The 72,089-nt window shown below is 43.7% G+C and overlaps 2 protein-coding genes across 2 annotated transcripts; both read right to left on the bottom strand.

The window, feature by feature from the left end:
- Positions 1 to 14,977: 14,977 nt before the first annotated feature.
- On the bottom strand, positions 14,978 to 32,298 carry LOC120802315 (protein sprouty homolog 3). The gene is made up of 2 exons (XM_040149991.1): positions 32,220 to 32,298; positions 14,978 to 16,867 (listed from the first exon to the last, which is right to left on the bottom strand). Exon 2 carries the CDS (start codon positions 16,779 to 16,781, stop codon positions 15,861 to 15,863), a length of 921 nt encoding a protein of 306 aa, XP_040005925.1. The 5' UTR covers positions 16,782 to 16,867; positions 32,220 to 32,298; the 3' UTR covers positions 14,978 to 15,860.
- A 17,367-nt stretch (positions 32,299 to 49,665) lies between these two features.
- On the bottom strand, positions 49,666 to 64,552 carry LOC120802839 (protein POF1B-like). The gene is made up of 12 exons (XM_040151010.1): positions 64,536 to 64,552; positions 63,196 to 63,438; positions 61,021 to 61,054; positions 60,569 to 60,649; positions 59,736 to 59,828; positions 58,296 to 58,409; positions 57,433 to 57,585; positions 56,691 to 56,810; positions 56,288 to 56,419; positions 54,519 to 54,589; positions 54,281 to 54,395; positions 49,666 to 52,052 (listed from the first exon to the last, which is right to left on the bottom strand). Exons 1-12 carry the CDS (start codon positions 64,550 to 64,552, stop codon positions 52,032 to 52,034), a joined length of 1,194 nt encoding a protein of 397 aa, XP_040006944.1. The 3' UTR covers positions 49,666 to 52,031.
- Positions 64,553 to 72,089: the final 7,537 nt, after the last annotated feature.

Genomic DNA, 72,089 nt, shown 5'->3' with positions numbered 1-72,089 from the left:
AACACAAAATCCTGACGGTATGAAAATGAATGAGTTTTTAAGGGCCAGTAAAGTTATCACCTTTAGCAGCTTTGGCCGCTGACATATCCTTTTGCAGTCTGACCTGAAAGGATATGGCAGTTTTTTGGGGGGGGGGTTCTTTTTTGTTTTTTTTCAGTGTAGGAAAACAGGGACTACTTTTCCTCTTTCGAGATAAACTGTTGGTCATGTCGGTGTTGAGCTGAAAGTCAGCGTACAGTGGATGAATACACTACTGCTCAGTTGAAGTTTTTTTTTTGGCCACTTGGGGGCAGTGGCAACAACCTTGGTATAGTTTCATCTTGTAAAGTTGATATGGGGAACATGTGGACACTTGTCTGTCTGCCGTTTGGTGCTAGGCAGTTGGTGTGTACTGGGTTTATCGGAGCCTTTTCACTGAAAACAGCTGCCTGCCGCAGCTGGACACGGCACTAATTCACTCGGAGTGAAACGGAAACATGAATGATTTTGGTGTCGGTGTCACTGACGAGAAAGTTGACCAGCCCGCCGGTCTTCCAAAATAATGGAATATATGTGGGCAATAAAAAAGATCTCTCAGGTATTTCCAGGCAAGCCTGTGTGTGTGTGTGTGTGTGTGTGTGTGTGTGTGTGTGTGTGTGTTTGCACTGTGACCTCTCCTTCCTGCGGAGGCAGTGGGCAGTCTGTTACCCAGGGTCCTTAGCGGGGCCAGCTGTCAGGGCCTCCGTCCAGCGTTTTCCAGCTCGGACTGTGGGAAAGTGAGAACCCCGGTTCATCTCATAAGGCTCACTAATATCTAACAACCGCCTCGCTTTCTCATCCTACTTCCTGGACCATATGGCTAAATATAATTCGCCCAGGGACGTGGATTTCCCGCTCTGTCCCAAAATACGGCGCAGACATCAAGCACGTCCTTTCAGAGATTTTTCTTGCGAGTTTCTCACTCCCTCTCTCGCTGGTGTTGTACCAGTTCTGTTGCATTAATGGATACACTTAGCATTTATAGCAGGTAGTCGCACAGTTACATTTAGTGGGAAAAGCTCTGCCCTTTCGTGAGAGCTCTCAAAGAATCGGAGCGGCAACAGAGATTCCCCCGGGAGAACTAGACAGCTCTCGTAAACATACATAAGTTAACAGAGTTATGAAAAATATAAGGGGGAAGAGTTGGGCTATAATGGCCGTGAACGCTGTACGTGAATATGATTGGCCATCAGCTGACTAGCAGCACCAAATCAGCTGACGAACGAGCCAGCGATACCGCAGCATGAATGAAGCTGATGCCGGGCCTCTGCCTGAACTAGCACTGGGCCTCGTGACATTTTATCCCGCTTTATCATTATTTTACGAGGAAATGAATACAGTTAAAGGCAAAGCAGCCGAACCATATTACGTGTGAAGCATGAAGCATAAAATGGCATATTCAGTAGTCAATAATCATCATTTATCAAAATTTGTGTAATCAGATTGCATGATGTTCACATGCAGCCACAGGTCTCCAGGGTTAGTATATTTATGATTTAATATATTTGTATGTGAAATCAGAATTTTTAATATACTGTATACTATTAAAAAAAAAAAAAAAAGGAGATTAAAGGTTAAAAAGACAGATTTACTGTTTTTTTTTTTTTTCCATCACAACAATGATAAGATAAAGTAGAGGATACAATAAAAAAAAAAGCACATCTGTCTTCTCAGTACCTCTGGTTTTATTTCTCTGAATCACTGCTGTTTCAAATAATTTCATGATTTCTTTTTTTTTTTCTTTCTTACAGTCTCCTGCTCAGTTTATTATTATTTTTTTTTCCTCTGTAATTTCCCAGTTTTTATGCATTGCGGCTGTAAATAAACTGAGGCCAAACCTACCCCGGATGGATGGATGAATGAATGGCTGGTTGGTTGCATGGCTGGCTGAGTCCACACAGCACTTAACCCCATTGCTGAATACCACACCACCACCACCACCATCAGCAGCAGGCCATTACTGTTCAGGAAATATGCTGAATTATTCAATCACTTCCTCTGCATTCTCTGCAGGATGCACGGAGTCTGTTGAAAATCACAGAAAGGGTGTGTGTGTGTGTGTGTGTGTGTGTGTGTGTGGTAAAGTCCTGGTCATGACCTACATTAGGTTGACTGTTTGTACCAGATTTACAGAAGATCACAATAAAAAACAGTTTAACCTCCTGAAAAGTCTCCAAAAATGTTAAGTTAAAAAATGAAAAAAAAATCCTGTTTTGTAACATTGGTATAGGATAAAGAATCAGGCCTATTTTCATGGACATGCTTTTAAAAGTGGAGATAGGGCTGACAGTTTGTCACTACATAACCGCACAACAATAATGTAACGAATAAGCAGATGTAATATGTAATATATTAATAATAAGTGCAAATGTTGTATTTTTGTAGGAGTAAAGGTCCTCCAAGGACGTGAGATGGCATTCTGCGAATCCTTGGTTGAGCAAATCCTAATATTAAAGAGTATATTAGTAATATTGTGGTTGGGTGTGGTTAAAGGTGCAACTAAGCCACACCCAGCAGTGTTGCTGGTGTGTTTACAGGTGAAACCGACTTGAAACCTTCGACCAGAGAAGGCAGTAAAACGCGTTCAGTTACTCTCGAGCCATTACCTAGTTGAAGATGCGAAGATGTTTGTTCAAGCGGTTTAAAAACAGCGGCACTGAACGTAAGTCGCGTATTTGTCTGGCGATGGGCTGAGGAAGACGTCGCGGTGTGGTCGGACCAGCAGTTGTCACCGGCCTGTAGCAAAGAGGGAAAGTTGTCTTTGGTGCAGTTTGGTTTAGTTTCACAGTGACTTTGAGGGAGGGGGGGCAGCTCATTTTTTAGACACCGGAGGAGTCAAGAACACACCCAGTATAAAAAAAAAAAGTTTTCCCTGTTATCAACATCTGTCCCCTCCTACCCATAGCCCCATGTGGTTTGGGGTTTTGTTTCATTGGGATTCTCTTTCTTAATGAACCACACCATATTTTGGTATTTTTCCCACTTGACCAAATAAAACAAGCTAAAGGACTCTCAGATGAGCCTTTTTATAAAGTGGGTGGGAACATTTTTGAACCGAATGCAGCTGCATCTGCTGACCCATTTTGACCACTGGGTCAGCGACAAACATCCGTGGAACTTGGTGGACAGAGATACTTCTCCGTCAGCTAATTCTGGTGTTATCGGGCACTTCACAGAGATGGCCACATAGAAATGCAGGGATGAACCAACTCTGGGTCATACAAAGCATGAATGAAAATTCTGGGACGTTTTTAGTGGACTGATAAATCATTGTCGGGCTCTTAGGTCTGATTTATTGAGTTTTCCGAAAAGAAAAAATCAGGGACATTTAAATCAGATGCTGCCGTTTCCTCTCAGCTCTTCTAATCCCGCACATCATAATTTACATGAAAATATCTGAATGGCACCTCAGCTATTGTGAGTCGCCAGAGTGAGGGGGAAAAGCCGAAGGCAGGACAGGGGACGAAAGAATGAGAGTGGGAGGGAGGGAGGGAGGGATGTGAATTCCAGAGAGCGGAGAGAGGAGCTCTGTCATCCCAGCAGCAGAAACAGGAAGTGAGTTAAAACCTCTCCTGACCTCTTGACCCCTGCAGATAACATTCCCACCCTCCCCCATCGCTGCAGCTGTGTGAAGCCCTCCCTCGCTCCCTGGATTTCTCTCTCCTACATGTTTCCTGTATGAAAGTCCCAGTCCGTGAATCTCCGCGGTTTCTTCATTCTTATCTTTCTTAACCGATCATCAGCAACAGCATTGCCAAAGCTGTGCTGCTTTCAACCAAATCGGTTGGGTTTGAAAACACGTGGTTCAAATTGTTGAGCCTGTCACGGGTTTTTGGATTCAGCTTGGTGGCCGCGTTTGAGGCCAGGCAGTTTGTGTTGTCAGTAAGCAAAGTTTCCTGTTGAGCATCTTTTTGCTATAGTGTCAGGAGCTTTTGAGGCTTTTCCCCCATCGTCACGTTGCACAAAATTTGCGGCGTTTGCACTGATACACCAACAACTCAGGTAGAAAAATGTGGAAAATTGAGGCATGCGTCTTAGCATTACAATATAAGGAAAGTAGACAGTGGCTACAGATGTTGCAAAAATGTGTAGTTGAAAGGAGTTAAAACTGTAGGTTTTCTTTTCGCGGAATTCATCTCGGCTCGGTGCCAAATTGTAGCCCTAGAATCAGTTGCAATCAAAAACGCACGGCCCCACGCACGCTTGTGATGATGGCGGCGCCGGTGGCAGTTGGACGTTGGGAGCTGGAGACAACGGGTGCGGCTTACCCGGTAAGTGGAGTTGCCTCTTCGATACACAGTGCTGCACGGAGACAGAGGAAGTACTCTCACATCTGCCATAAGCGTTCAGATGGTCCAACTGACATGAATCTCCAGTGCATTTGAATAAAAAGTCATCCCAGAATTACTGGCAAACGCCTCCATCAATGACACCACGGCCAACTGAAAACAAACTGTGAGACAGGCAGTAAAATGATCTCATCCGGCATAATACCTGTTCCAGCTTTTACCCTCTGGCAGTCCCGGGACTTTCAGTGACCCCCACTAGTCATCGACGTTACCAGTGCCGCAGTTAAATAATACCAAAAACCCTCTTTGCAAATGTTTCATGAGGAAGGGAAAGCTTTCAACAAGTTTGTTAGGCCTCGGTGGTTCTCACAATGTGTTTTCGTCCCTTTTAACTCTGACCTTATAATAATACCACCCACTTGCTGGAGTAACTTGCTGAAATTGTTGCGTTGCTGTGTGTTTGTGATGTGTCTGCTGCATAACTGAAGATGATCTGTAACGTACAGTTGGGTACATTCAGCTAAAACCGATGCAATAGACCTGCAATAAATCCTACTCTCGTGAAGGTTTTAATGCTCAGTTTTTGTTGAACCGGTTTTCGAGAGGCGTTGGTTCAACTTCATGGTCATTCTGGAGGACGTAGTGTGTGTTGCTGTTGACTTACATTGCATTATACAGTAGCTGAGCAGCGCCAAAAACAGCAGCCGCCAATACGAGCACGAAGCTGAAACAACACCTCTGTAGAGGTTGGATCAGAGGTTAGATTTTTGTTGTCTTTGCTTTGAATTCATGATATATTTGTGCGACACTGTTATATCACCTCATATCTTCTTCTCCTGCCTTCATCCTGTTCTCCCTTCCACCCACGCAAATCCCCAACTTCCCATTGGCGCTCGCTCTCTCTCGCTCTCGCTCTCATTTTACTCGTGGGGACCCGTCATTGTCATAATGTATCGCCTAGCCCCTTACCCCCTAACCTTAACCATCACAACTGAATGCCTAACCACAACTCTGACCCTAAACCTGATTTGTAACCTGAACCCTTAAACCAAGTCTTGACCCTCAAAAAGCCCTTCTGAAGGTTTGTCAGAAAGTGAGGACCGGCCAGAATGTCCTCACTTTCCCCAAATGTCCTCACTCCGTAAGGTCAGCTCAAACTGGTCCTCACAAAGATAGAAGTACAAGTGTACACACACACACACACACACACACACATCCACAAAGGAAAGCCACAGATATGACCTCTTATCTTTTCTAAACACCCTGCTAGCACCCAAGCCATCTGAATCCATTTTGTGTCTGGTGTCATTACATCATAGACCTTGACCACAATCAAAACAGAATTTCAGTGTTTTCCCAGAACCATGTTATCATCTATGCTTCTTGTCTCAAAAGTAATGTAGTGGAGTGTAAAAGCAACTGCACTTGAGTTACAGTACACACCTGAATAATGGACAAACACCATTTACTGCCCGAGCTGGACTGATGTCGCCCCCTTGGTGTGAATTAATGGCAAACACCAATAACAGTAAATATAAAAAAATCAATGTGAACAGTTTTGGATGGAACGATGATTACATCGCTAGTTATTGCCGTAAACACGTTTGAGATTGAACGGTGTCAGCAGCCCTTCACCTTGCTGGAGTGTCCTTGAGCAAGACAGCGAATCCCTCCCTCCTCCGGGGCTGCTCTTCTGTAGCCAGTGCTGACCTCTGACCTTCTTTCATTTGCGTTGCTCAGTGCTTTTTTTTTTTTTTTTTTTGCTCTCCCATTGACGGCTATAAACCGTGTATGTGTGTGTGTGTGTGTGAGTACTGGTCCGTGGCAGGGATCGTCTGTAAACACACAAGAATAGCTTTTGGAGTGATTGACAGCTGCATGGGCGTTTGACGGACAGGCGGTTTTGTTCCCGAGCGGCTGCGGGGCTGACTCCCAGGGCGCACCGGGACAGCGCCTGTATGGAAACGGCAAGGCCCACAGTGAAGATGCACAAGTCGGCGAGGGTAGGGGGTCGGGGCAGGGTGGTGGTGGTGGGGGGGGGCTCCTCACCTCTGGACACCTACTGCTTTAACAGCGGGGTCAGAGGTCACGGCTGGAAGTGGCATCACTCACCGGCCTGTCTCAACACTGGAGGGAAGAAAGCGAGAGCTTCTTTTAGCAAAGTACACTTGTTTATTTCCCCCAAACGTCATCCTCACAGCTTGACTTGATAATTATTTAGGCGTAGGGAAGATATATAGCACTTTAGCAAAGTGGATGTCCACGACCGTGTCAATTTGCACTGTCAGCCATACGTTTCAATATTTACGTCAATATATTTTCTGTAGGCAAACCTTCATTTATTACCAAAAGTATCCTCTGTAAACTACAATCCCAATTTACAGACTTCCTGGTTCAACTTTGACCCGCGGTACTTGCGGGGACACAGTTTTCCGAAGCAGTGAGAGATTATTGCCATTGTTTCGGGAGCGAACGTGCCTTCCCACGTTTCTTCCTTCCCTTTCCAAGAATTTTAAGAGAGAAACAGAGAGAGAGAGAGAGAGAGAGATTTCCTTTGGAAATCCCCACAGCTTTCGGTCCTATGGGGAACAGAAAATCCCTTAACTCGCATCCAAGTGACAAGTACTAGAGTTTTAATGAGGCCCAAAAAAACCACGGCCCGAACGGACACTGATTCAGCGTTTAGTCTTGAGCTGAAGCCACCGCTGCATTAGATAGGACAAAATCTGATTAGGCCTGTAATCATTACTTCATACAGTAGTTTCACTGCATCCGTGAGAACGCCTTGCTTAAATTAATTTGTTTAAATAGATAATAGAAATCTGCTGTTACGGTGACTAAACGGTTGGACAAAAATGTCCAAACGCAGATTTAGAATAACTGCAGATAAAACCAAACCAATCTGTGCCCGAGCCAGGCCCAGTGAGGAAAGCTTTTTTTTTTTTTTTTTGGTGCTGACTACTGAAATGTGTCCATAGCAGAGTATGGAAAACTGGTACTGAATCCCTCGTCAGGTCATTTAAATCATAATTTTGCCAATTTTAGGCTGTAATTTATTTGGACAAAGTGGCTTTACGGCTGATTTTTAATATTTGAGAACATTGCTGTCTTTTGTGGAATTCTGTAGAAACACAGTTCAGCAAAGTATTTAAAAGAGACTCATTATAGTATCAAAACATTTCAATACTAGCTACCCAACCCTGGGTTTTTCCTTTCATTTTTTTTTTTTCTTTTTTCCCCCGTTGACCTCCAATCCATTGTATCTAAACATGTTCTACAGCTGGAGCCTCTGAGATCCCAAACAGAGGCAAATCCATAAGTTTCTGTAGCAGACTTCTGAAACATGTCACCAGCTCGAAATCGGAGCGTCGTAAAAATTTGGGAAGAGTCATGACGTTTTCGAGCTGGTAGAGGAAGATGCATGTTTGAGGACCGGAAAGTCTCCAGGACCAGAGCTTTCAGTTTGAATCAGGTATTTAGATTGTAATGCAACGCTGATGATGATGCTAAACTGATTATATATTGATCATTTTCCCTCCATCACACACCCACCAGTCTGCAGTGGTGCCAATAGGCTGTGACTTGACAGCTAACGTTGACGTTAAAATGCTGGCTTCAGTCCAGGTTTTGTCAATCCAGATGTGGCTCTGGCCTGAATGAATCGCACTCGTGTTCACATACATTTACAGATATTTTGCAGGTGCTATGGTCTGTTTCAACACAACTGCTGCAACACATTTCGACCGCCTGTAAAATGTGAACAATTCGCGACACTTGCTGATTTACTGTAAACCCGTTTCACTCAAGGGGTCAGAGGTCAGAGAAGAGCAGTCAACCTTAAGACAAAAGTGGTCGGCAACACACGGACTCCTCTCACACACACACACACACACACACACAGCAGCGGGCAGTGGAACTGAACCCGCAACTTTCTGTGCACAGGACCAAGTAGAAAGCCAGAGTCCAGGGGTGGTGAATGACGGGTTTACTGGTAAAAGCTCGTGGAAGGAAACATTCATGCATTATTCATTTTCTCTGTCACACTTTTAACACACACACACACACACACACAGTCTACTGAGTGTTTGTATGTCACAGATGACATGAAAAAAGTGTGTGTGTGTTTATTTCCATGAATATGTGTGCACTTTTATTAGCGTGCTTGGTCATGTACATACTCAGGGGTATATGCTGTACTTCCACATGGTGTGTGTGTGTGTGTGTGTGTGTGTGTGTGTGTGTGTGTGTGTGTGTGTGTGTGTGTGGCTCCAGAGGGAAGTGTGTCAGGGTGGAAGACGCTAAGAGCTCTGCTTTAATGCACTTTGATTTGAAATGATGAACAGAGAGGTTGTTCGTTTTTTTTTTTTTTGTCTCCGAGGCTGCACTTGCACAGAAACACACACACACACGCAGAAAAAACACACACCTAAGCCTCGCTTTTCTTCCTCTAACAATCTAGCTCTCTTCCTCTCTGCTCATCTCTTTTTTGCGTATATGCACACGCACACACACAGAGACGCACACATCTGTATTCACTGCTCTGGGAAGCCATTAGTGTGACCCAGCCTTGATTACTTATTTATGAGCCCGACAGAGTAAAGCGAGGGGAGGGGAGCCGAGTATGGGGGGGCCTCAATTATAAAACTGCTGTTTGACTTCACCCAGATCTCGCCACAGTTGATGTTATCATTTGTAAAGATGTCAGCGAAAAAAAACAAAAAAAAACCACAAACAAATGAGTTATATCCGTAGCATTCAAGAAAGTCTCGTTCCTTCTTCCATGGACCGTGTTAGGTGATTGACAGTTGGAGCATGCGGCTCGGATGGGCAAGAAGAACTCTCCTGGTAGAATCGGACTAGAAAATATCTGGTTCTCCGATTTCTAACTCTATAAAAGTGCTTTTAAGTTGTGTTCAGTTGTCTTGGTGACTTCCTGATCATTTTGAATGTTTGTGGCGTTAAAGCGATGACTTTTTCATTGAAAGAGTAGTGGAAAGGATTACGATTTGAAAGTCAGTCATTTCGTCGCAGTTACTAATCGCGCCATTACTTCAACGGTTTGGGTGTCGGCTTGTTTCCTTGTTTGCTGTCTTACTGGGAATTGGATGGGAGATTTGATACCGCTTTAGTCTCTCTGCTGCGGAAGGTTAGCTTGGAGAAATCCAACTCCCGGTAACGTGAAATGAGCTTCCCGGTAACTCAAAAGTTGCCGTGCACACAGCCGTCTTGCTAAGACCAGGCAAGACTTGTTTTCCATTTCTACACAGGTTAGGAAAAAGAAAAGAAGATATGATGTGGGGTTATGGCAGGTTTGAAACTGCACCTTTTGACAAAGCTAGACTGAGTAATGAAAGTAGAGTAACTAATTACTTTTGATGTTGAGTGATTAGTAATCAAAGACGTTTTTCAGTATGTAATGAGTATGTGATTACATTTTGCAAGTAACTTGGCCGCAGAGGTATAATATTTTGCCATCTGTTAAAATACTACGGCGGTTTTCCCAGAATGCACCAAGGGCACAGCTTCTAACGTCTTTTTTTTTTTTTTTTTTTAAATGTATTTTTCACTGTGATCTGGGCCTGACCCAGTTTCTGCTTTATTTAAATAAATGTACACGAATATCAGGTCAGCATATGCTACGTAGTTTACGATGAGAGGTGAGAGAAAAAGAGAGCTCAATGGTACAGTAATGACAAGACCTATATTTTTCTTCTATTTTTAGGCCAAGACAAGTGAGAACACGGCCTCATCAAGTCTATTAATGTCTCAAAATGAATATTGTGTCACTTTACTGGTGATAAGAAGGGGACAACTGCGCTTTGAGTCACTCATTCAGTCACAAAGCTCAAGTTTGGTCTGTTTTGGAAATTCCTTTTTATTGGTTCATCTTTAGCCAGGAAGGTAGCAGCAGCCACACCACACTGAGAGGAACAAATAAACGAAACCAAAAGACAAACGACGACAATGACGACGACGACGACGACAACAACAACATCGGTGCTCTTCACTTCCTCTGACCACTGTAAAATAAATACTTCACTCATCAACGTCTTGGTGATTATTGTGACCGCTACTGTTGCAACCATTTAAATAAATATCCATGAAGCAATATCAGCGATGAAACAGAAAGTGTGAAATGCATATTGTTCCATATATAATATATTCATTTTAGATATTTTTCTGTATATATTTGTTCCATATACTCTCCTTAAATTCTTTTATAACATACAAGATGCCAATTTGTACCAAAAAGCGATGCTTGTTCAGACACAAGAGGAGACGTGTGGTGGTTATAGTGGCAGCCCGCGCACGTGCAGCGTCAGACAGGTTCCTGACATGAGCTCCGGTCCTGAGGGAGGAGTGTTGGAAACGTCGGAAATGTGTGGGAAATCTTGGAATTACAAGATTCATATAGTGGAGTGCTTTATTTGTACGTACAGATACACATAGCGTAGCCAGCGGAGGTGAGGTATGGAAGGGACACACCACTAGTGACTGCCATGTTGAGCGCGTGGTTTTCGACAATACCAAGAAATAAGTCCCCCAAAACAACCCTTAAGATTACAAGTCTTATAATCAGTCACAATAGTTGTCCTTCATTTCTCTGAAATCTCGTTAAAATACATGGTATTTTCCTTAAATTCACTGATGCCAAATGCTACTTTTTACTGCCATCATCTAACTGCCTCCCTTATCAACCACAATAGTGATGTTTTTAAAATGTAAAAAGTAGTGTTTTTGGCAAACTAGCAAAAAATTAGCATTTTAGTAAAAGCACATTTGCTTGTGCTTTATAAGATAATTAAAGAAAATAATAACAAAATATCTGAAGAGACACAAATCAAACATACACAGTATAAAACAATTTAAGACGGTTAAACGTTAACCCCTGACAAAATCTCATGGGGAAAAAAAAAAAAAAACGATTAATTAAGCATGAGAATAACTGGAAGTTGATTTGACTTGTACCCCACAATGCACTGCTTGAATCGCTCTCTGTGTATCTGTAGTACTTACAGAACATTGCATACTAAAGCGGTTATGATTGAACTGTGACCGTAAGTATTTTAAAGTTACTCTGAACACAGATGAATCGGTTTAAAAAAAATAAACAATAAAAAAGCCACAGTTTCCTCCGAAACATCATCCAGCTGAGATAGAAAACAATCCGGGTACAAATAATTGTTCCTCAAGTCATCTCCACAAGCACCAAGATCTGACTGAAGTCATTCAATCAACGTAGAGGAGACAGTGTGCGTGTCTGTGTAGAACCCATCTGAGGCCATGCCCACGGTAATGAGGTTAAATTTGAAAACAGTTTCGTTTTGAAAGTTTTTCTGTCCACGCTGTTCTTTTCAAACACTGCAACGATCAAAAAGCACATTAATTTTTTTTTAACTTAGTGGCATGTGCAGACGATGTCCCGTCGGTCTGCACATGGCCGCCAACTGGTTTTCTGCTGATATCGAAGCATTGTTTTTCATTCACAGAGCACGCATGCGGGATAGAGTGTGCCAGCAAATGATCGTGGATGGCTACACTGACAGGCATAAGTCAGCGTTTTTGAAAATCTGTTTCCTCAGACTGGCATTTAAAAAAAAAAAAAAAAAGTGGCTGTTCTGTTTTGGGTGGTTTAAAACGTTTTAACAGGTGTGGATGAAAAGCCCCAAAAAGTTTTCAAATTCATCAGCATTAATGTGGACACAGTGTCAGCCTAGGTCATTTTCATTAATAGGTGTCAATTACATAGATTATGATTTTTGATTGCCAATAATAATAATAAAAATAATAAAGTCATAGATAACACCAAATGTGGACAAAGTTGCAGCATTAAGAACAAAACCAAAAAAAAGCCATATTTAAGTTGAGCGTGTCCTCCACAGTTGCCAACCCGTCTCAAAGTGAAACCAGTGATGAGTGCAGAAACATTTGGGGCAACATTTATGCATCCTGGGAAAAAAAAAACAGCAACACATAAAAACTATTAAAACATTATGTTACCACTCCTGCAAATAAACCGTAATAATGCACGATTTAATAGTACAATTACGTTGCTACATTGAAGTGAGGAACAACTTTGGTCAGATAATAACCTCTGCAAACTCAGCTTTCTTTGACATTTTAGCTTTGCCTTAATTAATCACCACGTTCTGGAAGAGGGCCGCGAAGCATTTTGATCAGAAAACGTAACGACTTACTACTATTGATAACTGTGACTATATTCTGCCATCAAATCCGCACCAATGCCTTCCTACCAATGTAGAGTAGTTCTGTCAACTTACAAATCCGTTATAAGCTCTAAGGCCTCGTTATGCTTCAGAGGTACTAGTTCCTACAGCGTGTCGTCCAACCACTTCGGAAGGCAAAAGTGTTTATACCCGTTGCAAATGGCCACACTCAAAGGCAGGACAAAAAGCCCGGCATCGTAGACTCCCTCTGGCTGCATCCCGCTACCTCCCTGACCCGTAGCGTAGATGCAGTGAGTTGTACGAACGGGGGGTAACGGAGCACTTTTAAAGTCTCTCCCTGAAGGCATCCAGAAGTGAGAAGTGCAAACTCTGCCTACTTTCACATCTCTGCACATCCAGGCTAGTTGCTGCATAGAGCTGATGTGACTGTTTGGATTGTGCGTTTGGGGAAAGTTACAAAAATTGTGGGATGCAGCCTCTTGACTCCACCATCAGGAAGAGGCTTCCAGGTGCTGTCAGGTGATCTGACAGGCGCTTTGTCTGAAGCATACAGGGGCCTTTGTTTTTAAAGTGTATCAAACCGTTCCACCACTGTAGAAATCCGACTTCGTACTACACGCAATGGTGATCGCAGCGGCACTGACGTTACAAACCTGAGAAGAACTGTGAGACAAATCGTAATTTTGTTCTTTAAAGCCAGAAGAAAGAGCAGGGAATTCCCAAGAATACAACTGGCTGACAACCAATCGGCTTCAGAGCTTAGCTTCTGGTACTTGATGCTAAAGATGCACTTGCTCTCAAAAACGGTTACTCAGAAGGGTTCAGAACCAAGCCATATAACTGAGCTACGGTGAGGGACATGGTGTTGAATTGATGCTACAGCTTTTTCACAAGTCCTTGTTCAAAGTTTCCTGTCAGAGTTGCCCCAAAAGTTCCTGGATTGATCACAAGTGGACAGTAAATAAGTGAATGTTTACTATAATGGAAAACAGCCATAATAATATCAATCTCATAGGAACAAAGTAAAGCAGAATAAAAATAGTTATACAGTTAATAGCCCATATTTACATATAAAAATATAGCAAAGTAACTTTTAACAAATCAGGTCAGTGTGTGTTTGTGTGTCTGTGTTTGGGTGATGCACCCTGACACACACACAAAGAAAAGCCCATATGCATCCAAACATGAACACACAAACAAGCGCACGCACACACACACGCATCCACCTGACGTTGTGCGTTGTGTTTTTTTTTGTTTTGTTTTTTTTCCTTCAGCTTTGAAGCCTGCCTTCCTGGAAAAGACATGCACTGCTTTTAGCATTTTTGTTTGACTGTGTACCTGAAGTGCTGAATAAGTTCAGTAGAAGCAATGAAAGTCATGTTCAACCTAAAAAAAAAAGAAAATCCCACTCCTCACTTTGTGGAGCATGTGAACGGTCTCCATCTGACTTCGTGGCGACATCGACATCCTCTCTTTCCTCTTTCCTTCCCTTCATCCAGCCTCTCTCCTTTCTCTTCCCTCCCAGCATCCCTCTTTCCCCATCAGCTGTCCATCTGCCAAACGCCACAACTCCACTCATCCCGTCCCCTCTCTTCCCTCCCTCCCACGCTCCATTCTTCTCCGGCCCATTAAGGGCTATCATGAAGCTAATTGCCTGTTTGATCAGCTCTCTGTGGACCAGGGACTGGAGGCTTTTAGCCCTCTGAGCGTAAGAGGAGAGATGGACAAGGCAGGGGGGGGGGTATATGGGTGTGTGGGAATAATATGCCTTGAGTCAGCCTCCTTAATTCAAAATCTCAGTTCCCTAAAACACTGGGTCACCAAGAGCTCCAGGAATCCTGAGACCAGGTTTGGATTAGTTATGAGTTTAAAATGCTCTGGAAACTGAACCGCTGTTTAATTTATTTGGAGTAGAATCAAATCTCCGGAGCATAATTGTACTTGACTTAACAACCCAACAACGTGGTTGGTTAAAAACGCAAACATTGTTTGTGCCTTGGAAATTCTTCACTTTACCTCCCCGGTGGCAGCACATGTACGTACAAAGGCCCAGTTGACGTTATTGTGAATCGAGAAACTAAAGCTCCTGTTTTTCCATGTTAAGTCACTCTGGGCCAAGGTGCTCATGGACAGGCTGAATGAGACCGAGACAGGGAGGTGGTTCAGAGAAAGGAACATTTGTTTTGAGGATGGGAGGAGAATGGAGGAGAGGATTAAGTGGGTTGGAGGAGGAGGAGGAGGAGGAGAGAAGGATGGAGGTGGGGGCAGTGAAGGAGGTCGGTCAGAGAAGGGAGTCTGGCGACAGACTGACTTGGGGAGGAAACCTGACCAGACCACCAGAGCTCCACTGAAGCGGCACTGCTAAAAATAAGACAAGGGAGGCTTCTTCTGCTGACAAAAACAACATACACACAGGTTCTACATATACAGGTTGTTGTACAGTAGGAGGACACACACACATCGACACACACACACACATACACACACACACACACGCTGCCTAGTCACAATGGACGCAACCTCCCTCTGGTTAAATAATCCCCATTCAGCTCTTGGCTGCTGAGGAAAACATTGTCCATCTACCTCACAGTGCTTTTCCTTTACAAATGAGCTTAATAGCATTAAAGTTCACACAGTTCGTAGTGCATGGTCCCTTTTTGGTGTCAAACTGTTGTTACAGGTGTGGTCACAAGTGTTTTTGTTCTCACTTTATGCCTTGGTGCTTTTCTCAGAGTCCCGGTCAGGTATTAACCGCAACATAATGTTTGTTTCTTCATCCTTCCGTGGATTTTTTTGAATGTCATTATGGTCTAAGTTCTCAGTCTTTCGTGCTTCTTCTGATTCACTATTTCAAGAGGACGGAAACTCTTGCTGGCATAGACCATGCACATCACCGCAGGCGTCGTTCCTTCCTGATTTGGTCCGTCGCCCGTCTCTGTGCGTTCTCTTTGCAAAAGGTGGAAGGAGGTTTAACAATAAATAAATAGATTTTAAGACGTCCAGATTACACCACAGTATGCAGAGAGAGGTGATTTCTGTCTGGAAGTCGTGGTTAAGGTCGAAGGGTAGTCCAGCAAAGCACGGCAGCTTCTTCCTTCACGATGACTCTCTTGTTTTTAGGCATGAAGTCTCCAACATGAACAGGCACAGTAAAGCTTTGGTCCCTCCTGAGCTGGAGAAGTAAATTCAAGGTACATTAGGTGAACAACACTTCATGGCTGATTGGTTGGCTTGTCATATGTAGGCAGGTGGGTGTCAATGGCGTTGTCGTCACAAGGTCAGCTGTGGCACTGTTGATTGGCGACGGCGTTGCTTTGGCCACAGCTGAGGGGAAAGGGATTTACCTGGCCCCCATCCAAGCCTGTCATAACGGCTTCTCCAGAGCTTTGCTGCGTAGCGAGGGATGACCAGGGTTAGGGTTGGAGGCGGAAATCTTGCGGCACACAGTGTTGGTGTTTCTACACCTGCAGCCGGGGCGCGTGGCCCGGTCGTGGGTGCACTGGCACAGGGCAAGGCACAGCCTGGCAGGGGGGTAGCAGCAGAGGCAGGGCAGGCAGAGTGCCAGCAGGCCCATTGTGCCCCAGCGGGCACAGGCATGGGCTGGAGCACAGGAGCACGGCCGGTCAGCGCAATTATCCTCGTCGTCCTGGGCAGAGCAGTGATAGAATAAACCTTTAACGCAGCACAAGCAGGTGCCGTACTCCACCGCACTCTCAGCAGAACACAGACAGCGCTGTCCACACGCCCAGCAGGAAGGCAGGCGCCGGGGGGCGCAGCACTCTTGGCACTTACAGCGACCGCACCGCTCGCAAATGAACAGATGAAGGCCCACCTCAGCCTCGTCCTCTGTCAGGCCTTTACCCAAGGAAGCATCGGGCTTGAGTTCCCCTTTAGGTTGAGAACGGACCACTGAACCTAGCCCAGAGTGAGATGGCGTCAAACCTGCCAGTAGCCGCTGGTCTGACGTGGCACTGGTCCGAGACATGGAAGAGCTTATGGTACTGGAACGGCTCAGGTGGGACAGGTGACTGTGCTGCTGCTGACTTTGGCTGCGGGGCAGGGCAGAGTGGAAGGGGGGCTGAGCGTGATGGGTATATACTCCATGAGGGTAACCGTCATCATGGCCATAAAAAAATCCGGACTGGGATGCCGGTTCCAGCGGCACAGGCCTCTCCACATAGTCATTGTTAGCCCGGATGGCACGTATCTGATCGAGCGACAGCACTGGTACCTGCTGGAGGTCCAGCCCATCCAGCTCCATCCTAAAGGAATGAGCAGGGTCCATCCTGTCGATCCAGGCCGGGTGGCACCAGGTCTGCAGGCCGGGGCTGGGGCAAGGTGCTCCCAACACTCACGGCACATCGGATAAACCTGCAAACACACAGAGAAAGGAAGTGACAGTTGTTATTGATGTTGAATTTAACTTTCAGTGATTCATAATCTATATGTTTAACTAGCACAACTAGTGCCACTCTTGTAGTCTTTTTATTGTAAGGTTACAGCAGTGAGGAAATCGACCTCAAATTCCCTCTGATAGTGTTTGCAACAAAGAAATTTTGATGAAGATAATTATATTATACTTCATAAATCACTCTAACGAACGGTCCAAAACACGAAGATTTACCATCAACGACGATATGAAACACAGAAAAGCAGGACGTTTTCAGCTTTTGAGAAGTGGGCTCCAGCGAATGAGTGGTATTTAAGACTGCCAAATGATTCTGCCAAATAATCATTTTTCCAAATTATTTACCCAGCGAGGAGCACAGAAAGTAGTGTTGCCAAGCTTTGCTTTCCTGTCCTGTAAAGTTATAATCTGGAACACTGTCATATAAAGACATGTGCATTTAATAAACTGCTTTTGATTCTCTCTTGTCCAAGTGATCTGATACGAGAACAGTTCAGGCTCGGCTCTGTTGTCATGTGCTCCGTGCTCCATGATAGACTTTGCTGTTCTGAACGGATCCTCTGGTAGTTAGCATAACAGAAACTAAAACTGCATTAGCAGAAAACCCAAAGGAAGAAATCATAGTCCATGCCCATAGGTTGGTCGATTTGAAAGAAGAGCTCTGGGAATACAGCACGTAAACAATGACCTAAGACGTCTACTGCTTTGAATTTTGCTTGTCTTCATTCAGCTTTAAGAAAATCACGCGCCAAAGAAAGAATCCTGAAAGTCAAAATTTGGAGCATTCCACCGAATAATCATCAAGCCATTGATCTGTGTCAACAACTTTTTTTTTAACGGCATATAATTGTGTATTTTGTGCTATGGAGCAAGCCTTTCAGAAAAGAATTGTTAGCTAACTAAACTGAAGCGTACATACAAAACGAAATGATTATCAAAAAGCAAACAACAATCGATCATTTTGCCTCAGTTATTGGCAGAGAGGAGGCATTGCTTTACATACAACAAACAGTAGCCTACTTATTACTCTCCAACTATTTAAGCAGCGCCTGATCAAAGATGGATCTTTGGCAGCAGAGCTTCCACACAGCCATCTGCCATGTCATCATGACTGCTGAGGTTCTCCACTGCTCAAGCTAACGCTATTATTAGCCTGCCAGAGCCAGAGAGATACGACCATGAGGTCCACACTGTAATTTAGCATCTGTTGAACACAGCTGCTGCTGCCACGGAGGAAACCCACCTGCGGACAGAGAGGCTGGCAGCACGGCAGAGCAGTTACAGACAATGTAGAGGAAAAGTAAAGTCGCAGGCTTAATTCTGAAACAAATTGTGTTTATGAATGAACATACTTGTGTGCTGTAGAAGGTTTAGTTTCCCCTCCTTGGCTTTGCAAGCGTGCTCAAGTAGAAGGATTATTCCCATTCAGAAAACTGAGAAGACGCTTTATTTTAGAAAACCTGTTGATAAATATAAAGAACAGAGTTCTGGTTTGTGGTTCCAGCCAAGCAGCAACCACAGCTAAAAGCTGAAGCTTGTGCAGAGATGATATACAATGCAGTTTCTTGAGCGGCCACCAATGTCTGCCTATAAAAAGTTTTTAAAAAGTTATAAATCATCTGTTTTAATTTGAACCACTTTCTACCAAAGATGTGTGTGTGGATAACTGGGAAAGATGTTGCTCTTTCCCAGCTGTTGAGCTTTTGGAATATTTCGAGCACCGCTAACGAGCCTGCCGCTGAAATCTCACAGATACATTATCTCAAAGCCGTAGGGCTTTAAAACGAAAAGTATCTGCACGGTTCCACTACCGAGGCGAAGGGGGGAAATGCATCTTTTTTAGCAAATCGGGTGAACTGATCCCTTGAGAGAGAGATGTTTTTGGGCACATTGGTCATTCATGCTTAATGTGGTGAATTTTGCTTGCTCATCCCACCACTGCTCCACTCAGGCTTCCTCCCTTTTGACCAAATTGGGTTTTCTGACTTCTGTAAGTGATAAATACGAGCAGTAGAATCAATCTTCAAGCTTCCAAATAATCCTTTTAGAAAATAATCAGTACCACGTCCATTTTATTTTCCTGCAGTTTCTGGTTCAAAGTGAATTTAGATCATTTTCGGTTTCTCCAGGACATTATTTGAGGAAGGACTTAATGAGTAGAGTAACTCAGTGTGTGACTATTATCCTCCAGGCTTTTGTTACCTTCAAATTTCTTGCTTAATTTCAAAGATTTTCATTTCCTGTGAATGCATCTTTGCCTCAGTTCAAAGACACGGAGTAAATATGTGTCCACTCGCCTTGTTTCATGGATTTCTATTGACCTTGTGCATGTGTGCTTCCTCTGTACATGCTCTGGCAGTTCTAGGAAAATGTTTAATCACTATACATTACTACTGTTACACCTACTAGTCAGTGGTGAAACGGACTTAATCGTGGGTTAAACTGATGCTAAATTTAAAAAAAAATAGGAGATGATATTAACTCGCTGTCTCTTTGGCTGTACTAAGTAGCTATAGTATAAGCCAAATAACCCATTTCAAGGTGTCCATATGTGGAATTATCAAGTGGAGGAATATACACATGGTTTGCGGTCTGCATACGACAGCAAAACCCTAAACTGCAACAGCAAATAAGGTTTGTGGGAAACGCAATCACCGGCTGAACTATGTTCAGAGGCGCTGCTTTTTGAATGAATGAAGCACTGCATTTATTAACGGCGGCAGAGTTGCCAGGAGGTGGTTGGGGTGGATGGAATATAAAGCGCACAACTGTTTTGTGGTTAAGTTTAGGAAACAAAGGCTCTTTGGTTAAGGTTAGGGAAAGAATGTGGTTGTCGGAAAAGAAATACATTGTCTCTGAACACTCTTCTAATACGTTCAGTATCAACATATTTGCAGCTTAACAAACATGTAAATGAACAACATCCCCAAATTATGTTAATAGAAAACGCAATTATGATTCCTACAAAACATGTTTGCAGTTACAGTACAGTTGGATAGAAATGTAGTTTGATGTGTACTCATCGTTATGCTGGGTGAGACGGCAACTAAATGCTTCAAAGGTCAATATGAACTTGCTTCCTGGTGCGGTAAATGTACGAGAAAAGTAAAGAAAGTGTAAGGTCCAAATGTAGTCAAATATGTAGCTGATTTGATTCCCTGTTCAGATATCAGATGAGCCCTGAATGAAAAGACAGAACTCTGGAGGAAAAAGAAATGATAGCTTGATATTTGTTGCCCACATTGAAAGGAAAATGTGTGTTTCTTTGTGTGTGTGTGTGCGCGCATGACAAAGACATTACAAAAGCTCCCCATTCAACATGCAGAAATACTGTATGCTCATAAACACACACACACACACACACACACACACACACATACACGCTCAGCTGTACACTCACAAGAAACTGCAGTCTTGCCAAGTGGCCAAGGGGGAGAGATAGCTGGCTGGCTTCTCACATGGGGCCGGTCCTCTCAGAGAGTAATGAGGCCAAATGGAAATGCATTTAAAGCAGCTCAGATCATGAGATTAGATAGAGGAGGAAGGGGGGAGCAGCAGCAGCAGCAGCAGCAGCAGCAGCAGCAGCAGCAGCAGCAGCAGCAGCAGCAGCAGCAGCAGCAGCAGAAGCAGCAGCAGCAGCAGCAGCAGCAAATACACAGTCTGAATTCACATCCACGTGGTTCAAGACCCATTCAAAAAAATACCGTTAGTGTGTCAGAAGTTTTCTGTCCGGATTGTTTTTCAGATATTTTTTTGTTTACGGTTAACATCTTACAAAGAACTACCAGAACTAACACCTTGTTTTTTTTTGTTTTGTTTTTTTTTTTTAGTCTAATGGATGTCACCTGATAACAAAGCGAAACATTACTGCCCCCCTCTGTTAATGAGTATGGTTGAATGGATAAGCTGTGTGACCATTAAGGCCTCGGTATCCTTCCGCTAAAGTGCTTGTCAGATCGTCATTCGTCAGCATCTGAAATGGAACTGGGGAGGGGGCTGCGGCCGCCAATTTTTGTCTCTTTGGAAACTGACAGTCCAACATTCGCACCGACGTCATGCAGCGATGGGCCAGGTGTGCGTACATGAGGAAGTAGGAGTTATTTAAACTCACCTACACATGGCCACTTTCATTTTTTGCATGTACAACATTGTGAATGCCTTTGGAGGAGAGACCAAACCACTATCCCCATACAGTATTTAAAAAATATTGCATCTCCACCCACTCGATGAGGGCAGGGTTTTCCATCCACCTTTGAGTGTGACTGTTCTGAAAAGCTACAGACGACATATCGTATGAACTAGTTTCTTTCGACCAGACCTTTTAGACCGCTGTGTTTCTCTGTCTAGTATTAGCAGGTTCATGCTTTCTTTTTTTTTCCTTGTACCGGTTCAACTGGAATTGTTGTCTTGCAAAGGTAGACGAAAATGTCTCTATAGATCTACAAGAGATGGGTGAAAGGAGTTATGGTAGGTTGGAGAGTCTTGAACAGGAGCTAAGGGACATTTATGCGGATTGCAATTTAATAAACAGCAGCATTGTTTTGTTTTGGAAAGAACAAAAGAAGAACTGCATAGTTTTCATGAGCAGCGGTGGCTGAGCAGAGGAAGAAACGGAGATGGACACAGAATTCAGACTGCATCAACAGACAACCCGAAGAAGGTGTCTAAGTCCTGGCCGGCACCAGAAGTACACAACCCAAAGATGTGCACTATACTACCATTGAAAACAAATACAATGGTATTGGTGGCCTGTTATGTACAGCTACACAGTTAGATACAGAAATCGGGAAAAAGAAAAGTGGCCTCTAGAAAATGCAGTGAAAAAGCAATAAGACAAGAGCAAGCAGAAGTAGATATGGGGGAGGTGGATGAAACCCAAGAATGGCAATCCATCACTGGGACGGAAGGAAGGAGTGGTGATTAGCAAGCTGGACTGTAAAAACAAAAACAAAACAAAACAGAACCAAACACTTCCTGTCCTCCAGGCTTTCCAAGGAGAGGCTTCTGGACAAATAGTGGCAGGCTGAGCATAAAGGTACCTTCACCCAGCAGCCTCGCCGTATCTTTCTCCTGGACCCCTCCTTCCAGCCATAAAGCAACAGATAAGGAGGCCCAGGTTGGTTAGATGAGGATGCATTTTCAAATTAGTCGGAGGAGAGAGGAGAAGTCCTGGTGACTAATCTCATCAGGGAGAGCGGTGGCCACGGCTCGCTCGTACTCTGCCCGCCTATCAGGCCATCTAATTGTTAAAAAGAAGAGGCCTGCCGTCCATTTCCATGACCTCATTTTTATTTACTGGTCGAGCCAACTACAGCCAACATCCCCAACGCGACACACATACTGCAAGTCATGTCGAAAAGTTGGAGACTATGGCACCTAGGATGGAAAAATGTAGGGGAGCATCTGTTCAGGTTCAACTTCAAGTCTACGTATGTGCAAAACAAACGTGGAGTAAAACGATTTGACAATAATTTGATTAACTGATGACAAAAATTTAGACACTAAATTTTTGAAAAAAATTTTCTTCTGACACTTGATAGATAATTGATGAATAGATGAATCCAAGAAAATAAGCGTCAGATTAACCCATATTGAAAATAGTCATTGGTTGAAATCCTTAAAAACAAAAGAAATCCATCCAAATATCAGCTTATTATCACAAAAACCACAAATCCAACCTGAACTTCAGAGAAGGAGAAAAAGGTTTCATTACTGTGATAATCATTGGCGTCCGTATTTGCAGAATCAGCACCATATTATTTCCCACATTGGGAGGGGAGGACATACACAGTTGGTAAAGGTGCCAATGTATCGTACAGTTATTTCTATTTTGAAATCTTCCTTTTTTTTTTTTTTTTTTTTTTTTTTTTAACACTGGGGAGAAAAATAAAGTGTCTCTCAATGGTCCTGGTATTGGCATCATCACATGACCTGTATCGGCCACACTGATTGGCTATGCTGAGGAGTGGGCAGTGTCTGTTATCAATTCTCTGGCAACAACAGCTAAGATGAGAGGTGTGTGTGTGTGTGTGTGTGTGTGTGTGTGTGTGTGTGTGTGGAGAGGGCGAGGCAGGCAGAACCATCCCCTCTCATATTACAAGTGGAGCTCAGGGCCGTGTTGTGTGTGTCTTTTTTTTTTTTTTTTTTTTTTTTTAAACGTGTCACATGTGTGTTATTGTGTGTATGTGCTTGTGAGAATTCTGGGTAGCTGACTTCCCAAACATGGTTTCCATGGACACATCTTCCGGTAGAGGGATGGGGAGAAGCAAACCGCAGCAGTCACTTATGGGTTTCACTCTTTTGTCTGATTTAAACTCTCACGATCTATTAAGTATAAACTGTTTAGAACTCCAAGACTAAGTTATGGGTGGATAAAAAACCTGAAGTGTTGGGTTTGGGTTTATTTTGTGTCCAAACGCCCTGAGAAAGGCAAGTAAGCCGATATGCACTGACGCATATTTATAACGTACTAACCCATATTTATTTACGGCTTTTTATTTTTAACCATCGGTGCTACCCATGGATAAGGGCGTATTTTTTTCCTTTCAAAAAATTAATGGTAACTGACTTCGTGTCATTATATTACTGATTTACTTAACTTATACTGTAGTCTTGAAGAGTGGAAGGGATTTATTTATGCTTATTAATTTCATGCTAACAGCCATAGGAGCTTTTTTTTTTATACCAGTGCCAATATGATGCCAGAGTCTAAGCAGCAAAACAGTATCTTTTTTGTTTCTTCAATAAATTGTTTGATACATTTTTATTCACAAGAATAAGCTAAACCTCTCAGATCAGTGTTTAATGATGTCTTAACAAACTACTTAAGAAACTACTAAGACTTTACCTAAATACGGTACCATCAAACATTAGCAAAATTGTAAATGCCAAAACTCTACTGCTGAAAAACTGATCATTTTGTTTCTGCCATGATTACTGGGTAGAAATAACTCAGAAATTCAATTTTAAAAAAGGCAAAAAAAAGTCCTGCTGTTTCACGGTAAACCTATTATTTTTCCTGATTATTTTTTTTTTTTATGTCAGCATTGCTTATTGGCAAAATCACACTTCAGTAAATAAAACTCTGCACTTTTCTCATCAGATACTCAGGTCCTCTGGCGAATTTGTTATCAGCCAAATCAATAGAATCTAAACTTTTATATTTGGACGAAATCATCATCCACGTTCGCACAAGTGCGATGGTAGGTTGGGGAAACTTGACGCAGGTTTGTGGCAAACACTGGACTGTCATGGCCGTCAGCGCAGTGAGTGTTTTATCTAGTAGATAATCCATCCGGCTCAGAGGAGAGAGGAGAGAAGATGAGAGGCGTCTCTTCTCTCTCTCGGCCTTTCTCTTTCTGAAACTGCTGCTCAACGGCCTCGTAACATTTTAAAGAAAGCGGTGTCATCGTTCGGGAACAACAGGAAATGGGAAGAAGGGGAAGCTGGAAAACAGACTCTAACAAAACACTCGGGCTTCTTTTTGCTGCTTAAATTTGGTTTCTCTAAAGCTAACACCAATTGAACTAAGTATAGCATGTGTAAAATGTAAAAATGAATGTGAATGAAACAAACCAAACTGAAAGCAAAACAGTCAGAGAGAGCTGGTGTTTCAAGAGACCGTAACCTGAGGATGGACCTCTGTGCTGGGGGAGTATCAGTAATGACTGAGCTTCTGCCCTGGTACGGACACACACACACACACTCCTGCTCCAGCACTCCTTTCCACAACACACACTGTATACACTTTCTTGCTGCTGCCCAATCAACGTTTACACTGCCAGGTTGCAGCTGATGTGTTGTCTTGAGCGCAAAATGTTGGAGTCGTAAAGGCCTAAATTCCTAAGCTAGGAAATTTAGGATTTGTTTAAAAAATAAGAAAAATAAAGAATAGCATCAACTTAAACTTAAAGTTGGAACCACAGTCAACGGGTATTTTCGCACCCAAATGCCCCCATTGAATAGGAATGTGGAAATCAAAAACTCATTTAAATAAAATGACTATTGTTGTAGACGAAAATTGCAACAAAGACGTCGATGTTTTTAGAAATATTTTAAATTCTGCGAGCAATTATGTCCCGTTCAATAAAGAGCTGGTTCGCAGAAAATGTAAAATGCCCCCAAACTCGAGTTTCATAACTCGTGGTAGTCGTCTGAAAGCTGAAGAATCTAAAGAGTAAATCTGTAAAAACTTTTTTGGTTAAAAAAGGCACCGATTCAGATGTCAGAGGTAAATAGAAACTCCTAAGCTGCGCTGATTCCTCGTCTGCCCGCTGACTCTCCGACTTCCGCTGAGTCTGGACTCGACCTGCTGATGGTCGATGGAGTTTAATGGACGGAGCATCGCTGCATCTCTCACCGATGACATCATGGCTTCAGGCTATTTTAAAACCGACTGCAGTGACCCTTTGCCTTGGAATGAGGAGGGGTTGCCCTCTCCTCTCCTCTTCTTTCCTGTCTTCCGCTCCTCTCTTCCTCTCATATCTCCCCCATCCTCTTCACCTCCTCTCCTCCCCTCGTATCACCTTCACCACCTCCCTTCACTCTCCCCTTTCATTCCATTCTCCTGCCCCTCCTGTCCTTCACTCCCCTAACTTTTCTATCTCTTCTCTGCTTTTTTGGGTCTTTCCTGTTTCGTTGTTGTGCCCCTCTCTCTCTCCGAAGTATTAGTAGAACATGGGGTCTTTAGTCCTTTTGTTAAAAATAATAAGAAATAACACTTTTTGACCATCGGCGTAAGTGAATAACCTCAAAAAGTTTAAAGCAGCATATTTTGGGAAATCCGTTTTCCAGCTGAGAAGAAAATCAATATTAATTCAATCTCTGTGCATTCTCTTTGCCAGGGAGCCTGACAACTTTGAAATAAAAAACGTGCCTTCCAACAACTCCAGACCACTTCAGTCCTCAGTGGCAGACACAGCCATGACTCCGAAGCCGTCTTATTTACACGTTATGCTTGAGTTTTGTTAGGTGTTGTGAAAAGGCTCCGACCTGTTAACCCAGATATCGGGACGGGTTTTCTGAGAAACTGTGCGCTGTCTCTACAGTTGTGGCTCTTTAAAGTTGCTTGTTTTTGACTTTCTCTGTCGCTATTGCAAAAGAAACACAAAGAAAAATCCCTACGAAACCCCCACAGCCCTTCAGCACATCACCATGTCCAACTGTTTAGGTCTGATGGTCAACTACCGTAGTTTTTGTTAGTGTCAGTGTCATGCTTGTCTGGTAATTGGTCCCTGAACCCCCCTTTGGGAGGCGTGTCCAAAGCGGAGGCAAAAATCAAAGCATCCATACAAGTATGAGGCTCGCCTGTGTGCTGCCCGGAGAAGCATAATTACAGCTCGAGATGAAGTTCTAATGCGTAAGCCAACTGCTCCCAAAAACCACAGTACTTCCTATGTCTGCACATGTTAAATAAACAAGATAGATTACATAAATGATTTAATGACAAGTGATTCACAATAATTAAATAATTACATTTCTTAATAGGCATCATTACACGCAAGCAGCAGCAAAGAGGTGAGAGTAACAGTGTAAGAGTTAAGGACAGAGTCATACAGGATTTCTTTTTTTCTTTTTTTTTTAAAGAGACCTATAGAAACCTCATCTTCTGGAGCAGTCAGACAAATGTAGCTGAGTAAACCAGCCAAGTTATACCAAGGAGTTATGTTCGTTTTTCGTCGTTCTCACAATTTATGTCTATTGCTAACATTCGGTGCCAAAGCTGAAGTTAGCGTGCCCTACATGTAGTCAGGGTGCGGAGGCCGAGGTAGAGCGGATGGACGAGAGACCGGAGTTTATCTCCAGTCGCAGACATTGAAGTAACGTACAACTTTTGATTAACTGTAACCACGGTGTTTCCCCATTCTTGACCGAGTGTTTTAGTTTCCATAAGCCATAGCTTATTTGCCCTTGACCACAGCCTTTCCCTGACGTTGACCCTAAACCTAATTGCGGTGCACGGATTTTGCAAAAAAGCGAGGAATTTGAAAACGTCAACTAGGCTGTGAAAAAATGTTGCCTTTGAACGTAGTTTGGGGTTTTGCAGGATCGTCTATTATCAAAGCCCTTTTTCAGCAATAGGGTTGGAGAAAACCTACTGAGAGCAGGACCTACCTGAACCAATTAGGTTAAATATAATTTGGACCACACCTGACTGAGGGCCCAGGTTGGGTCTCGGTTATTGGGACCAGAGCGGGCCTGTGAAGACGTCTTTCAGTACCTCAGAACTGTTACTTTCCGTACCTAACCTCAGCGTTTCTGGATCAGAAATGAAACGGTGACTTTAAGGCTAAAGTGATGACTTTTCAGCTTCTAGGTAATTTGAGCGTGCAGGAATCAGAGTTGTGTATTTTTGATTCACTTTCATGGACAACATGCTTGTTGTCTAATGCCATCTTGAGAGCAACAGGAGTAATAGACTACTAGTTGCAAATTCTGACCAAGGTGTCGCTATTGTGTAAAGTCAACACAAAAAATGGCTTTTAAAATCACGTAAAAGCAATGATACGGTAAAACAACACATGAAATCAATAAAATCCAACCAAATCAAAGAAAAAGAGAATAAAGTCGCATAAGGTTCAAAACCTTTTTTTTTTTTTTCCTACGGTGTGGCCAGCTTCTCTGGGTGTATGACTGTGCCTGTGCGGCCCATCAGGCACTAAGACCCAGGGGCCTTCCTCCCGATGCCCTCCGGGAGCACAGCAGGATTGAATGACAATAAACTGGATGAGATACCGGATGTGCCGAAACTGACCCCAACGGAAAGACTGAAATAGACACTGCAGACCAGCAAGTCCAGGCACAGGGGGGGAGAACGGGGGGAGAGAACGGGGGGAGAACCGGGGGGGGGGGCAGTGAACAAGTGAGGGATGGTGATGCTAATAATGGTTAAAAAAAAAAAGTGGTGGAGCCAGATGTAGAGAGAGGGATGAGAAAGATGGGGAAAAAGTCAAAACACGCCAAATAGAAGGAAAGCGTGAGAGAGCAGAGGGGGAAGAAGCAGTAGTAGTTTTGTCATGTAACGTTACACTAGACAAAGCCTAAATCCAAAAGATGATTAGACTGAATGTTTGCCCAAATTTAATCCTGCTTTTGGTACAATCACAGCAAAGGACAAAAATTTGAACAGTGAAATGCAAATTCTCTTTAACTCTCCTAAACTGCTTTAGATTATTAGTACTGTTCTGTGAAAGACATCACATGTTCTCCGGGCCACGTTTACGTGAATTACAACATAACTGCTGCAGCCGTTTAGTTGCACATACTCAAAGTTTTGTCTTCAAGGTCTTTCCTCCCGCCTTTTAATCATTTGTACTATATCTGCACATGGCAACTCTAGTACGGTTGGGAAATGTTTAAGGTTAAGCAACTAAAACATTTGATTAAGGCTCGGGAAAGATTATGGGCACGGCTCTAAAAAGTAAGATAAGATTAAGATATGGTTTTTCCATTGATACTAAAAGGCTGCCACTGTCCAAAATATCTTTTGGGGGGGGGGGAAACACTACTTCCTGCATAGACACTGAATGTTGGCCCTGAAAATAACCTTGTTCTGTAGAACAGTCCAATCAATGTAAAGAGAGAATGGGTTGCAAATATCCGGTGAAACACCAACAGGGAAATGCCGTAGTACCTCCAGTAAACCGGTTACCTTGGAACCCAATGAAATAAAAGGTATTTGGCTTAATCATACTTAATTCAGGAGCAGTTGCGACTCCTCTATTGTGGCGTCGTTAGTCTGAACCACATAGAAGGAGGTCCCTACTGCTCAGTTTCATGAGATCCGGGACTTGTAGTTAAGGTCAGGAGCAGGTTGGTTCTTGGACCAGAGTGTTGGTGACGGTTGTTCTGCAGTTTGGTCAAATAGCATTGAATTCTTCAACCACGAGTTGGATCGTTATGAAAACGTTGTTTAAGGTTAGCCATCAAATGGTTTTTGTTTTCTTATCTAGGTTAAAATGAAAATTTAGTCTATGAGTTGGAACTAAACAAGAGTTTGTAAAACTTTTTTTTCATGTCCAGTGTTACGGGGATTAGGGTATGGTGATAATGATATTACAAGTGCAGGCAGGTGCACTGAACATTTAAAAAGCATTGATACCTTTAGTGCTGACAACACTGTGCTGCCACAGCGCTGTGGTGTTACAGGTGGAGTTTTTAAAGGCGGCTTTGTCACTAAAATAAATAAATAAATAAAACGCAAGCGAACACTTTCTCTCACTTTTTCTACAAGGAGACAAAGAAAAAACACCAACTGTCCTTTCAAGAGCCTTTGAAAGACCAAACTGCATCCTGCCAGGTCAGGGTTCGGAAGCAGCTGGACTGAGGTAAGTCACTGGAACATGATTTACATCCTCAGTTGTTCGTCACGTATCGTTCGTCCGAGGTTCATTTTGTTATCCTCGGCTTTCCATGATCCTGGCTACTGCTGGTATAACATCTGTCACTTTTATTTACATAACTTCTTGAATATTGAGGCTTCCTGAACAGTAGTCGGTTGATTACGTGCAGGCATTACTGTCGGCCATCCGGGATTTTGAAATTTAATTGGTCATTCTTATATTAGCACCATTGACTAGAGGCCTAAAATGTCAATGTGACCGTAAAGATTCTCAGCTGCTGCTTGTTTTATCTGCTGTTTAAAGTCCAACTATACCTTCTGTTGTTACTCTCTGGAAAATATCCCCATCGTATCATGGAAATCATGGCCTTAACCCTAAGCCAAAAAAATCCCCCCCCCCCTCCAAAAAAAATCTTGGCGGCGTCTTTGTTGCCAAGCATAGACTGAAGAAAAACATGGACGTCATCGTCTGGAAGCGTATTTTAAAGCTCAGGGCATGGGATTACTGCTCGCTACAATCTTTTTAGTTTTGTGAGACAGAAAGCCAAACGGGGGCAGAGGGGCGGAGACTGGGTGGAGCTGCGTTGGGGCAACCAAGCAACAACATCCGAACTGTTGCCTTTAGAGAGACCTGTCAAACACTTTCCCAAATATAGACCTTATTAAGCATTAGGCAGCGTTCTGTCTGTGAGCCCAGGGTGGCGTCTTCAAATAGTGATTCTTTGACCTTTGGCTTTGAACAATTATTAGATTATCAAAACAGCAATGAAAAATATGTGGAAATGATTAATTTAATTTGTACTCAAAGAGGGAAGTCGGGGTTTTCCCACTCACGTCAATAGTTTATTTTTTCTTGTGACATCTACTGGTTTTTGGAGGAACTACACCTTAAGACAGCACTAACTCTGCCTTGATTGTTGCTTTTTGTTGCTAAGCGCTCATCGCTGCGCACTGGCGTCTTCCTTTCTGAGAATTTCCTTTTTGAATTTAAATTTTGAGTGTCTGTAGGTGGCGCTCATTTTCTTTGTCCTTCCGGCCTGGATGTTCCCGCTCATCCTGCACATTACTCGGCTCGGTTTTTTATTTATTCCAGACGTTAGGAAATGAAAAACTCCTCACTTTCTCTGCAGTGGCAAAGGCCAAGACAGACGGAGTTGTTAGCGAAGCTTTTATCGGCCGTAAATACTGTTGTTGTCCATCAGAAACAAAGTGGCAAGACTGACCTGTGTATATAGTTCATTGTATTTCTGAAAATGTCAAGCGTTATTACTTTCAAGAGGACATACTGTTCCGTTTCTTTTCCATCTTTGATTTCGTTTTTACAAAGTGTTTTACTGAGACACTTTTCTCCCTCTGTCCACAGGTTTGTGGTTCTGTAGTGCATTAGTCAGTGCATTAGCTCCTCCGGTGGCATAAAAAATAATAATAAGAAAACAAAACCCTCCATCTCCAGTCATCCCCTCCCTCTCTCCATTCCATCTAACCGTCCATCCATTTCATCATTTGTTCATCTGTCCGCCATATTTCTCCTCTCCACACACGCGGTCCCCTCCCTTTCCATCCATCCATCCCTGCTCAGTCGCTCCTCTTGTCCCATTCACTTTCTTTTTCTCTCCCTCTTCCTCCCTCCCATCAGTCCGCCCCATCATTTGCTCATCCACCCGCCCCTCCAGTCCCACCCCACTGGAGATGGGTATTGACATTCTGCATCCGACCTTGAGGACAATCAATCCCAACCCCACATGTCCCCATCACAGTTGCACACACGTGTACACACACGCACGCAAACTGCTTAAACGCACTGGGAGAAATGTTATCACGCGGCCTAACAATCATTTAATAATATGACTATTTGGCTGTTACATGTGGGAGGATAGTTTAGAAATGTGCTGTCTCTCGCCTCTCGCTGATTCGTTGAGGGTGTTCTCAAAGTTTTCTAACTTAGTGCAGAAGTTGGTTTAAAGAAAATTCTGTCCAGACTAATAAACTGTCGAAGGGACTAATTCACCTTCCCTAATAATAAAGCAATAACTTGGATCAGTCTGTCAACCAGGGGCAAAGGAGGGTACGGTTAACATCTCTGCACTTCGCCCATCCACAAGCTCAAACACACGTCCAGATATTTAACTGTAGTAATCACTCAGGAGAAAAAGGATGACTAGTAACTGCGGGATGTGTACGTATAGAGCAGCTGTGTGGATGGAATTTTAAAAGGAAAAAAGGGTAAAACATAAAACCGAGACCATCCCTCCTCAACTGTTCACCCGCCCCGCGGTCAAGACTCTTTATCTCCAACGTACGTGTGAGGCTGCACAAGACTCAGGAGGTGAAACTCAAATTACCGCTTTTTCCTGGTTTTTACCTGCTTTGTCTGTCGAAAGGGAAATTGGGCAGGTTGCCATCATGTTCCCTGAACTTTTCTGGTTCATGTTATATCAGGTTCTTATGAGTTTGGACTTAAAAGTCCATCTCAGCTTGATCTGATGAGAAATGTCTTTCGAAATTTGGTAGGATATTTAATAGTAGGTTTTTATTCTAACATATGAAGAAAAGCCAGTGGGTCGGATTAAAGTGTTTTAGGAAAGCAACCAAAAGTTTATCGTAACATTAAGACCCAAAAGACTTAACCGAAACTGAAAAAAAAAATTCATGGTAAGTCAAATGAAAACACAAACTTGTAGCGGTGTTACTAAGAACTGGCTGTAAATGCACAGAAATGAGTAGATAGCAAAATTAAATCAACAAATATTCAAGAGAACACATCTCATCCATCTGCATCTGCATCCACCACATTCCCGTTAAAAGCTCAAGCAGTTCTAAGAAACAAAAAGGGCTGTTTGCAAAGCTACAAAAGCCTTTTGAATAATTCCTGATTTCATCAAAAATTCCACATGGAACTTTTTCATTCCAAGGTCACGCAAATCATCAATAGTTCATCAGCAGATCGGATGGCAACGGGATGAATTTATGCTTACCTCTGACTGGTGGGAGATCCATTCTGCAGCCGCGTGCTGGGGTGTCCTGTGTGTGTGTGTGTGTGTGTCTGACAAAAATATCTCTACAATATCCCTGTAATGACTTATGATATGTACGTGGAACCCAGTGACGAATTTATCTCGGCCTTAATGTACTTCTGTGAGTTTTTAATGTTACTTTAAGATCTTACTTTATGGTTCTGCACAGGGCTATTTGCTAAAATATTTGTCTGATACCCCGCTACAGATATTTAACTGTAGCCCTGTGGCCTTAAGGGTGTGTGAATGTAAGGAGGGATCAGGCTGGGAGGATGCTCTTTCTCAGTGTGACGCGCCCTCCTCCTCCTCCTTCTCTTCCCGGAGCTCTTCCAGGAGCGCTCTGATCCCGGCGCGTTCTCCTGAGGTCACCTCCTCCTCCCCCCAAAAAAAAAAAAAAAAAAAAAACCCCAAACAGTCCCTTTCACACACGATGCACCGAAGGTCTCCACGCTCTCAGTCCACGTTGTAGGGGCGTTCAGGTTGCGAGGGATGCTCCTGATGCAGAGATCCTGTCTGAAACGGCCGCAGTTTTGGCGTTTGACTCTTTTTATCTGCAGTTTTCAGAAAGTGAAAAAATGCCCCCGGTTGCAGGAGAGAGAGGTGGAATTATCTCCACGCAGAGTAGAAGGAGCAATGTGAAATACTCGCAGCAGCAGGGTATTTTTGGGTTCTGAAAAGAAATGATGATGAAAAGGAAAACTGCAGCTGGAGGTTGAAAGTCTTCCACAGTCGGAGATCGATCTCAGAACTTTTAAAAAGATCTTCCTTTTTTTTTTTTCCCCCCAATCAAAGAAAATGTTTCTTTTCTCGTCCTGTTGTAGTTTCCTCTCCTCTTCCCGAGAGATGAATGACTGAGAGCTGGATGCACTTTCTCTCTCTCACTCAGTCACACAGACTCACTCACTCACACACACAGACACACACACACACACACACACACTCCAGTCACCCCTCCTCCTCCCTTCCTCTCTCTCTCACTCCTCTCTCTCTCTCTCTCTCTCTCTCTCTCACCCCTCCCTCTCCCATCACTGAATTCCATTCAGTTCTGCTTTATGAACATGATGAGGCAGAAGCCTGCGTGTTTCTAAAACAAGCGCTGATCCTTTCAGGTAAAAAAAAAAGACTTAAATAAGATAGTATATTTATTTTATTTTATTTTTAGTTCAAACATTTTTCTTTTTGAAATTTGAAGCTCAACCACGAGCTTCCATGGGCAACACTGCTTCGATATAAGGGAGTCCAGTTCCAGTTAAGAGTACACTGCCCTTATAGAAAGTACAGTTAATATAGAAATTACAGTTGGAAGTTTTGTCAATAGTTTGGTCAAGAAATTGAGGGTTTCATAGGTCCAAATTATATCAGTTGAATTTGATTGGGCAGTACTTTTTTTTCTCTTGTTCTGTCTCATCCAGGACTAATTGCCTGGTCAGTCAATGAGTCACAGGGCAATTCGTTTGCACCACCTGACAAAATAGGCGTTGCCGGAAGCGTAGCGGCGTAGTGACCGCTTGAGGGGGACAGCTGGCGGGCTACCTGCTGCTGCTAGCCTGGCCACAACTGACTGCCAAGTTAGCCGGCTAACTTCAGCATAGCAAACCAGCAAGCTCAGCCGCTAACTGGACGCTAGGTTAACACAAGAAAGCTTTTTATTCGTGTCTAAATTCTTAGATTGAAAATTATACTCTCCATAGACACTGTTTTCCAAGATGGTGCCCTAACTCCACTGATAGTTTCTCACTGGGTGTTCACACACTAGAAAAGTTTTTCAGGCTTCCTTGGGGTCTGGTGTTTTTGGGCCCATAGAGCATGAGCATTAAAGACATTAAAATTACTAATTATTCTAATTACCTTTTTTGCGCTGTACACATAATAATTTTACCAAACATACCTAATTGTGCAGTTAACACTTTCTGTTCAAAACTAGCTTGAATGTGTTTTTCGTGGAAGTTCAAAGGTCAGTTAAGCCGAGTTCTGGTCAGTCCTCAACTGGGACAAGACAGCCAAAGACTTCAAGGCGTACAGTGTTTTGATTGTTGACTCATCCCAACAGTAGCAGCAGTTGCCACGCTAGGTGTAAAAAATGAAACGACCGGCTGACCCGCTCTTTGCAACAGAGAAAATAAGTTGACAGGGTATTTATTAATACGTTTTGGGCAGTGAATTGAAATGAAAATGGCCAAATGTAATGTAGCTGCCAAAATACAAAGGGAGAGATGCGGCACACGAACAAGGATTTGAGGCTGTAGTTACTTTTGAACGTCCCTCTCTAGCTGAGCTGGCCGACCTCCTGCCTGTCTTTCCGCACACACGAATAGCGTGAAAATAACGTACTGATGTGATACTTAGCCTTTTGCATTTTCATTGGACCTAATGGTTCAAATATTCATGATACAAAGACTCATTGTGGAGAGTTTATAAAAATGTATTCATCATTTTTATAGCCCTTTCTTTTGTAACAACCGTCTACTCACAAAAGTGTTCTTGGGCCCAACGGGCATCACATGACCTGCAGTTCTGACCGTCAGAGATGCTGCAAATTGCCGACGATTCATACCTGTGCCAATCCTCATTTTACTGCTCAATACAGAGTAAACTCTTGAGTGTTTATTTTGCAGCCAATAGTGAATAAGGGAGTTCGTTTGAGATGCAGTTGCACCATCGACTCCTGTCCCTTGACCGACTGCAAACCACACTGCGTCTCTGTTGTGGAGCAGTTTATGTGGTATTTTAATAAAGTGCATCTACATTTTTACTGTACTTCATTACATTCATGCCAATAGAGAAAAGGGGGGAGGGGGCTTTTCATTGATTCATTCATTCGATTGTACAATAAGGACAAGTGACATCACTGACAGTATGCTGCATGACTATAATATGAACCTCCTTCCTTTGTCTGTGTGTGTGTGTGTGTGTGTGTGTGTGTGTGTGTGTGTGTGTGTGTGAGAGAGAGGATGCCCATGCATAGGCATGAATGTGTGTGATTGTGTGTGTGTCTTTCTCCATGCGCATGCGTGCTCTAGTCTCTTTTGGTCTCTGCCCTTACTCAGCAACTTGCCGCTATTGCAAGACACACTAGTGTAGGCATACAAGCGCGCGCACACACACATTAAGGTAAACGGACACTGGTCCCTAATGGTGGTGGTGGTGGGGGGGGGGGGGTTTCCTGTTGAGGAAAATATCTGAGATGAAAGAAACTGCTGATAGAGACACACTGAGTAGGAATAAAGAAAAAGTGTGATTATCTAAAAGAAATCAAAAATACTTCCATGTTTTGTTTTGTTTTCATAGGGGATAAAGTGTGTTCTTTAATAATTTGACCAAAAATAAGTTTGTAATTTAGAAATAGAATACTCATAATAGGATATATTTCAAATATTCTTCCAAATGCAGCCACCATGTGTCCTCCTTAAGAAGGAAACACAAACCGTGTGTCCTTTGCAGTGCTCATAGTCCAAAATCCATTCTGTGTCAGTCAATGGTTTAATGGAGCCCTCAGGGATCCTTGTCAGTTTGCGAAGTCAAGTTACCTTATGAGATCATATTTGTGATCCTAATTGTTTGAGCATCCTGGACATTCTGTTAATTTACAGGCTGTTACAGGAAAATGGAAGTTTTTCTACTAAATCGGGTACACGCACACACCGCAAGTTGTCTGTACAGGTTGTACTATATAGTGGCAGTTTCCAGCTTTTATTTACACTTGCATGAATACATCTTCTTCTGGTGATAATGTAACCTTGAAAAGTCAACTAATGATGCCCTAGCAAACACGCAAAACGCCTTAACAACCATGTAGTTATGCCCTACCAAACATCCAGAAAAATTCCCAATCCAAGCACGTAGTGCTGAATGAGAAAAAGAAACATCTTCTGGTTAATTTTTTTTTTTTTTGCCCTTCTAATTGCATGGCTCTATGGATGGCAGTGTTGGTCCACTTCTTTATGGTATTGCAACACCTACAAGATGGATTTGCCACTAAATTTTGTGTGGACATCCATGAGAACATATCCTACTGACTTTCATCCCATGATTTTTCCTCTAGTGCCACCAGCAGGTCAAAGTTGTCACTGATTCTGGGAAAAATCTCAAATTCTATTAGATGGATTGACAGAGAATTTTCTAGCACAACCATCAGTTCAAAATTTTGATTTTTCCGGTTCTTTGGTTCATGACCAAATACCTGTGAAAACATTCCCATCAGCCTAAACTGTACTTTGTGTTTAGTGCTAATTAGCAAATGTTAGCATGCTAACATACTAAACTAAGATGGTGAACATGGTAAACATTATACCTGCTTAACCTGGGCATGTGAGCATGTTAGCATGCTGACGTTAGCATTTAGCTCAAGTACAGCCTCACCTTTTTTTACAAGGGCTATATCCTAATGAGCTACCAAGCAACCAGAGAGTTTGCAATGTACCCCCTAGCGACCACCTAATGATGCCCTAGTAACTGCAGAAAACACCCAGTAAATTCATTGCCCAAGCAAGCTACGCTTAGGCAGCAAAAAAGGTTACTTATTTCACACACAAACAAAACATTTCAAACTGTAAATCTTCGTAATTCAGTGAAAATATATGTATAAGTGGCTCTTCATAAGTGCCCTGAGTGTTTTTTTCTTTTGTTTTTTTCTTTTGTTTTTTTTCTTTTTTTGAAAAAAAAACACAACATTTTATATGTATTGTTTTAAGATTATATCCATTTATATTGATCTCTGTTGCTACACTGAAACTGTGTCTCTGTATTGATGGTTTGTTACATTTACAAATGTTTCAGTAATGGAAAATCTGTAACCTTCTCTTGATAATTTAAGTCGTCATGTGTGGGAGGAAAAAAAGCTGAAAAACAAGACCTGATTATATATGATAGAGATAGAGAGAGAGAGTTGATAACAAAAAAAAACACACATCCATCTTCTTGTCTGATGAATTCCTGGAATACAGTTTGTTTAACACACAATATGCATGCCACTTAAACACGAATAACTAAATGGTGTGTGTGTGTGTGTGTGTGTGTGTGTGTGTGTGTTTGCGCGTGCGTGTGTGAGGGATGGAGAGATGTTCTGGGTCAGGCAGGGATCAATGTCAAATGGCCTGGTTAACAGCACACAGCTGACAAAGTCATTCATTTCTGCCGGCGCTCCAATCTGAACACACAATTCGTGTGTGTGTGTGTGTGTGTGTGTGTGTGTGTGTGTGTGTGTGTGTGTGTGTGTGTGTGTGTGTGTGTGTGTGTGTGTGTGTGTGTGCGCGCTTGCATGATCTGGTTGTGTGTCATTGTGCTGCAGCAACAACGCCTCCTGGATGGGGAGGAGACGTCCCACCCATGAGGCACATGGGTGTCAACTTACACAACACATTACAGTATGTGTCTCACGTGAGCAATAAGCAAAGGCGTGCACACACACACTTTCTTTTGACTGGATGTCTTTATCTAAAGAGCTTGGCTGAACAGTCAGACAGGAAGTGGGGGGAAATTTCTCCTCACTTTATTTGCCCAGAGGTTAGTCTTAAAAATGCCCTGATGACGGGTTTGATGAATCAGTGTGACTCGACTGACAACTGCAGAGCAGCGTTAGTGGTTTCGGTCGACGTCCTCATTGGTTAAAGGTGCGAAAGGATGAAAGTCTGAAATGTTGCCATAGTGTCATCTATACGGTTTCCGGGGGGATGTTTTGAAGCCTGAAATTTGGGTTTACCACCAGCTCTCTCTTTGTCAGTTCTTAAAGCCATAAAGTCCAAATTTGGGCCAAAAGGGAGAAACCTGGGTGGAGCTGAGGTGGGACTAGTAAGTAACACCATGGTGAAATCATCTCACTAAAAGTTTCACTACAGAGGTTATGTGAGAAATAATGCATGATGAAGTGCGATACAGGGAGATAATTGATAGGCAGGAAGTGAGGATTGCCAACGAGATGCAGCATTCAATTCCTTCCTCGAGCGCCATTATTTTATATATCTGGACACCTAGGAGTGCGTTATCACAAGGCCACCACTTTGGTCCAGACTGAAATATCTCAGTAACTACTGAATGGACTGCTATGAAATTTTGTACAGACATTCATAGACCCCAGAGGATGAATTCTAATGGTGAGGATATTTTGGTGAATCCTTGACTTTTCCTTTAGTGCCACCAGCAGGTCAAACTTTTCACTTAGTCTGTGAAATATCTCACATCTACCATATGGTCAGAATTTCAATTTGTGCTTTGGTTTATGAGCAACCTGCAAATCTAATGACATTTCCATCAGCCTGTACTTTTTGTTTAGTGCTGATTGGCAAATTTTAGCATGCTAACACGTAAAACTACGATGGTGGACATGGTAAACATACTTCCTTGGCATCACCATGGTAGCATTGCCACTGCGGCCATGTTAGCATGTTTACATTAGCATTTAGCTCCAAGCATCACTGGTGCAGTCTGAGAGCTGCTAGCATGGCTGTAAACTCTTAGCCTTGTTACATGATTATAGCAACTTTGAAAATCTTTCTATATAATATAATATAGTATAATATAATATGATATTATTAAAAAATTGTTATACAAAAGCATGAGAAATGCTTGGTTTTGCCAAATTGTTATCGTCAGGTTAATTTTTTTTTTTTTAAGACTTACTTTCACATTTCACTACTTTTCAGGTTGTGCTGCCTTCTGTATCACACAGCTCCCACCCTGGTCTTGCACCCCACGACATCTGATTGTTGCTGATATTTGGGTGTAGAGAGGAGCAGAGCCACTGGTCCATTAACTGACCAGGCCCAGCTTGATTGGCTCCGGACGAACCCCTGAAATAGCAGGATTGGCTGTCAGCCAAGCACCCATTTCCTGTGTGTCTGAGAGGAGCTCCAGCCACTGGGGCTCAAATGCATTTCCTGACTGTGTATAAAACTTTTATTAATGACCAGGAGTGCATCAGTGGATATAACCCCCCCCCCCATTCATTCACTCACTCATCAAGAGAGACAGAAAGGAAAGGATGAAGGAAGTAAAAATGAGTTGCAAAAAGACACGATGTGGGACAAGCAGAGGAGGAGAGAGGAAGAGTGTGTGTGTGTGGGGGGGGAACAAAGAGAGACACTGACGGATGGATCAAGAGATGGGGAGATAGAATTAAGTGAGACAAACCAGAACGGAGACATTAAAGAAGAGAGAGAGAGTGATAGGGAAGAGGTTTTCTATAAGCTCACAACCTACAGTATCTCTGACAGTGTAACTTCATTACGCACCACTACAGTGCAGGTCACTCAGTCCACCGATCCCTTCACTTGATACACAAAAACGGCACATTTATTTCCCTGCAACGTCAGATGACTGATTATTACTTTTAAAAAACTAACAGTATAGAGCCGCACCACTGGACGATGGGGGCTGCAGTGTGGGGTGAAATTATGAAAAATACAGACCGTATTGCTTTTATTGAAGCTTACCAGTAGTAGGGAGTTGATATGTCAAGTTTGTCCTGAGGGTGGCACTACACAAAGGGCTCTGCTTTAATTGAGACTGAAATGGTCTATCATCTCAGGAGCATGACTGTGCTTAGCGATTTCATGTTGAATGGATTGCCATTAAATTCGGTGCAGCTATCCAAGGTGCCCAGAGGATGAATCCTAATGACTTTGGTGATCCCTGACCTTTCCTCTAGCGACACCACGCAACTGTGGGATGGATCGCTGGGAAATTTTTCACACAGATTCATGTCCCTGTCAAAATGAACTGCAGTCACTATGGAGCGCCCCTCGCTCTTTTATCTGGCGCCACCATCTGGTCACAATTTTTCCAATACTTTGGTTCATGACCAAATAGCTACAAAACTACTGACATTCCTATCCGGCTAGGAATGTCGCACAAGTACAAAAATGTGCGATGACTAATGAAAAAGCGCCGCCTGCAGTCTTTTATCTGTGTGTCGAGGGGCGTACTCTTCTCTGCCCGACAGTGGCATGAGTGTAATATGTTCGGCTTCTCCTGGTGGCTCCTGATTGGTTGACACTGCAATTTTTCCACTCAGTTGGACAGCGTTGGGACGGATTACGTCGGTAAAAATGAGCTTGGGTGGGTCGACAAAATTTTGGCCTGGTTTGCCACAATTGCCGACGTTTTCCTTTTTCAATGTTCATAATATTTTCGGGATAAAAATGACGTTTTTGAACCAACCTGGCAACACTGCAAAGGTGGGCGGGCGCCAGCGTGGCTAGAAACCTGCCAGTCTCTAGCTGTCAGAACAGCTAGTAGCAACAATAGCTAATGTAGTTGAACAGTTTGCTGAAAATGATATTGATTTACTTCTCTAAACTTCATTATGCTGGAGGACGTTATCAGAAAAGCTTACAGTGATTATCTAGCGAGTGGTATGAACACATCCAAAAGGTTAGCCACTACACACACACACACACACACACACACACACACACAGAGTCCAGGTTCATACAATGAAATTGATTGGAGCAAAGCAGCCGTCATCCTGATAAATCCTGGAGCGTTTCCTCCGTCCTGTTAAGTTTATAACTACAGTTTTTAGTTTTGCCAGGTCCATGAGCCGCGCTTCTCACGCCCGGTTCTTTTCCCGGCTGAGCTATCTTCATACGCAGTGAGTGTTTGCAGTCTACATTAAACCAATTAAATGCTATTTAACAAGGAAGCATTATTATAAACAACAATAATAATAACAACAGTTATTCTCATTAATATTAATGCTGCTTCCTTGTTAGATAACATTCACCCCCTGAAGGCAGCCAAGACATACACGGATCCTCGTGGTACTGTGGTGATAACTGTAAATTGAAAGCGGTTGCTGAGTAGCCACCAAAATATTTTTTTTTTGCCAGAGGGCATCACTAGGGGGAAGCTTGTGAAGTGTCCAACATAGACAGGGGTCAGTCCGTGCGGATGAGCTAAGTGTATTTCATGGTAATCTGCCTATTTCGATACGCAGTCTGTGGTCAAGTGGACTGTGTGGTCTGAGGGTGGCCTCAGGCAAAAGGTTTGGGAGTGTCTCATCAGGCGTAGTCTTAAAGATATCAAGTTATTGACCAAGTGCACAAGAGAACATTCACTATGAGAGGTATTTTCCAACTTTTAACCAAGAACCGTAACTGTACCTGAGGTTTGGGCCGGAGAAGCTGAGAGCTATGACACAAACAACACTACAGTATGTGGCCTCTCATCACACCAGAAAATGTGAATGGGGAGTTTCGAATGTGTACAGACGAGCATAATTACATCAAATGGATGAAAGATGAGAGCTGTCACCACTTTCCTGGCAGGATGGAGAGACAGAGGAAGAAAGATGGGGGGGAGGAAGAGAGAGAGAGATGACTGCAATGACTGGTGGAAAACTGAAAACGTCCAGACTGATTAGATGCAACCTGGACAGTCATCCGGATCTGCCAACCCAAGAGGCTCAGGCTGTGTTAGTTTTATAGCAAAAGAAGTAGGGCTTTTACTGTTGTGGTTGTAAAGCGTAACAGCTGTCACGTACTGTATACATCTATTTGTATTTAACTTTAGTTTGTGACATTTTACCTTTTCAAATGCAAGTTTTGAGCTTTTTTTTTTCTTTCTTTTTTCTTTCTTTCCTGAAGTTACGCTGCGTTTCATTGTCATGGACTCCATTGGGAATTAAAGTCCTCTGGTCTCAGTCTTGACTAGGCCTCAGCCACAGCTTATACGAGTCATGGTTGATACTAGTAATGCTGCTGTCAAGCCACCTCGACTGTATTAAGGCGACATCTTATTACTGCAATGTGTTAGGCTGAGTAGTGGGCCCATAATTTATTTCATCACTCTCCATCTTTCTTTTGGCTGCGTGGTAGTGGGTGGGGCTTATCGATTAACCCATAGGCCCCTGGTGTTTTTGAGTGCTCATGCACAGCCATGTTGAGCTACCGATGGTCTGAAGAAGAGCCTACACCTCTTTGCTTTCTTGTGTTCTTGTGCTGACATCTGTTGAGCTGACTTCCTCCGGGTTTGTTTCCACTTTTTTGTGACCAGCAACAAAACAGCAGAACCCGAAGACAAAATCTCTCTGAACACTGGGCTCGCAGCTCATTGGGCCTCTGCTTGAACTAGCCGCTGATGCCAAACCTGAACTACCAGCCAGCCCTCAGGTTCTTTCCTTTGGTCATTGCTATTTCCTTTCACACACATGTACATTTTATGTCCGTGACCGTAGCCGAGACCGTACTAAAGAGCTGACTGCCAGTTGTCCTCGTGACAGTCAGCTAACCCATAAGCAGGTTACCGCTTTTTCAGGAGCCAAATTTGAAGCCTACAGGCAGTGAGTATATTAAAAAACAAAAAAAAACAAATCAAAGATGCATTTTATGGGGTGTTATTCCTTCAGAGGGAAACTACTTTCAAGCCAACTTAGTGCAGTTTCAGTCACATTCCAATTCCAGCGACAGAACTTACATAAAGTACAGGATTAGTCAAACTTTGACCTGGTGTACATGCTGTGGTTGCGCGCACGCAGTGTCTTCCCGTGTCATGGGGGGGTCACCGCCATTTCAGGTGCCATCATTTGCCGTTTCACCTCCAAATCCAGTGGTTTAGATAATGCAGTTGAACCGCTGACTTGCCTCCATCCTGTCAGGTTGTCCCACTGCTCGTGTTTCTTGCTCCGTCAGCTTTGTTGTAGAAATATCCTTGTGCCCAGATCCAAGCAATTACCTTAAGTACAATAATAGCATAACTAATAGTAACGAAGGCCAAAGCTACTAAAATACTAGAGGAATTTTCCTCAAATAAAGTTTGTTCCTGTAATATTAGTGGTCAGGTGAGAGCTTCTAGAAAACATTGACTGCTGCCTCGTTATAACCACAACTTTATTAAACTGAGAAAATTGCGTTACTTTAATTTGGCGGATTCTTTTTTTCAGAGCAACTCACGACTGCATTTGACTTTTAGTAGGAACAAGGGGAGAGAGTTTTGAAAGAGAGAGAACTGAAACATAAATGAAAGTTACAATGTGATTAACTCACTACTTTGCTTTTTATACTGTTCTGCTGCAGTTCAGACACCAGCTCAAACTGGATCTGCATCAGTGTGAGCTGCAGCCTTTCTGGCTCCACAAATGCCTGACTGTGCCCCAGTGTGGAGGTGGCGGGTTGCTGTTGATGTGTAGTTTCGACTCTGTGCACCCACCACACGCACACGCGCACGCACACGCACACTTGTCGACCCCACCGCCAGGCAGGGGGCTTCTGTGGGTCACTGACCCCAGGCATGGGGCCTGGTTACTGGGAAAGCGGGGTCGATAGGCCTGGCTGTGTGGGGGAGAGAGGGTCAATATGGATGAAAGACACTGAGAAAATGTGATTTTTTTTTTCCTTTGCCTCATTGTTGTATTTTACCTATTCTCTAAAAGTAAATGACGGTAACTTTATCTGTTATCAATGATACCTTTACATGTACGCAGACACCGGGTTCCTGGTTATGTTCTACCGTACGTATATCGGATATAAAATCTACTGACTCTTTCTGCATTTCGTATCGTTTTATGCTTTGAGGTCGACAGTATAGCTCTAATGCAAATAAACGAACACACGTATTCATCGGTCTGAATTCACAATAAGGATCAGCTGTTTGTTCTGCCCTTAACTTCTGTAGTTTCTGTACCCAACTCAAAAAGAACTTTCTAAAAGTCTGATTCAATTTGTCAAGTCTAAACTAGAAATTCTGGGAGCCTAAGATTTCATATCCAACCGTTTTAAATCATTAACCGTCATCCTGCGCGTTTGCCACCTTTTGTTGATGAATTCCCCCCTCTTTTGCCAATATTAATATCATACCTCCATTCATGCCAATAAAGCATATTGATCTGATTAGAGAGAGGGAGTGAGATGCTGACTGGAGTGTGTAATGGGGAAGGCATTGATTATGGCCGATAACTCTGGCTCTTTGATGTGGATAATGCAGTCTCTTTCTTCCTGCCTCTGCACTGCCTTTACACTCTGAAACCCCCGGGCTTCAGAGGATATTGGGTTCAGGGAGAGAGAGCGAGGGAGTGTATACATCAGACATGATGCACAAGCTTAAATGTAACAGAAGGAAGTTGTGTATGGTGGAGAGAGAGGGGGAGAGAGAGAGAGGGAGAGGGAGGGAGAGAGAGGGAGGGAGGAGAGATAGGGAGAGAGAGAGAGAGAGTGTATACATCAGACATGATGCACAAGCTTAAATGTAACAGAAGGAAGTTGTGTATGGTGGAGAGGGAGGGGGAGAGGGAGGGAGGGAGAGGGAGGGAGGGAGAGGGAGGGAGAGAGGGAGAGGGGAGAGGGAGTAAGAGAGGGAGGAGAGAGAGGGAGAGATGGAGAGAGAGTGTATACATCAGACATGATGCACAAGCTTAAATGTAACAGAAGGAAGTTCTGTATGGTGGAGAGGGAGGGAGAGAGGGATAGGGAGGGAGAGAGGGAGGGAGAGAGAGAGAGGGGAGAGGGAGTAAGAGAGGTAGAGGGAGGGAGAGAGGGAGAGGGGAGAGAGAGGGAGAGATGGAGAGAGAGTGTATACATCAGACATGATGCACAAGCTTAAATGTAACAGAAGGAAGTTGTGTATGGTGGAGAGAGAGGGGGAGAGAGAGAGAGGGAGAGAGAGAGAGAGAGGGAGGGAGAGGGAGGAGAGAGAGTTTATACATCAGACGTGGTGCACAAGCTCAAATGTAACAAGTTGTATATGTTCGAGAGAGGGGGGAGGTAGAGAGGGCATGTAGTTGTAAGATATTAAATGTGACAAATGACAAATGTGTGTATAAGGCAGAAAGTCTATGGGGAGAGTGTGAAAGAGCGGGTGTGTGTGGGTGTGTGGGTGTGTGTGTGTGTGTGTGTTTGTGTGAAATAGAGTGTGTGAGAGAGAGAGAGAGAAAAGTGCATGTGTGTAAGAAAAGGTTGGAGAGGGGGGGGAGTGGTGGTGGATGGACTCTCTCACAGGAGATTGATGTTTTCTTTCCCGTTTCCCACCGACAGTCAGCACTGGTTTCATTTCATCGTGACCAGGGTTGTTCCCCGACCTTCAAACGGCTCCAATGAACATATTTATATTAAATGGATTCAATGACTGTGTGTGATATGAGAGATGATGCTGGTCGTGACGAATCCGTGGGATAGCATTACATCCAGTCTGTACCTCTCCCTCGGCTCTGCAGGGCAGTACCGGCATCTTTCAGCTCACTGTTGTGCTTTTTACAACGTGCGCCACAGCTTTACTGTTTTGGCTCATTCTCGCTGCTTTCATCAGTGGCAGGGAGCCGTTTTCAGTAAAATAAAAAAATATACAAAATAAAAAAGCCTGCCTAGCACCACACAGCAGACAAAGTTAGTGACTAGCTGGTGAATAATGTGAAGCATTCAGCAGCCAGATATTTTTCCACAGGAAAAATTTTTATTTATTTTTAAGATTTGGCTGGACTGACCCTTTTAAGTCCAGATTTCATTTCGTATTAATAGGCACGGAAAACAACAAGACGATGTCACGCGAGGATGGCCGATGCCACGCCGATGCTTTCCATCGGGTCCTACACATCTGACCCACAAAAGAGCAAAGCCTCTACAGAAGCGTGATCTGGCTCGTCATCAGTGACACTGCCACAGGGGAAGAAAGACACCTCACTGTAACAGGAAGAGCCGGAAAGAGACCGCCAGCAGGTCATTCATACGCTGGGTCTGCTCTTATGTAGATTCACACCCGCAGACGAGCAGCGAGTTTCCAGTGCCTGGCGGTTTCAGCAGCGCTTCTTCCCAGCCTCTTCTCCCAGACACTGTTACCAGACTTTGGTTTTATTATTTAAAAAAAAACAAAAGAATTCACCCTTTTAATGTGCATTATTAAAGAAAACGGGGGATGTGTCCTGATTGAATCCAGGTTTTAATACAATGTTGGGTTATTTACTTATTTATTAATTTTTTTGGTGTTTGTTTGAGTGTAACTCCTCATATTTAATTCACGAGGCCTACATAGAATGGGCTGCATAATCGATTCAGTCAAGAAATGTGTCACTGAGGGGAGAGGAAACATGGAGGGACTTCAGCCGTATCATACACTCAGCTGTAACAGTGATGACGACCTCCACAGCCATTTTAAAGACCGAATCCGAGAAAAAAAAATTCAACGAGATGAAACGTAAAAAAAGAAATGTGAATTTCAAAAAAAAAAAAAAAAGAGGTACAGAATAAAACCACAGTAGAACCAACCGATACAACCAAGAATCAAATCACCACCAGTTATGGTGCCGAAGTTGTCATCTCTCGCAGTGTGTCCTTAGACGTGTGACGGTACTTCTCCGAACTACTTGGATTAAAATACAAATTATAGTTAAAAAAAAAAAAAAAAAAAATCCATATATTTAATCAGTTTTAACATGAAAACTAGTCAGCAAGTAGTAACGGCTAAACAGTTGCATTAGTTACCTGAAAGTAATGAATAAAGAGTTAAAACCGTAAGATAAAAGTGATGGACAACAGATATATTGATAGGTTTTATTGCTCTTAACACTGATATTTTTGCCTTTCAAATAAAGTTTTGTACCAAGCCCCAAATGCTTGAAACAAAATATCACCTTATCTTGAGGGAGCTCCCTGCCCTCGGGTATTTCCCCAGAACATTAACCTCCCATGACTTCTTATCCAGAATCTCAAATCTGATTATTTCATTTGTTCAGTATCCATAATCAATTACCAACCAACCGACCAATTACTGTTAGTCTGATCGCTGCGATTCTCCGCGCATGTAATCAGTGACTTCCCGGGCCTGGTCGGGACAGTCACGGCCATCTGCAGTGCTCTGTGATGGTTTGGGCTTTCTGCGTGACCATGTGGGCTTTGTGACTGAAGTCAAAGCGGTTGACGGGGAGCCAACTGAGCCAAGCCCTACAGAGCTGGGATGACCTCATTCTCTCTCTCTCTCTCAGTCTCTGCTCCATCAGCTCCACTCGTTGACCCCGAGCTTGGGAGCGAGGTGCTGAGGGAGCCGGCTCCCTCTGCTGGAAATATTCAGACCCAGCAAGCTCACCCAGGAGCCCAGTAACTTGCTCATACAGTAAATACTGCGTGTTATGCAGTGGTGATGTATGAGTCTCCCTGCTTTTCGCTAGATGCGTGCTAGATGGGGAAAAAAAAAAAAAAAAAAATGCATGTGATCGCTGAAAGCACAAACTTATTCCTTTTTAAAGCTGTCAAAGTTTGAGTGGCTCGTTGCCCCTAGGATAAGCGTGTTTTTTAATTTAAAAAACAAAACAAAAAAAGGAGGTCAGAAGGGAAGGAAAAGGGGGTGAGAAAAGGGAACAAGGGAAGCCAGAAAAATGGAAAGAGACGAGAAGAGGAGACGGAGGGGAAGAACAGAACAAAAATGAAAGAACAGGGACAAACATTTCAGCATATTAAACAAACTACTCGAAGCCTAAAGGTCCACTTGCTTGCTTTTGTGGGCTTTTGACCACATCTAACGGGATTGGAACTGGCTCGGGTGAGGCGCAGTTGAAATCTCTCAAGCTAGTGAGTGGGCCTGTGGGCTTGGGGTTATTTCCTTACATATAAAGGAAATAGAAAACACAAGGAGGAAACGCACATACAGATAGAAAGACACATGAGGAGACTAGAAGAGAAGAGTGAGGCCGGAGGGAAGTTTAGTCCTATGTAGCATTTTCTTTACAATTTGGGGGAATTGAACCTTTTCAACACAACAATTCTGCCGCTGATGCTGTTGATCGGGCGGTTTCTGATCACGCTGTAACAGTATGTTAAGTGAAAAAGCAACACAAGTGCACTTTTGCAAAGACACATAACTGATTTTTAATCACAATCCATCACAGCTCAAACATCTCTGAAGGCCATGCGGCCACGCTGGCAGGCCAGATCCTCCAGCACTAGAAAGTAAAGAAAACCTTTTACATACCAAAATATACGTAGACACATCTATTTGCAGATTAGCTACAACCAGTTAATTTAGCTCAGCATACAGTTTATCCTCTGCTGGCAAGGAAAGGCAGGGTTTGGTTTTCTCAGAGATTATTCAGATAGCGAGCAAATGAAGGCCTTTCTTTAGGCAATGGCCGCTATTGGTCCAACGCTGCCACAGCTGTTTGAAAACCACCAGAGTTGCCAGATTTTGACAAAATTGACCGGATGAAGATGATGAGGAGGATGATATTTTGTCAACCAACCAGTGATGCCGGCCTAACATTAGCTCGCTAACATGATGAACACAATGAGGCACTTGACGTTCCACAACAGTGGAAACAGAAATTTGGCTCTGTGTCCACGGGGCGGCTCTTTTCTGTCGGTGCCGTCTAAGATGTTTTAAAAATACTCCGGTGCTGCGGAGTTCACGTACACGCTTTTTCTCTGTTGCACATTTCCATATTCATTCTCAGCTGCATCTTAAAACTCACACCTACTCGCCTACCAGCGACGAAATCGGGCGAGAGCCTTAGCATGACGCATGACTCGGACGGGGGCGGTGGCTGGGGGAGTCGAGGTGGACGTGAAAAAAACGCGGCAATGGCAGCGCGCCACCCAACAGATTTGAATTTGGAGCGGAAGCAGCGCGTCATCGTGTCCATTTTTGCGCTGGTCGTCCCTGCTCCGAGGCTTTACGTGCTCACGGTTCACAGTTGGACAACTTGGAGCTTCTGTTTGTAGGAATGAAACGTGTCTAGGTGCACAAGAGGGAATGACATGTAGGTTAATGTGTTACTAATAACGGGTTTGCCTAGTGAAGCACATAGTTGAAAGCTCTGCATTCGTCAGCCTGAAGTTGATCTGTTCAGAGAGAGAGAGACGACCGAGGGACGAAGAGAAGAGCAAAAGGAAACGCTGAGTGCGAGTCTGTGGCTTCACCGTAACTCCACTGTTATAGCGGCTGCCGGTAATAAATGTCCCGTACGTATGTAGCTATTACGACATCTTTACTACTTCATTATGTGTATAATGTGGATGAAATAGGTTCGGGCGACAAACCACAAATAAATGCTCATTTTCATGGCAACAGGCGAGGGAGGACATAACCGCCTGCAATGTAGCGGCCTCCTCGTTCAACAAGTTCAAGATTTTTTTTTTTAAATTAATTTTTCAATTTTAAGCTCCAGGGAGCAACAATAAATACATAGCCTCAGTGTAAAGTGGAGCCGTTTCTGTGAACTCTGCGCCCTGACCTGCAGTCGAGCTGCGAATCAAAGATGAGCGCCCGATGGACACACAGCCCTCAGCAGGGAGAAACAGGAAAACCTCAGGAGGACAAAGACTCGCTGTACAGTTGACATAATATTGCGCTTTGACATTTTCTTCCACCATCATAAACCCCAAGTAGATGATGCTCCAGTTCCGTCCGTCCAGCCAACCACCTCCTAACCCCAACCCCCCGCCCGCCCGCCCGCGGCGATGCATCGCACCCACGGGAGTCGGCGCGTGCGCGCATTTGTCACTCCGACTGGTGTGAGGCACCGCCCGGCCCCCAACCCGGATCCCACTGTCGTATACAGACGTGTCGCAGTCGCACGTTGAACGTGTCATTCCCCGTGCACCTCACAGATTATCAAGACGTACACACCACAAAGGAAATCGCTGTCGGAAACCATTACACAGGTTCAGATATAAACTACGATTTAGCACAAAACAAAGGAAAAGCAAACAACCCGACCAGAACATTTTTCAAATGTCCCTTTAAACCATAATGCAGGAGGGCTGCTCTACAGTCGTACTGGAGAAAACATTCACTGAGCATGCCCATCTTAAAAATAATAAAATATATATATATATATAAATATTTACATGCAGAGTAGCAATCATAGCAACACAATCCACTTCCTCGTCCCCGGGGCTAGCGTGGCTGTGGTGGCTTTGAGGAGGATCTCCTGCTACGTGCTACATGGGGCCAGTCTGGGCTCAGTGTGCACTGGTGACAACTGGAAGCTGAGACGGCACTCTTTTGGTGACACCGGCCCGCATTTGGTTGCACATGGGCACGTTGCCTTCCTTTCAGTGAAGCCCCACGAGCCGTGAAACACGAGAAGCAATCCGAGGGCGAAACCGAACCGGCCCCGGCAAGTGACGGACGGAAGAAATGCTCGGGGCCTGTTCTGTGTTTTGATCTGAACTCGTCCACAACGTGGCACAGGGACTGACGTGATACGCCAACTTCAATTCAACATTTTAAACTTCGACTTCCGTTTGCACGTCTGGGTATTGAACGTGTGTCTGTAGCAGCACGTATCAACAACTATCAAGGAGCTTTCTCAAACTCGTAGCCCGGTTGACTTGTTCTCTACTCGGATATTGACTGTGTTTTGAATAATAAATTTTTAGACAGTGAGGTTCTTGCACAGCTGTTTGTGTTTTTAACATTTGACAACTTTGGCTTCTTTTGTAGAAAAGCATCTTCTTATTGCTCAAAGTAAGATACTGAGAAAACCTATAGTTTCGGCGTTAGTGCCAAAACTCAGTCATTGAATTGACACTGGTATTAAATAAATTATAATCGGAATATCTCTGCATATTAAACTTTTTTTTTTTTAAGATTTAATACTTATGTTTTTGTTTTCCCGGATATTTCTGGAGCTGCTTTACCGCCACCCACATTTATCTAACTATCTTCCCACCTGTCCAGAGCTCCTCCATTTCCTTTTTCCGATTAGAGTTACAGTGGCAGCATAGCGTCCATCCACACCACGCTCAGATCGACCGGTTTGACTGTGCGTCATTTTTTTTCAACGGCCACCCGCTTGGAATTAGCGTGTAGCACTTTGCTTGGCAGCCATTTGTCATCCGAGCACATTGGAAGCGGGGAAGACAACATCCGTGTGGAGCCAAATGCCGCCTTACTCGTCCCTTATTAGCTCACCAGCTGAGTAGGGATGGGACAAACTCGTAATACAGCGATGTATCGCGACACAATCTCCGTGATACCGAGACAGCTGCGACTTTCTCTTGACCGTTCTGCCCTCTGACAGTTCGGTGTTGTGCCTCACTTTAATCTCAGTTTCCCGTGAACGCGAGTGAAACTGAAGCGGCGAGTGCAGGGAACATCTCGATTTTCGACACGGGTTCTGTCTTCCTCCGAACGTTTTCCTCCTCAGGTAAATACACTGTACCGTATCACAGATGACCGTCTTGCAATATATCACAGAAACAGCTGTTTAGTGATTCCATCATGCGCAATATACGTCCCAATTCCCAACCCTACTGCAGAGCGCTGTCGAAACAGTCAATATGTTCTATTCTATTCGTCATAGAAATGCTGTTTGCCATGTGTTAGTATTTAGAGTCAGATCGAGTGAGAGATTAAATATTAAATTTAGCAGCGAGCGTGTTAGAGTAGCACAGACTTTATTACACTTTGATTCTCGTAGCCAATCAAAAGCCGGTTTGGGACACAGGCGAAGTTTTACTTGGTTAATTGTGATCTCAGACATTTGTCGACCGTAAACTTTAACCTCGTCCAGCAGCTGTTTCCTGTTCAGCTCAAATCTCTGCCCAGTTCCCAGTTGTCGTGACTGCTACATTGCTGCCACCTTAATCCATTGCACAACCAACTGGCTGTAGTATAGTCTGAAAAGATTTGGTCTTTGATTATTAGTTTGTTTATTCCCTTTTTTAATTTAAAAAAAAAAAAAAAAAATCCCAAACAAGCCCAATTTGGTCAAACCAAAGATCTCAATCGGGGGGGGGGGGATTTCAACCACCACCAGCTCTGGGAGCCCTGAAGATGAGGAACATGCAGGGGGGGGGGGGACATCTTCGTCGTCTTGTCGTTCAATCATTCCTGTCGGAGAGAAGCAGTGTGTCTTTAAGGGGTTGTAATGATTTCCTGTTTTGAAATAAACAAAACACAGGTACAGTTGTTATGTTTTTGTACAAATGATTTAGTTTGCTTTAAAATGCAATGGATGATTAGTTGGTCTGGTTGTGGTCATTTTCATTTTACCCTCGGATTATGCGGTTTAGATGAGACACACACACACACACACACACACACACACACACACACACACACAGGTGGGCCTAAGTTATCTGTAAATGTCTGACTTTGCTGACCCCTAGTGGTAGTATCAATCAAGACACTTGTTTAAAAGGCCCTTAAAATGTGATGACTGACGTTTGCTCATGTTTGCCAAACTCTGTCAGTCAAAGCTGGTCATGCCCCGCCCACACACTCCTGCCTGGCGGAGCGGATTAGTTTGATTTCGTTAGGAGTTTATTTTTATGAGCTTTGACGTCTATTGTTGCTTATTTAGTCATGAATATTTCGTCTTAAATGGAAAGGCTTAAAGTTTAAAACCAAGCTTTCACAGGGGCTTTGACCATTTGTCCAACGCCCTGTCAGCGCTTCCTTACACTCACACTACTAAGCTAAAATATTTTCTTAAGTGACAGGCACGAAGACCGTTACTACAAAAAGAGGTACCAGCTGAGTTCAGGAAAAAACAACAACTTTATGATAACGATTAATGTACGTCGTGGGGTTGATAACCTGCCAACAAATGGCAAAAACTGCAACTCAAGCAATGTGGGACAATGCGCAGGCGTTATGCTGCATTTAGTCATGTGGGAAATGGGAAAATTCCAACTCATAATTTCCTGCTTTCCCACCTCAGACACTGCAAGTGGCTGAGTTGGGAAAAATTCAGAAAGAAACTTGTCAGTCAGCGTTTTTTGTTTTTGTTTTTTTTTTGTTTTCCTTGGCTGATCTCAGAGCACACAAGGTTAGGATACAAGGAAGACACTGGGGCTGCAATGCAGTTTTATTATTTACTTTAGACTGAACCGTTCACTTTTAGTATCAAATCTTCAAAGTACCCACTGTAATGTTTAAACTTAATGTATTTTAGGACATGTATAGAAACTAAAGTTCAGATAAAAGTCCGACGAAGTTGAGTTGTGAGTCGATTCAAGTGGTTCTTCCCTTATAAAACTTCAATTTCTCACTTTAAATGCAACACAAATATCAACAATCCTTCCATAAATCTGTCCAGGCTGTACGTTGCAACAGAGAGCAACTGTGCATTATACCAAATCTTATACAGCTGCTTATGAATCGTCCGACACAAAAATACTGAATTAAAAGTATTGAATCTCCAGCTTCCACCCAACAACCTCCAGCAGTTGCACCTTTTTATCATAAGGTGGCGCCAGTTCGTGTGATTACAAATCCGTCCCCGACTTAGAAGTAAACAAAGAGCCGCTCGGTCCCAATCAAAGCCGTCAGATGGTAAAACTGAGGAAGCACCCGAAACCAGTACCAGGATATTTGGGTTTTAGTCGGCACGGAATCTGTTCAGTAGGTCAATGTTATGCCAGGATCAAGTCAAACAATGAGGCAAAACAAAAGAGCAGTTTCTTTTTCTAATGTCACAATCATCTAGAATTGCTCGGTGCTGGTAAGATGCTGGTTTTGGTGCATCCATCTTGTTCTTTGGTTTTAGACCTTTTGAATAAAGGGGGGTCGAACGACGGTTTTAGTCGCTTCCTTTAAACTTTGAAACCACTGAGTTTCATTAGATTCTGTTTATCCAGACAAAGTAATTTACACCTTCAAAAGACCAGCCACCCCCTTGATGGAAACACGGACCCAGTCCCGTTCTAAATATAACCTCATCACATTCTGGTATTCCTCTTTCTTCTCTAAGTTTTGTGTTGGAAATTAAGTTTAATTAATTTTTGAAAGTAAAAGCACTTTTTTTTTTTTTAAAGAGTTTTATAATGTCCGTAGCGTGACAAACCCTCACCACCGGTCTGAGCCCTGACCTCAGGGTCCCGCCCTTCGTTATGTCGAATGTGGTGCCACTTGGTGAAGGTCGTCCCGTTTCACCAGGCAGCGGGGGGGCAGAATTTAGCACAGGGGCTCTTAGATGAACTCGTAAAAAACCCAGGCTTCGCTCAAGCAGCAGCTGAATCTCTGCTGTGTCATCGCAGCAAACGGCATTAAGGAGTACGTTGAGCAATAGTGGGCAGCTAATATTACTCAGTGTTGCTATTTCCTGTTTGAGCGTCTCTACTTGAAACTAACCGCTACCTCTCCTCGCTTCCTGTTTTTACCTGTTTGATCATCTCTCCACTTCTCTCGATGACAATGGTCTTGGCCTCTTTGATGGGCGAGGTGGCCTGGTAGTCATCACTGAGCAGACCGAGGATGGGGTACTGGTTCCTGTACCTACGCATACACACACACACACACACACGGCTAATCGTTTCGGCTCTCTAGTACAGTGTAAAAAATGTAACCTGGTCATGTGTGTGTGTGCGTAATCTCTGGCAGTTTGCGGTGGTGTTGTACCTCTTGGTGATGATGGTTTTGGTCACGTTCTTGGAGCTGTCGTTCCTCTCCTGCATCAGCTTCCTGATCTCCTGGGGGGGGGGCACAGGAGGTCAAAGGTCAGCAGAGTTGACATCTTTCCAGTCTGCTTCTCTTTTATTCTCAAACTCACTTTAAATACAAATCAACTTCATCCAAAACTTGCTGCCGGTCCAGTTTCGTGTGCGAAACTGTAACACAAGTATGTGATACCAGCACCCTGAGGTGACAACTAAACATTCCTGAGGTTAAATTAACTGACAATCTGTTTTAGGAAAAAAAAAAAATGCAGCTTGACCTGAAAGGTGAGAACTCATCAAATCAGCTCACAAGGCCCTGGAAGGTTTGTTCATGCGTTTTCTGTGTAAAAAGGTCGGTATTTCTGGATCAGCCACCAGGTGACTCGCTTTTCATGATTTATAGTACACGCTTCCTTCCAGCTAAGTCACGCCATTTCTGGTTGAATGACTGAAAACAAGGGCACATTCCTTCCGTTTGTTCAGAGGTTAGTAACTGCGATTGTTAAGTGACAGCCTAAAGAATAAATGTCGGTCTTAATTTTCTCACTTTTGCCGGTTATTTCATCCATATCGACTTCTAACCGAAAACGCAGCGAGGTCAGTAGAGAGAAGCCTGTCGGAAAAACCGATCCCTCGGTCAGTCTCACGGATTAGGAGGCGAAACCATCACCGTTTACAGCACAGAAATTCATTTAGCAGCATTTCAGGTGAGCTCTCCTCCAGCTTTACCAACAAATGACACTTTATTAAAGAAACCTCGAGTCCGAAATGTGACTGACTGATGCCCCGACTGCTCACGATCCGTGTCCTGTTGGACTTACTTCTCACTAATGTCGCCATGTTCCGAAACCTCAGGAACTGACTTCGTGAATACAATGTTGTCATAACCGATAGAAGCGATGCTCAACAATGAAATGAAAATACGACCCAAGTTGTAATAAACAGGAATTAAAGGACCATCCCAGAGGTTTTTGCATGTATTAGCCCGTAATGCAAACCTGCTGCTGTGTTTTTAAATGTTCTCTCTTTCCACAGTTCCACACGTCCGCTGGTTTCCTTCCATTTCCACACAACATTAAAATCTATTAGCAGACTCTCGAAGTGTACTTGAGTACTGCAACCCATCGCCGTGGGCATCGAGTCTGCATCCATTTTCCTCCAAGTTACGCTACTATTCCAGCTCAGACTTTTCGAACCGGTTTGCACTTAAGCTGCATCATCATGCAATAACAGTGGAACTGACTGTTTGACAACAGTTGGTAGAGCATTAAGCGCAAGGTCACATCCCTGATCTCCCCCCGGCCAAGTGTCCTTGAATCGCTCCCAGTGTATGAGTCTACAAAAAAATAAAACCGTTGCTTTAGACAAAAGCTTCTGCCAAACTTAAGGAAAATAAAAATGCCGACTTCATGTCCACTTTGGTGAATTACACAACATAAGAACATTTCATGTGAGCGTCTTATTTGACTTTCATACCATGTAGAAATGAATGGAAACCGGAGCCTGTCTAGAACTGGAGGAAAAATGTTGTTTTTAAAACAAAAGTGATTTGTATTTAAGGAGCAGAAACATGCCAAGACACTGGTTTGGTTCCTTACTGCTCCCTTGGTTTTGGTCATCAAATTTTCAAATTCATCATCGTGGGAAACCCGATTCCCTCCCTGAGCACCTGGGAAACGGGTGACTGAAATAGCAGGAGAGACAGTGCAGTGCTGTGTGTGTGCTGCAGACCTCCTCCTGTCGGGTGATGGTGGTCTGCCGCTGCTCCAACATGGCAAGGAGCTCGGAGATCTTCAGCTGGAGGCTCTTCTCCGAGGACGACTTCTCGCTGCTGACCTCCGTCTGGATCAGTGTCATCTGGGACTGGAGGCAGAACGGAGAGGGACGAGGAGGGTTTAACACAGCAGGTGAATGAAAACATTCTGCTTTGGCTTTCATCTGCGCGACATAACGTCACATCCCTGAGGGCATTTTAAGCAGCAGTTTCGGTCCTTTGTCTTTGTAGGTTCCCTATATGGCCTCATAATAATCATAATGCTGCTAATGAGTCCTGAAGATAAGGTTCAGCTGCGGCTGACGGGAACGTCATTGCTGTCGCAGGACGTGACTGTCTGCGCCTCGTTTTCATCCTCACCCTCAGCCGCTGTATCTCGTGGTCTTTTTCCTGTCTGATGGCGCTGAGCTGCTCGTTGTACTGACGCGACAGCTCCTCCGTCTTGATGTGCAGGGTGGAGCTGCTGCCTTGGCCCGCCAGCTGCAGATGGAAGACAGAGGACAGAAGAAAGGAAATCATCACCACTTGCCTCGCCATTTATCTTTTTTTTTTTTATATCTCGTTTATTTGGACCAAGATTTAAGGGTCTCAAGCGGAACCTTTAGCGTATGTTACTTTATTTGGCTTTGCCTCCAAAGGCCGATTGCCACATAAACAATGGACAGCATCATCTACTGTCACGTTAGCTGCGTTCACACGGAACTTTTTTTCTCTTAACAGGGAAAATCTGAGCCGAATCCGACTAAAGCAGCTCGTTTTTTTAAAGGAATTTCTCGAATGGTTTGGTTAAAACCTTTAACAACGGCGCACGTGCTTCTAGTGCTTCCTCCGTATGCCTTGGATGTCGTGAGAAGCGGCGTTCCCTCCCGCACGTGCTCGCCCAACGTGGCTTCTATATTTTCAGAGCGTGGGCAGGGCCAAGCTCCTCACACACCTCCACCTATGTGGGACGTGTGTCGGAGTCTGTACATGACTGAACAGGGTTTTTTTTCTTTTCTGATCCTTGACTTAGGAACGTGGAAACAGGAAAGCTTAATCCTTTTGCGGAGCACCAGTTAGACGGCCGCAAATATCTGAAGTCAAAGGGGGGGGGGTGCTCTACCTTGTGTCGCAGCATCTCGTTCTCCTTCTCCAGCGCTCTCATCGTTCCCTCCAGCTCTCTGATCTTGAACTCGCGGCTCGAGTCGGTGTTTCGGCTGCTCATCAGCTGGCTCTCCAGGGAACGCTGGGCGGCGCTGGTTTCCTTCAGAGACAGCTGGAGACGGACGACACACCACACACAGTGGGCTACTAATGCAGTCTAATAAATCCTACATGAAGGTTAGCATCTTCAGAAACTGCCGCTTCAGAGCAATTTGGTTACACTGAGGGGTGTTTCTGATATTTTCTACCTCCCATTTATATCACTGAGGGGAGACTAAACGTTAGTCTGAATACTCAGACTTTAAATCTTTCTATGAATATTTTAAAGATACATACATTTTTATATTTTTCTTTTTTAATCCTACAAAGTCAAGTTCTGATTTTGAAGTACCTGTCTCTCCGTATTTCCATGGTTTTGGCCATCTTTCCTGTCGTACATGAACACTGTACTACTTTAAGCCAAATTTAAATACATGAAAGGTTATTACCCAAACATCCCGTATAGTTTACAGACCGACTTCCTGCTTCGGCTTTGGCCTAACATACTTACTGTGGTTGTGCACGTAGTTTCCCTCAGCACTGGGGGATTATCACCAACATTTCGCGTGACCTCCGTCCAATTAGAAGGTTAAAGTACTCTGGATAAACTGTTTACAGCCTGTCTGACTGCCCTCGCTGTGGCGATGTTCCTGATGAGCACCGTGGTATCATAACTGATAGGAATGATGGGCGACGAGACCACGAAAATAAGACAGAATGTCCTCGTCTTTCTGTCTGCTTGACATTGCACACGTACATTATGTAGACAGGGGTGTACTGTACCTGGAGCTGTCTGTTGTTTTCCCGGACGGCCTCCAGGAGGCAGTCATACTGCCGGGCCTGGTCTGCTTTGAAACTCAGGTCTCTCTCCAAAGACTCCTTCTCACTCTCCAGACGCTGCGACAGGCAGAGGGAATCAGTCACATCTCCAACAGTCAGAAGCTGCTGTTTTTTTGTTTTTTAATCAATCGGATATTTCCTATCGATTTCACCTTCACTCCACTGTTGCGCTGTATCGTACGTTTTGTATAATATCGGGTTGGTTGTGAATGCGTTTTTGCCCTGGTCATGTGGGGGCTGGGTTTGTTCTGGTGTTTACATCGTTCATCTGCTTGTTTTAGCCTCGTGTTGTTGTTTGATCGGAAGAAAACGAAAAACAACAATAACAACACGTGAATCCATTTGTTCCACTGTGTCTGTTTGAGCTGCTAACACTGCATTACCACTGGTTTTAATAATATGTTCTTAGCCGGCCTGAAGCCTGTTCATGTCTGGTGTAATTTAAGCGACATACTGTTCCCACCTGACACAAACTGCTGTAAAAATCTGGATCTGCATGCACACGTTTTATTTATGTAAACTGAGCATCCTGATGCACTGACGCATGGTTTGCTCCACTTCGCTATTGAACTCTGTTGCCTTCAAGACATTTCGCATCCGTAAATGGCCCCTCTCTACGTTTAACAAAAAAAAAAAAGGATGTTTCAGATTCCCCCCCTCGGTTAAAACCGCCAGCTGTGAGCCACGTTCTGACTTTTCAAGAACTCGAAATGGTTCTTTGGTATTTGAGCAGGAAACGCACACGAACAACTCGATCCTTCGGAAGCGGGGAGTCAAAAAAAAAAGGCCAATAAAAGTCCCTACCACGCAAAATTTCTCAGATTGCCACTACCACAAGGAACTAATAGCGCCTTGATACCACAATTCGTACACGGATACCAACCATCAAAAAGTTTAATACCTAAATATACGGTAGACAGTCACGAGTTTAATTCATTACAGTAGTCGAGTACTGTGGTGAAGTGCAATTGTGAGACAGTTTACTGGGGTATTTCCATTTTAAGTCCATTTGATGTAAGACATGAATATGGAATATTATTTCAGATTTGACAGAAATATTTTACTTTTTACTCCTACATTTATTTGCTTCAATTATTAGCTACATTGCAGATCAGTGTATACTTAAAGTTAGTACCACCTCAACTAGAAACATCGGTAAAATGCTGATAACTGGAGTGACAAAAATCCAATAATAAAGCTACAGTCACCGTTAAAAGAGTCAATGTTTGGCCCGCACACAGCTGGACACCGAACTGCAACGATCCTATTTCCCTGTCGTTCCGATATTTCAGTTGGAGGGTACCGTGTTTGTGGCGACAAAAAGCGAAGGACCGAACTTTACTCTTTCGGCATCTCTTCACGCGGAGACGGAGCAACTCTTACCCGCAGGTCCTCAGACATGTGGAGGAGCTCCTCTCTCAGACTGCTGAAGGTGGACAGCAGCAGACGCATGCTCTTATCAGCAGTGAGACGCGTCTGACACAGAAACACAAACACAGGAAGAAGAATTTACACCGGAGGAGCATCTACCGTGTCCTGCCGTGGGCTGCAGCAAGAAGCCACATCTCTTGAGAAATGACAGTGATCGTTCAATAAAGATAAAGCTTTTATCAATCAGTCGTGACTGTTAATAAACCAGTTCCAGGTGCTCATAGGTGAACAAACACTTGTAAGTGCTTACACCTACATTATAGTGTATTATTAAAAGAGACAAGAAACAGCACAGAAGTTTAAGACAAAGCAACTGAATAATAGATTGAAAAAAAAACAACTGATTGGAAGCAGAGCAAAAAATAAAAAATTTAAAAAACGAAAGAAAGATTAAAGGGTTTTAAGATTTTAAAAACAGTGAAAAGGGCAAAAACTCTCGTGATGGTTTGCTAGTTATTCTGACAGTGAAGGAGGTGAAGAAAAAAGAAAAAGTTTGCACAATATCAGAAATCACTGAAAACGTTCTCGGTTAAAACCTAAAAATGCTAAAAAACTTCTGACCTTATTCAGAGAGACTTTAATGTAACTACAACCCGACATGAACGCAACTGAGAGAATGACGCCAAATGGTTACGAATGTACAGAGTGCAGCATCCACGACATTAGAGAAGGCTGGAACAATAAATGTGTGTCGGCACAGCGTCTCAGACACTGGTCTAATGGGGGAGGTGTGTTGAAGAGTCGTACAGAATTTAGTTGACATTTTGTAGGAATCTCTCACTCACCTGCAGCAGGTAGCGGATCTGTTGTTTGGTCAGTTCAGTGGCTCCTTTGGGAATCAAAGTCTCCACCTCCTCTCTCTCCACCTGCGGACACGCACCCATACAAATGGCGGTGAATAAAGGAAAACCCTTTCGTTTTGAGACAAATCTCCGCAGATTTATGTTCTTTACTTTTAATTGTGCTGTTGTGAAAAACGACAGAAATACAGGAGCAAACACACTCAAAGAAAAGTACTGGCGGCATCAATAGGTTTAGTGTGCAACAGTTAATCAAACGACTAAACAAAGGCCAGAAAACATTCAGAGATTTTGGTTTCCATGCATTCGTCATCTTTTCTTTTCTTCTTTTTTTCTCTCTAAATCCGTCTTATTTTCAGGCTCTAAACTGAGTTTGCCGAGTCCTGCTGCTCCGATGCTTTTATCAGATGTGTGTGTGATGCAGGTTTGTCTCTCGCCTTGTAGTCATTGCTGGGATCCAGCTGGTGTTTCCTGTAACACACACAAAGGAAAGACAAACAATGAGGCTAGGAAGATGACTGGAGAGACCGGGGGTGTGTGTGTGTGGGTGGGTGGCAGAAAGGAGGTAAGAAAAGACACTGACAGTGTGTGTTTGAGTCTGCAGAGTTTACTTGACTATGATTTGCTTTTCACAGTGACTCACGAGTCTCGAGTCAACAGGGTTTCAACCAGACACTGAGACAAAGTGGTGTGTGTGTGTGTGTGTTTTATGTATTTATTATATTGTCAGGACGGGAAAAAAAACAGTTCACACAGTCACATTAAGGGGATTGACTTCCCCTCTACGGATAAATAATTTGGCCTGCACAAGGTAATTATCTATTTTAAGGTCAAACTGTTTGAATAAGGTACAGGGTGCGGCGGCTGTATTTAAAGTCTGGTTAACCTTTTAAGGAATTCATGGATTGTAATTTGTGCTGGACGTTAATTTAATATTATCATTTATCAACATTCAGTGGAATAGTATCATACTGATATGATAATGTCGTTTTACCAAATTATGTATGTATGTATCTAAATGAATAGCTCCGATTATACTGAATCTAAGATACCGAAGTTCGTTTTACGTGAGGAACATGGTCTGATATAATAAAGAACAGTAGACCACAGTTCATAGAATTTTATGTGATGTTGTCTTTACCGTAATAAATGGCGAGATACTTTTTTTTTTTAACATGTTTTTTCTTATTATCATCAAATCCGAAAGTCTGTCTTTCTGCCTTCCCTCCCCTGTCCCTGGCACTCAAATCCCAATCCATCTGGGTCTTAATCTCAATCTTTGAAAAAAACAGCTCATAAATACATAGTTTATTTTCAACTAATGTCCTAAAACATCTGGCCACTGCAGTTTTAGCAAACGTTGGTCAAACAAGAAAAAAAATTGTGCATTTGTCGCCGCGGATTAAGACACATTTGGGTTGGTGCTCTAGTGAGTATTTTTACGGCAGCAGAACTGTGTGTGTGTGTGTGTGTGTGTGTGTGTGTGTGTTCTCATGGCGATGAAGGAACATGTCAACCAGCGCAACAGTGCGACTCACTGATGCAGCCACACAAGTACACTAGCGCAGGTGTGTGTGTGTGTGTGTGGCTTTGCTGAGTGATTCAGGGCCTCAGGTGACTATGGTGGCTGAAAGAGAGGTGGAAAATCGGAGGATGATAAAGATTATACGGTTAATCTCTGTCACACGCGCATGTGATTCAGCGGTGGATCTGCATGATGGCACCTGCCCCAGTCTTCCGGAGAAGTCTGAGGTGAGGAACACCGGTGACTGGAAAACTGCAGGAAACCAGCCAAAACCCGCCTCAGACCTGTTCGAGCGTGCTGCTCCGGATACTAACACAAAGCGCCAAGCCGAGCATCGCTCTCCGCGACGATATCCCACGGCTGGAATCTACCAGCCTAACTGCGGGGATGGTAAATCCAGACTCGGTTTTATGAGATGTGCCTGTGGTCTGTTTCCTCCGATGAGAAAGATTTGCTGCAGTGTTGCCGAGCTGCCTGATGTTTGAGTCAAATCATTCATCTACTGTATATGCACAGAAAATACATATTACATGGATTGCATGAGGCTATATTTGATAGATATTAGTAACATAATTACTATTTTAATGTCCTGATGTAATAACTGGCAGTACACGATTTTATTTGAAGTAAATTTGTTTATACTACACTGTTTATCTTTTTTTTTTCATTGCTCGTCATTTTAATGCCATTATCCAATGCAGGTGTGTCCTTCGTGTGGTCAGAGATATTTTCAGATTTGATAAATATTTGACTTTGCAACGTGGTTATTATACGCTAATTTCTCAGAATGGGACAGTACTGTATTTTGCAGATTTAAAACAGTAGTCACAAACATGGTCATTCTGAGGACGACAAAGATCAAACCGGTATCATCTCAGCAAGTCAAGTCTACAGTCAAGTCCAAAGTTTGTCACATGGCTGCGACGCAGCAATTAAACACCAGAAAAGTACAGTTAAAACTGTTTTAACTACAGTATATATGACCCAAAATCAGAAGAATGGTCTCAGGTCTAAAAAAAAAAAAAATTTTTTTTTGTAAATTGGACGTTATATACATTTAAAAAAAGAAAAGAACGTCAACACTTACTGTCCGCGGATCTTGGACACGTGCTCGGAGATGCAGGAGTGGATGTCGCAGTTCTTCCTGTAGACATCGGCCAGCAGCTCGCCAAAGTAACGCGTGTCCATCTTCGTCGGTTCGGGCACCTCCCTCAGCTCGGCCACCACCTCCCTCTTGGAGACCCTCTGTACCAACGGCAGCGGTTTGCTCTTTATGATGCTGACAGTCTCCACCTCTTCCACCTCCACCACCTCCTCCTCTTCCTCCACCTCCTCCTCCTTGAAAGAAAAAGGCAGAGACGGATCTTTAGCCACTGTCTGTTAATCAAATGTTACTGAATCAGACGAGGTTGTACTCTGTGCTCTCCTCTCATTTTTTGATCCTTGTAAACTGTATGTAAATTATCATTAAATGTAGCTGTAGGTGCAGATTCTCATGTCTGCAGGACAGAACAATCGTCTGGCTTGTGAGGACAGCGTGCACTAGAAGGGGAGCACGAGGTCACATAACGGCTTTGCGGTGAGCACCGCCATGTTGTTGACAGTCACCGGGTTAGGGAAGTGACGAATGTACGTGGACACCTGAGCATTAATCTCCCGCTTGTACCCGCCCCCACTCTTCCGGTTTCAGGCTTTCTACGTGATTTTGGGCCCCGGCTGCAGGGATTTGCTCTATTTCAGCCACAGGCGTGTAAGTGGGGCTCGATGGCGATCCTGGGCTCATGTACCGCGTTCCAGTTCATCCCAAAAGTGTTGGAGTGGGTTGAAGTCACGACAGCAAACTGGGAAAACCTTTTCTTTTTGGATCTGGCTTTGTGCACAAGGGTCATTATCATGACGAAACAGGAAAGGTCTCCCAGACACTAAAAAGCCACTAAGCCGGAAGCACACTATCGTCAGAAATATCATTTTATGCTACGTCATTAAGATTTTCCCTTCTATGGAACTAAAGCGCCTCGACCAAACCCTGAAAAACGGAACCTGAGTTCCCAGGATCTCCACCTGCCATTCTGCACCGTCCACAATTCACCCACATGTGAAAGGAGCCAGCCCTCACCTCCTGTTATCTGCATGTATCAACAGAGTCGAGTCACAGATGTTGCGTAACCTGTTATCTAAGGCCGAGCTGAGCTGAGCTGAGCTGCCTGCTGTGTGTACTCTTCACACAGAAAGCACATTCACTCTAAACAAACACCTGTCTGTCAGACCTCTTTGTTTGCTGAGACGTGAAAGACTGGTGGTCCACACCAACATTAATTATTATGATACGCTCTTGTTTTCTGTTGTTAGGTCCTTTTGAGGCGCGTCGTGACAAAAACCGGTTGCTTAAAAGCACTCAATGAATCATCTCTTCTCGGTCACACCCACCAGACCTCGACTACCATCGTTGTAGCAACAAGACAACCTAATTTCTCATCTCTCAAGCTTCTCAGGTTGGAAGAGCCTGGAGTCCCAAGCGAGATTAAACTTCCTAAAGAGTAATGACTGCAGTTTGGCGCTTCTTTTTTTGTGTGACAGACCGGTCGGTTGGGTTTCTTGACAAGCCCATGTTTGCTGAACAATAGTTTTGGTTGATTTAACTATTGTGTCACACTCAAAACTTACCCAAGGGTGCAGCTGTTTTAGTTGCAGGGTATGCGACTGCACCGCCAAGGCCCTGGGCCTGTACAGGGCCCTACCTGTCCCTCTAAATGCAATAATACCATTAGGTTACTGGGCGAGTTTCGAGTATAATAATGACTAACTAATGAGTTGCTCTTAGCCAGTGATTAGAGCCATTAGTGCCCAAGTGCATGACGTGATTTTTTTTTTTTTCCCAGCATGAAAAACTAGACCTTCTGTGTCCCAGCCTGCATCTTTCCTAACAAGGTGAGTGTTCATTCTCAGATTCATCTGTTCAGAGTAACATTTTTACTTTGAACAGATGTTGACTACGTGCACCAACGCTCGTTTTAAGCAAAACTCAGTTTCACTCCTCCTTCCTTTCAGCTCAGCTGATCAGATCAGATTCTGCTCCCTAATGGCTCCGCTCAATTACCCTGATAGAGAAATGGAGGGAGCTCTAAAAAGAGGACTATATATATCTTTCTGAATTACACAAGTCATCCATGTCCAGCTGGACACACGAGATGTTTCAGGTTTGTTACATGGTGTAATTTGGTTTTTTTAATCGTACTTTCACGCCTGGCAGATTAGCGGAGCAGAAACATTTCGTCTGATGTCATGTCTTCTCAAATATCCAAAACTGTGGCTGTGCAGAGCAGTCAAACCAGATTCCACAGGAGCCTGGGGGAGGATTGGGAGCCAGAATTTCCCACCGAGAGAAGTTTACATTACTGTGCCATTTGAGGACCACCAGGATCCACTCCAGTATCATCTTCAGTTTCTGGCTCAGACACATTCATTCCACTCTGTGGTCAACCTTGATTCTTTGCAGTCCATGGTAGTTTTACATCTGACTGTGCCAAACATTATCTAATTCCAGCTTCTCAAATGTGAGAAATTCCTGATTTTCTCTGTTTTATATCAGTGTTTACTAAACACCTTCCTTCAGCTGAAGATGCCATCTTGTGCTCTGGGTGATTGTGACGGGGATTTTCCTCTAGTTTCTGACATTTTATAGACTGAATGATTAACCAGAAAACTGGTTAATAATCAGTTTTCAATAATCGCTAGGTGCCACCCTACTCTTAATGTAATGCAGCCAAGTATAACAGCACCACTAACTACAGCCTCAAAAATGACCACAGAGTTGATATAACTCCTTAACAAAAGCTGAACACTATGATCTTCATAAATATAAAGTTTTTTGCAGGGTTGTTGTATCTAATTGCATCCGCAATGTACAGATTTTCCGGATAAACTGGTACTTCGGAGTATGAGGAAAAGAAACACTTCGGATACCAACGCTCCCTGTCTCTGCTGTTTCAAAGTGTTTCCAAGGGCCGTGGCCCTCCGCGCTTCCTGTGGCCACCACTCATGCAGCAGAACCGAATGGAAGAAAGACTAAACAATGATGTCATTCCTACCAGGAAACACTGGCACAGGAGTTGCGTGAAATCAAGGAGACGCCACAGAGGGGAAGAACAAAACGGGCAGCGATGCAGCCAAAAGACCTGAAAGATCAGAGCTTTGATTCCAACACGGAACCCAAACAAGCTCAGGTGTTGTAAAAGGGAGAATAGGCTGTTAGGAATTTGACTCCTGCTGGGAACTTGTTATGCTTTTCACGACAGGACTGCTTTTTGGACTTTGTGCATAGAAGGAGAAATATGGCGACTCACTGTGTCAGATCAAAGGATTTGAGGGATTAAGTCTAGTTGAGTGTCCTGACAAAGTATGAGCCACAGGAGACGCTGAAGGCACCATAAAAACAAATGATTAACAGTGAATAAAAGTACATATGTTTTATACACTAATAACTTGCACAGCGGTGAAGTTTATCAAACTGATCTCCCCACGTTTCAATAACGACTAAAATGACACATAACTATATCTGACGCTGTCAGAGCAGTGCAGATGATGTGAAAACTGGAGTTAGGTTTATGATCCTGCAGAGCTCAAAGGTCGCAGCGGGACCGAAGACTGGCGCTTCTCAGGGATTTAGTTTGTGTTCTCAAGCACTGAGTGCAAACAGAGGGAACACGGAGTGTACGTGTGTGGTGCCTGTGATCACATGGAGGTGGGTGTGTCTCGGCGCTGCGGGGCTGTGGCTGCCGCCGTAACATGCCTGTCATTCCTGCAGAGAAAGGGAGAGTAGAGACGACGCAGACCTGAACCAGTCTTGAGACTGAGGTGGAGCCGGCTCACGTGTTCGCTATGTTGAAATTTATCCTTTTAAATTTAACTTCACGTGTCATCAAAATCACTGGAAATGGAAGCTGACGCCTTTAGAGGTTTTGCAAGCACATGCTTTCAGGTTGATAATTACGACAGAGTTCGGAAAATACACAGAAAATGTACGTTTCTCTGACCTAAATGCGCACATGGTTTGTCCAAATTGAAAAAAAACTGTTCATCCTCTGGGGAGTTGGAATGTGCTGTCAAACCTTTCATGTTAATCTACCAGTTACATTTTGATATTACTGGTATGTGAGTTTAGTTTTGCGAGTAGTGGAACTATAAGAAAGGTCGGGGGGGGGTCACCAAAATCCAGCCTCCATAATTCTCAAATACCTAAGTGTAAATCCAGGGGTACTTTTGACCTGATAGCGACGCTAGAGGGAAAGGTCAAAGGGTCACTAGAATCCCTAGGATCCATACTCTGGGGACTGAGAATATCGACTTCATGTCAATCTTACAGTTTCAAGATATGTCGCGCTGGAGAGGGCAATTCTCCAGTTAGGAACTGACTTAGGGTAAGCAGCGACCTACTGCGGCTACTGCTGGAACAACGCCCTTTTAAATTTTCTCCGACCTTTCCTCTGCTTACAGTCGACCTTTACATTCTCTGTGACCGTCCCAAGCATTCAGCAGGCATTCAGAGGTAAGGCTTCAGACAGGTTTTAAAATCGTATCTCCAACAGAGATCAGTACCAGTCGTGATCTACTGTCACACACTACTGTCTCCTGCCGTCTAGCCCAAGGCTCCATCCGAGGCCCTGTTTTACTTTTATTACAAATGCTTCCACTGGGGTCTGTTTTTGATCAAATTCGACATCCGTTGTCACTGCTACGCGGGTGACACATGGCTGCACTTCCCCCTTGAAACCAAGCAAACCACATAATCCACAGTTTAAATATTTAATTGTGCTTTGGAATTCTCTGTAAAGCGCTTTGGTCAAAATCTGTTTTTAAATGTGCTCTATAAATAAACTGACGAAACAAACTGAATGACACTACTTGTGAGCCAGGTTTTATACTATGTGAGAAAAAACCTCAGAAGAGAAATCAAAAACATTTCTAAAATCCCATCACAATGATCTTGAAATAATGAGCCCCGGTTTAGAGAATCACTGACTTGTAGATTTGTTTTCGGGCTGTACAGCTGTGACGCTGCTGACACTGCTTTTGTTTTGTTAGGGTCGGGGATGGTGGTGGTCGGCATTTTCAAGGGTAACAAAAAATGCCTCGGATGGACTCTGACGGGGTTTTAATATGCAGCTAACCTGCAGATGCCAAATACCAGGATCCACCTCAGCACTGAGCTCATACTGCGGAGTAGAATGCTTGGGAGGAAAAACAGCAACCTTATAATGAGAGGTTAGTGGGTTAAAGTAGCAGCAGAAATCTGTGTGAGTGACCTAGAAGACAGTGACAGCACAGCGAGAACAGAGCAGCCCTGTGTCGAAGAAGGACTAAGACATTTCCATCTTATCAAGTCATTTCTGTCTGAACTGAATCCTAAAAACCTTATTTTCTTTCAGATCGGCAGAATGGTAGATCAACAAATTAAAATAGAAAGCATTATTCGTAGCCTTAAATTTGCAGTGTAGGATTGTTAATATGCAGCTTTCCATTTTTTTTTCCCACATAAAGTCTATAGCATGCAACATTCATGCCGTTGTTCCCAGTGTTCCCACTGTTCCCAGTGTTTCCATGCCAGGGGACGAACTACAGGAACATGCAATGTGACATCAGGTGTTACTTAAAAGGTAAAGTTCGCCTTGTCAAAGATCAAATAGCATCGTCTTCCTGTTCGAATGCAAACATCAGATCACTCGAGGCCTTTTCCAGATCAGACTCGGACTGAACTAGTTTTTCTTTTACATGCTGTGTGAAAGGAGCGTCCCAAAAGACGGGTAACCCAATATCTAAACTCAATACGTCAAAACATCACCTCATCCGGTCCTCTGTTGCGGGTTGCTGTGTGTGTGTGTGTGTGTGTGTGTGTGTGTGTGTGTGTGTGTGTGTGTGTGTGTGTGTGTGTGTGTGTGTGTGTGTGTGTGTGTGTGTGTGTGAGAGTGTGTGTGTGTGTGTGTGTGTGTCTGGGGAATGTAGGTCAGCGAGGGAGCCAGGCTCTGAGGACTCATTGTGACCGAGCAACCCTAAATGTTGTCGTTGGACAAAGACTCACCTTACCACACCGGCTCTTTGTGTGTGTGTGTGTGTGTGTGTGTGTGTGTGTGTGTGTGTGTGCGTGTGCGTGTGCGTGTGCGTGTGCGTGTGCGTGTGTGTGTGTGTGCGTGTGTGTGTGTGTGTGTGTGTCGTGTGTGTCGTGTGCGTGCGTTCACAACCCGGTTCTGAAATAAAGGGTGACATCATATTGCGCAACACCAGGTCACAAGCCAATATCAGCATCAAGCCTTTGACAGACGCAAGTTATGTAAACAAATACTCGTGCGAACCTGCTCCTCGCTGCATCGTTTCCAGGCTCTCGACCAGCCAACCACCAACACGAAGGACGTGTTTGTACAGCAGGATTTATTCACCAAAGCGAAGCAGAGGCAGGCGATGAAATGCCACACGGAGCCTCTCCAACAGTCACTGTCACGGCTGGATGTGGTCCAGACCGTCGCCATAGCAACAAAATTCAGCACTGCGAGTGAGAAAAACCACCATCCGATGCGATCGGTGTCAGGTGAGGGGGCGGCGGGCCGAGGCGCTCACGGGCACAGACCACGAGAAGCTGCAGTTCTGTGCACACGCAGATCCGGTTTGGCACGGTGTCATAATCGGCGAGCCACCTGACTGCGTAAGGTGCAAAATAAAACAAGTGTAAAGTAAGCACATTTTCACCCTCTGCGGTACTGAGCTGTGTTATTTTTCGTTCTTGTTTGTATTTTAGTGAAGTAATTTTTGGCAGCAGCTCAGCAGTCGATTCTCTTTCTCTTCTCGCTCTCTATGCGGTATGATATAAAGCAGCACGACAATTCCCAATATCCATAAGTTCCGAGTTCGAAATATGAAACAGTCCACATGTTGATGGGATCTGTAAAAGATAGCTAATAAACTAATAGCCTCGGCACCAACAGATTTGGGTACAGTTTTCTCAAAAGCCAATTAACGCCTGAACACAACTCTGCACAGAGTTCGGATTTGGGGTCAAACAAACTGTTCTGTCTTACATGTGACTCAGATACGGACGTTCAAAAGCAAAACCACAACTACACAACCACAAAGTCACTTTTACACTTCAGTTGTTGTACGGACTAAATTAGCAGGATATAATGTGTTGGACGGAACCAGGCTAGCTGTTTCCCCCCCGTTTCCAGTCTTTATGCTAAGCTAAGCTAACTGGCTGCTGGTTCCAGCTTTATATTTATGTGCAGCCATGAGACTTGTATCAGTCTTCTCATCTCATCTTCTCGAAAGCGTTTTTGACTGAATAATGAGGTGAAGCCGAGATGACAATCCAGTCAGTTTATCGGGCTTAAACCAAAACGAACCGGTTGCACCACGAGGCCATCACTCGGTTACACCGCCAGCTGGGAGGCAGTTGTGTTGTACAGATGTGATGAGACAAAAACATGAAGATGACCCCCGGCGAAGGTCAGGGTTAGGTTGAATCTGAATGAGTACACGTCCGTGAGGTCAGTCGACAGCATCTGTCCATGAGCAACTTGTGCCGTCCATGAGCAAACCACTGTGTCATCTGACAGGCCGTGAGGAGCGGACGGGCATAGTCTTACCTTCCTCGTAATACTGTCACGAGAGAGCACAGATCAAACACTTCAAAGGGCCACAAACCAGCACGGATGAGGCAACGGTGTGAGAAACGTGGTTGCGGGCCCGTATACCGAGCGCAAAGCTGTGCATTTTGTTGACGGCATGAAAGGAAAACGACGGTGAAAGCGATTTCCTAAAAGCTACAAATCAACTCCCGACAGGTACAGATTCACTTTATGCAAGGGGGAAGGGAACATGTCATTCATGCTCATTTGATCAAAGCTGCGTGTTCCCGTTGGGCCCAGAGACTTACTGGAGATAGTGGGGAGATTTCCCCTTTGTAAACATGAAAAAAACATCCCATCCCGTCTGGCGCTCTCGCCTCACCACAATGCGACGCCCTCCTTCACTGCTCTATCATTAACTCTGAATTCTTCACATACCCTGCAGTGGTGAGAAAAGCCTCTCTTCCTAGGAAGGAGCTGACCAGAGCCAAAAAGAAAAAAAAAAAAATCAAACTACTTTAAAAAGGAGCTCGCGGATACAGTTTCTCATACGCACATAATCCTTGCATCTGCCTAACCAGGGGGTAGACGCTGCAGAGTCTCTCTCGCCGTGCGAAAAGAAACCCTCAAAGAGATGACAGATTTGATCCCTGCAGTAGCAAACATGTCCGTCAACAACCATCCTACTTAATCACACATCAGCCTGCTCAAGAAAAATCTAACACCTTTCACTCGACTTGTCTAGCTCTTCCCCCACCAGAGTATTTTTGCCAGAGCACTGTGACTTTGACCTCCGTTTACTCGGTGTGAAAGATCTAGCGGTGTAGCCCTGCTGGCGGCGCTCTGGGTAACACGAGAATAGAGGTCTAAAATGGACATAATGTGTCCCGGGTTCACAGAGCGACACTGCGCCACCGCGACAGACTTCCTCGGGCAAACGCTGCCGACACAAAGTGTTTACAACGAAATGCTTTTTCTCCAGCGCTGTTGAACTTGCTGCTGATCGTGAAAAGGGAGAAACTAATTATGCAATTAAAAAATTACCGAGATGAAACCGAAACTAGCAAAAGCAGAATTTATGAGCCTGAGAGAGACAAGACATTTCATTACACACACTTTTAAAATCGACGTCAACGCACACTTTGTGGATAAAAGTATGCGGACACTCATTCCAAAACCAGGAGCATCAATCGGCTGCGGTAACAGCCTCCACTCTTCCGGTTTGAGTCTTTCCACAAACGTTTGCAACGTGGCTGCAGGGATTTGGTCCCTTTCAGTGAGATGCGACACTGATGTTGCGTGATGGGGCCTGGCTTCCAGGCAACGTTCCACTTTAGAGCTGAAACGATCAATCGATTAGTTGACTGAC

Source organism: Xiphias gladius, chromosome 17 (genome assembly GCF_016859285.1).
Source record: "Xiphias gladius isolate SHS-SW01 ecotype Sanya breed wild chromosome 17, ASM1685928v1, whole genome shotgun sequence".
Taxonomy (NCBI): Eukaryota; Metazoa; Chordata; class Actinopteri; order Istiophoriformes; family Xiphiidae; genus Xiphias; species Xiphias gladius.
This window is presented reverse-complemented; position numbering and strand designations above follow the sequence as displayed.

Bases quoted from the DNA above. Each gene is read 5' to 3' on its own strand.
- LOC120802315 (XM_040149991.1), bottom strand. From the start codon at position 16,781: ATGGACCCTGCTCATTCCTTTAGGATGGAGCTGGATGGGCTGGACCTC.
- LOC120802839 (XM_040151010.1), bottom strand. The intron at 58,410-59,735 runs GTAAGAGTTGCT...TGCCTGTCGCAG, and splicing joins ACATGTCTGAGGACCTGCGG to CGTCTGGAGAGTGAGAAGGA. The intron at 56,811-57,432 runs GTAGAGCACCCC...TTCCATCTGCAG, and splicing joins ACGAGATGCTGCGACACAAG to CTGGCGGGCCAAGGCAGCAG.